Source organism: Tachypleus tridentatus, chromosome 13 (genome assembly GCF_004210375.1).
Source record: "Tachypleus tridentatus isolate NWPU-2018 chromosome 13, ASM421037v1, whole genome shotgun sequence".
Lineage (NCBI taxonomy): Eukaryota > Metazoa > Arthropoda > Merostomata > Xiphosura > Limulidae > Tachypleus > Tachypleus tridentatus.
In genome coordinates, this window is record NC_134837.1 from 223,005,619 (window position 1) to 223,077,707 (window position 72,089).

At 32.4% G+C, this 72,089-nt stretch overlaps 2 protein-coding genes across 3 annotated transcripts in view; one reads left to right on the forward strand and one right to left on the reverse strand.

Moving 5' to 3' along the window:
- Positions 1-6,551: 6,551 nt before the first annotated feature.
- Positions 6,552-30,292, forward strand: LOC143239182 (mitochondrial ribosome-associated GTPase 2). 2 transcript variants are annotated; one of them, XM_076480047.1, is made up of 7 exons: positions 6,552-6,637; positions 11,565-11,715; positions 12,578-12,728; positions 13,557-13,672; positions 21,294-21,512; positions 25,188-25,326; positions 27,098-30,292. In XM_076480047.1, exons 2-7 carry the CDS (start codon positions 11,587-11,589, stop codon positions 27,469-27,471), a joined length of 1,128 nt encoding a protein of 375 aa, XP_076336162.1. In that variant the 5' UTR covers positions 6,552-6,637; positions 11,565-11,586; the 3' UTR covers positions 27,472-30,292. The 2 variants fall into 2 exon arrangements, with proteins under 2 accessions (XP_076336162.1, XP_076336161.1); XM_076480046.1 differs by having other exon boundaries at positions 6,589-6,669; positions 11,564-11,715.
- Positions 30,293-36,174: 5,882 nt separating this feature from the next.
- LOC143239183 (uncharacterized) overlaps positions 36,175-72,089 on the reverse strand; it is a 123,425-nt gene continuing 87,510 nt past the window's right edge. The window contains exons 10-20 of the mRNA XM_076480048.1: positions 68,892-69,168; positions 58,411-58,668; positions 58,082-58,209; positions 55,713-55,945; positions 54,670-54,808; positions 51,606-51,840; positions 51,014-51,016; positions 45,151-45,268; positions 40,099-40,365; positions 38,365-38,572; positions 36,175-37,922 (exon numbers count right to left, since the gene is read on the reverse strand). Coding sequence (XP_076336163.1) covers positions 37,520-37,922; positions 38,365-38,572; positions 40,099-40,365; positions 45,151-45,268; positions 51,014-51,016; positions 51,606-51,840; positions 54,670-54,808; positions 55,713-55,945; positions 58,082-58,209; positions 58,411-58,668; positions 68,892-69,168 — 2,269 coding nt within the window. The 3' untranslated portion in view covers positions 36,175-37,519. The remainder of the gene's footprint in view (positions 37,923-38,364; positions 38,573-40,098; positions 40,366-45,150; positions 45,269-51,013; positions 51,017-51,605; positions 51,841-54,669; positions 54,809-55,712; positions 55,946-58,081; positions 58,210-58,410; positions 58,669-68,891; positions 69,169-72,089) is intronic.

The window sequence follows — 72,089 nt, forward strand, 5'->3', positions numbered from 1 at the left end:
TTTTAATAAACATGGGTAGATGGCCACGTAACCCATATGTATGGAGGTCTCGCAAAACGCCATACCTCCATGTTGTGTCGTAAGCCTTCTCTATGTCAAAGAATATTGATACAAGATGTTGGCGGTTGAGAAAGGCTTCTCTGATAGATGTTTCAAGACGAATTAGGTGGTCTGTGGTGGAGTGCTGTCGACGGAACCCACACTGGGTGGGCGAGAGGAGGTTGTTTGATTCAAGGAACCAAACAAGACGAGCATTAACCATCCTTTCTAATGTCTTACAGAGACAGCTCGTCAAAACAATTGGACGGTAGTTTGAAGGAATCTTGGGATCTTTCCCTGGCTTAGAGAAAGGTAAAATAATAGCCTGGTGCCAAGCATCAGGAAAAACATTCTTCTGCCAGATCCCGTTGAAAACAATCAGAAGGACATTAAGAGAAGCAGGAGATAAATGGTGCAGCATGTCATAATGAATATCTTCAGGTCCAACAGACGTACTGGCAGACCGATGAAGGGCCATTTTAGTTCCACCAGGGTAAAGGACGATTATAGTCAAAGAAACAGTTAGTTCGAAAGGAAAGAGGTGATCGCTCCGCCCGAGTCTTGATGGCCAGGAAGGTGGAGGAACAAGCAGAAGTGCTAGATACCCGGCAAAAGCCTTCACCTAGAGTGTTAGCGATGTTCCGAACATCAGTCACCTCCTGACCATCAGAGAGTAAGATCGAGAGGGGGATAGAATTGTAGTGTCCATTAACCTTTCGAATCCTGTCCCATATGATCTTGGAACTGGTGGTAGAAGATATACTGGTTGTGAACTTAATCCAAGATTCCTTCTGGCTGTGACGTCTTACCCACCTAGCACGTGCACGGGCCGTTGGAAAGCAACCCGGTTTGAAAGTGTGGGATATCTACGAAAAGTATCCCAGGCCCGCTTTTGAGCCTTCCGTGCTAAGTGGCAAGCAGGATTCCACCACGGACGAGGATATCGTGGAAAACGTGTCGAGGTTTTAGGAATACACTGAGCAGCTGCATGTGTAATACAGTCAGTTACCGCTGCTACACAGTCGTCTATTGATGGCTGATTTACGATGGCAGGATCAAGTTCTGCGAGAGCAGTGAAAGTGGACCAGTCTGCCTGATCCAGCTTCCACCGGGGCACGCGGGTAGGGTGGCATCGACCACGGCCAGTCTCTCTTATAAGGATTGGAAAATGATCACTGCCTAGTGGATTACTGTCAACCCTCCATGAAAAATGGGAAAATAATGAAGGGGAGCAAACTGAGAGATCAATAGCGGTAAAGGACTGACTAGGTGCATGAAAGTAAGTGGAAGAACCAGTATTGAAAAGAGAAAGATTGTGATCAGAGAGCATCCGCTCTATAGATCGGCCCCCTCCCATCAATAATAGCACTTCCCCAGAGGGGATGATGTCCATTAAAATCCCCTAGGATTAGAAACGGAGATGGCAATTGTTCAACGAGAGCATCCAGATCTGATTGATCATATGTCTTTCCAGGGGACAGGTACAGAGAACAAACAGTGATGGTATGACCCAAGGAGATACGGATGGCTACAGCCTCCAAGGGTGTGTTGAGTGACAAAGACAGGGTGGGCTCGTGTTGATCAACCAACAGTGCCACCCCTCCATGTACTCGACCATCACACAACCTGTCATTTCTGTACAGAGAAAACTGCCGAATGGAGACAGTATCAGCAGTTTTGAGAAATGTTTCTTGTAAAGAAAGACAAACAGGATGGTAGGAAGCAATCAGCGTTTTGATATCATCCAGATTAGAACGTAAACCTCGACAGTTCCATTGTATCAAGGTGGCCATTTTTTAAGAACGGGTAGGTGAAGTGGCTGGAGAACCCTTCGGTTTACGACCACGTCTTTTTTCTTTACTGTCTTTAGTTGGAGGAGGTCTATCAACCTCCATGGATCCTGCTCTGTGTCGGTGGGCAGGTTTTGTTATTGGAAGGGGAATCTAGTGACTGAGGACGCGAACGAATAATTGTGTTGTCTCTTGTGGTGGGAGAAAAGATGTATCAGAAGAAATGCCTGTATTTGAAACTGAAGGACGTGGATCTTGAGGTGTGTTGGAAGGTATGGGAGGGACAGAGATAGGTGTGGTAGTTGATTCATCAACCTTTTAACCACGGAGGTCAAAAGGCTTTTCATTTGTTTTGAAAACGATTCTTTTGGAGGCACAGAGAGATCTGTCTGCACTCCCACTGTAGTTGTGGAATGAAGTGCAGCAGCATATGTCCGAGATGGAGTTGTGGACAGCAATTTCCGAGCCTCAGGATAACTAATGTTATGTGTCGTTTTCAAACGCTGCACCTCTTTTCCTCCAACCATTTTGGGCAAGAATGAAAGTATGAGGGTGAGAACCATTGCAGTTTACGCAATGTGGGTTCATGTCACAGTCATAGGCATCGTGGTCCTTGCCTCCACAACGAGCACATGTCAGGGAACCACGACAAGATGTCTTTGAGTGGCCGAATCTCTGACATTGGAAACATCGAAGAGGGTTTGGTATGTATGGCCGAACCCTGCAATGAGATAACCTGCCTTGATGGTGGCAGGTGCACGTGGTGAAGTAAATGTTAAAACGAGGGTATTTGTTGGCAGTGTAACTCCATCTTTGCGAGTGGAGATGCGCCTCACTGCAGAAACTCCTTGAGTGGAGAGACCAGCGAGAATCTCTGACTCGGGAACGTTCTTCAAATCCCTTTCAACAATAACTCCTCGTGAAGAATTCAAGGCAGCATGGGGTGTAACCTCAATAGGTATATCCCCAATTGCCTTTGATTTCAACAGGAGTTCACTGTGTTGGGATGTGGATGTTTCAACTAATATGTCACCAGATCGAAGTTTCTTTACTGATTTTGGAGAGCCAGCAAGTCCCTCTAGTCCCTTTTGAATAAAAAAAGGGGACATTTGCCCTAAAGGTTTTCCGAAAGAGAATGTAATATAAGAAAATGAGGTACGTGTGTTACTGATGTTGAAGATTGCTGTTCTGAGTATTCAAGACGTGGTCGCTTACCCATTGACTGTTTTTTTACAATTTTATTTAAATTTTTTGGAGGATCCATAGGAAAAGGAAAAAATTTCGGTACCCACTGACCCCACCCACCATGGAGCCCTACAAGGGAACGCACTACAAAGTCACGCAAGGACAATGCAGCAACGCCAGGGTTTCGTGAGCACTATACCCAAACACCAGCATCAGGCACAATGTCCACAACACCCGTTGAGAACTTCCAACACTGGTACTTGGTTGACTCTAGCCCAAGTGGACCAGCCGATTGACCCAAGGGGGCCACCCAAAGGCCGCCCGTCTACAGGAATTTGAGGCCAAAGTGGTGTGTTAGGGTTGGACCCCTCAACCACCAGGATCCTCTCCTCCCCTTCACGGGTCGCCACGCACGGCAAACACGTGGGTGGATGTTTAGATCCCAGAGAAGGTAACCAGATAGAACAGAACCTTCCCTGGGAGGTCCCCTCACCACGTACAGGAATCCACACCGAGGGGAGCTTGTTACGAACTTACTTGTATTAATTTCCTTCTAATATAAAGTAAAAAATAACTCATTTATATACCATACTTTTAAATAATATTTAAGTGAATACTTTTCCTTATCAACAAAACGGTAGCCATCTACCAAGATATGCATGATTTGTTCGGCTTTTTTGTATTTGCCAAAAATTCCGAATTATAGCTAAAAATTTCTCTATGAAGAACGTAAGCGCCCAGACGTCAGAAATCCAGTTTATCTACACCTTATGTAAGTAGCTTACAATATTCAGAACAATTGTTACGACATAGCTAAACGTTTTGGGACAACATGTGTCTGCTTGGTTCTTTTCGGCTGTTTCGCACTCTAAACTAAATTCAATTTAAACAATCTTAAAGACAGCTCTTATAATTCATATACTTAGATTTTCTTAAACTAATTTAGATTTACTGCTAGGCCTGGCATGGCCTAGCGCATTAAGGCGTGCGCTTCGTAATCTGAGGGTCGCGGGTTCGCGCCCGAGTCGCGCCAAACATGCTCGCCCTCCCAGCCGTGGGGGCGTTATAATGTGACGGTCAATCCCACTATTCGTTGGTAAAAGAGTAGCCCAAGAGTTGGCGGTGGGTGGTGATGACTAGCTGCCTTCCCTCTAGTCTTACACTGCTAAATTAGGGACGGCTAGCACAGATAGCCCTCGAGTAGCTTTGTGCGAAATTCCAAAAAAACAAACAAACAAACAAGATTTACTGCCCTCACGACATATGAAGACAACTCATTCCAAAGGCCAACTACCCTGTTAGGAAACAAAAACTATCTTAGCTGAAGATGACTCCAACCCTGTCAAAATTTATACTTGTGTCACCTAGTATTACTATTCTCAGTGTTAAATATGAAAATGTTTGATGCATCAACATTATCAATTCCTTTACAGTCTTAAACATCTCAATCATATTTATCCCAATTCTTCGATTTTTTAAAAAAAACATTTTAGAGGTTTTAGCTTCACTTCATATCACAACCCCTCCAACCCAGGCACCGTTTTAGTAACCATTATGTGAAGTATTTCCAACAATTGGATGTCTTTCCTGAAGTAAGGAGCCCAATACTGAACAAAAATACATTTCAAATGTGACTTGTAGAATGAAATTATAACCTCTTTTGACTCGTTTTCAATATATCTGTAGATAGAATCTAAAATCCTGTTTTTCCTATCACTATCAGCACACTACTTGGATGGCTTTAGTCTGAGTGATTGATTGGTTGGTTGAAGCTAAGCACAAGGCAACACAATGGGTTAACTGTACTCTGCCCACCACAGGTATCGTAACTCTGATTTTAGCGTTGTAAGTCCGTAGGCATACTGTTGTGCCACTTGGGGGAATGGATGGCTTTAGAGTGATTGACTATTACATAAAAGATCCCTTTCCTTCTTGATGCTGTTAAGGTTGTTTCCAATCAAATTATGCTTATAGTTCCCATTATAATAATCCACATGCTCTATCTTGCACTTATTATAATTAATACTTATATACCATTTTTTGCCAAATTCACTAATTGATCTAAATCCTTTTGTAAAACAGCAGCATCCTCTTTAAATCTAACAACAATTAATATTTGTAAGGCATATAATATGCAAATTTTAAGCAATTTATTGACTATTCATTAATTTATGTCATTGATGTAAATCAAAAAAAGCAGTGGTCCTAAGACCTGTGACATTAATCTAGTTTGAACATATGCTTTTTCCATTCAGCCACTCTTCTAATCAATTTGCTATCTTATCCCTCACACTTGTAGAGAGAATTTTTTACAAGTCTTTTATGTAGCACCTTGTCAAATGCTTTCAGAAAATCCAGATACACCACAATTACACCCTAACTCTCATTTACATAAATATTAATGTTTTTAAAGAATGTAAAAGAATTTGCAAGGTAAGATTATTCCTTAGTGAAACCATGTGACTATCTAACAAAATTCTAAACATTGTTAAATGACTTTACAAAGAATCTTTTAACAGACTTTCCAAAACTTTCCCACAACTGAAATAGGTTAATGGCTCTATAATCTCTGGGACAATTTTTATCATCTCACTTGAAAAGAGGAGTTACATTAATTCACATATCCAATCTTTAACCTCCTTCTAAGCCTTTGGGTAAATATTATCTGGCCCAGGAGCTTCATCGTTTTTTAAGTTTCCCAATTTTTTCTTAACTAACTTAGAATTAATGCAGTCATCTTGTTTGATCTCGTTTCCATTTATCAGTTGTTAAAGATGTGGAATACTGCTTAAATCTTCGTTAGTAAACGCAAAATTTAATAACTCAGCCATCTCAATCATTAGGTACGATCATTTCTATATCATCCCTCAAGAGTCCCTCCTGCCCCATTCTAATATTTTATTTGCCCTTATTGTGTTTAGAAAAAAAACACCTCAGTCTTAATTTTTACATTTGCAGTTAACCTTTTCTCATACATCACCACTTTAAAAATAAGAGTAACCACAGCCAATTTTCGGAAACTTAACCCTTGTGTATTGGCTTATAAAAACAACAAATATAGATTACTTCCCGTGCTGTTTTCTTATACAATCAAGTATGGATAGATTGAGTTGTTACTTCGCCTTTTATATGATTTTTAAAAATAAAATGTTTAACATTAGCTGAAAGCTCTCTGGTCTTGTTTCTTTACAAAACATTAATTTTCTGAATTTCCAATTAAATCGTAAATATGGCACCCGCGATAAATAACCAATTTGATAATTAAATGTTCTGTTATGGGGGGGGGGAGAGTATTGCAAGGTAGAGAAAGATCACCTTTCAGTTTCAAATTTAGCGCTACGGATAAGAAGAGATAATTTGGTCCACGAGGCTGCCCTTGTTAAGCCATCTATAAGAAAAAAGAAATTTAAAATATAATACACTCTTAAATTTTACTAGAAGAAATTATTCAGTATTCGTTATCTCGTCTTCTATTTTATTTTTGTTCGAGAAAAAAAACTAGTTCCAACTTACACAAGCATACAAATATACATATATATAGTTTGCACACTAGATGGTGTTGTTGTAAATCACTTTTTGGACACCTGAAGCTATTTAGGTTATACGGTAGTTTTGTGTTTTAGGTATGTAATTTTAGTTTTAAACATCGAAATGTGTTAAGTCGAAATTACTATGGTTAGAGAATGTAATATTGCCTTGCATTGACAACCTTATTTCGTAGAATTAGCTTATATTTAACTTTTAAGGTACTTTAAATTCAAAGGGAAGTGTAATATTAGTAAAAAATAAGATGTAACATGTTACTTGAAAATTTATGCTTTAATCATGCTTAATGTAATAGTTGTTTACTTGAGCCCGGGGCTTTGGTCAATCAAACAAGACAATGTGACAATCTCTTGAAACATGAAATTCACGACCAGAAATTTCATTTACTTCATAACAGTAGGCTAAATTGTTACTGTTCTAATGCTAGAAGTATAACAAATAAAATGGTTGATTATAGTTCTAATCAAAACAGAGGAGCAATCTTGATATAATGGGATGACTAAAATATGATTAGATGTAAACATTTATGATTACACTTTGAGACATATCTTTGAAATACAGGATCATGTGAATAGAGTGATGCAATAAAAAGGAGGATTGGCATTTTAAAATTTCAATTGCATCCTGTTATTGCCATAAGAAGTAATTTTGGAATAATCAGGTCATTATCACTTCTAGAGAACCCTTTGGGCATGCTCTTGAGAAAACCTATGAAAATTTGATGCTATGAGATTGCATCTCTAACTATTTTAGCTGCAAATATTGCATACACATCATACAATGTGTTGAATTAAAAGAAGCAAATTTTAACACGAGTTGTAGCTATACATACCATGTAAAGTGTTCTGTTGATATTAAGGATATCAAATATAAGAGCAAGGAGAATGAATCTTTGGTTTCTGTTATAGGATATAGGGAGAAGTCTTTTAGTTGCACTTTTATACAGACCACTAGATAAAACTAATAAAGTTAATAACATATTTCACAGTGAAATATAGAGTTCATTTGTTAATGTTATGATTATGGGGTGATTTTAATTTCATGAGAAGTTTTAGAGACCATGCAGAGTAGCTTTCTTCACCAATTGATCTGAACAAAATGCTATTTTAGATTTTTAATTTCTTTTAAAAAGATGATTGATAAGTGAGGTTAGGAAACATTATTGCTCAATTAAGTTTGTTTTACTTCATACAGAGATCAGAAATATAATTTTTGTTACAAATCTTAAAATAGCTAGCATTTAAGGTATTCAACAAAACTTATCTTTTGTGGATTGGACAACAGAACTGGTTGGATATACTTATCAAATTTGAACATTTTTTAAAATTTTTAGGTATTCAAGATATGCTTGTTCCTTTCACACTCAAAGATGGTTATAAATAAAAAATCAGATTTGCTCATAAAGAGTATAAAGGATAACATTAAAGAGAACATTATAAATTTAAGTTTAAATTGACTGATATGACAGAAGACTAAGTAGACTATAGAATATCAGGAAAGTTAGTTAAACAGGACATATGGACATTGGAAAGTGTTTATAAAAAAAGTATAACTTAAAACGTTAAAGTTAAATAAGAATTTATTTTAAGTAAACTTAAAGATAAACAAAATGTTAGGATGAGAGTGGTTCCTTTGAGGGATGATAAAGGAAGACTCATTTCTGATTTTTTATAAAATGGCTGCTGGATTACTAAATTATAATTTTTACTAATTACATTTAAGCAATATTTCTCATCATGAACATTGTATAGTAATTAAAAACAAGATTATACAAGATGGTCATATTAATTTTAAGCTTGTAAAAAAATTGGGAAGTTTAAAGAATGGTAAACTCTTGGATCATATAATAATGCCCCAAATATTTTCAAGAAGTTTAAGGATTTTATACACAAGCCATTTGCTAATATTTTTTGTTAGTACTTGACCAGTGGGTAGGTATGAGCAAATTGGAAGAGTTTCATTGTTATAATGTTCTGGTCTTCAGATCTCTTTCTCCTTGGCATGCAGTTGAACTTAATTTCTTTTAAAGTTCTCAGAGTTACTATATCTACTCTGTTTGGTAATGCCAAAGTATATTGTGGGGTTAAATTTTGGTCATTATTGGGATTACAAACTTTTTTTTTGCTATCTTTGTCATAATTGTTACTCCAACATAATCCCAAGTCTTTTCCATCTGCAAAAAAGTTCTTTATTCCAAATTTAAGTCCAGGTTGTGTTAGCAGAGATTGATAAAATCTTACTGTTTTTGTATTGGTGATCACAGTTATCTCTATAAAGACATGATAAGAACTACATAAGTGCATTGAATGTTCTGTGGAATGATTGATGCAGAAATTTAAATTGTAGAAAATTATAATTAACTAGCAATTACAAATGATAATAAATTTCAAATCATGTTTAAGAGATTCAAAGCCTTACATCTTCATGTGAGTAACACTAAATTTCATTTCCAAGGGATAAACAAGATACTATTTTATATGAACTTCCAGTTTTGCTGTGTCACTGTAAAAAGCTTCTGCAAATGGTACCAAAGTAATTTGTATACCACATACCTCACCAAATGTTTCCACAAATTATTCCATTGTATGTGGACTTTAACTCCTGAGGCTACATTTAAGGAGATAGAAATCTATTAGAGTTGATTTGGGAACTTAATATGTATGTGGTAAAACAAAATTTCCAAAATGTACTCACTAACCCAATGGTTCCCAACCTTTTTATGCCCCGCACCCCTAAAACATTTTAATATGTTCTCGCACCCCTCACAGTAATTATTTAAGAACAAAGGTAAAGGTGGCCAAAACAAATGTTATCTCACACACCTGGTTGGGAACCACTGACACTATAGCTATTTCTTGATCTCCAGAGTTTCCACTCTTTGCTCATCTAAGCATTGAAAATGCTTGCCTTAGGCAAATTGTAATTTGCAAATTTCTGCACCAACTTCAAGGCACTCTGTATCCAGATATTGCATATAAACACCTCATTCGGATTATGTAATTACTTTTTCTTGACAAAGCATATGGTGTAGATTTCTATCAACAGAAGTGTTGGGATTATTTGCTATTTACATTATGACATTGAATGTGGTTAGCATTTTTATGGTTATCTTTTTGTTTGTATTTATGTTATGTAACAAAAAACATCAATGGGATTCTAGCTATATTGTCAGAATATGGTAAGTATGTTTTGAAAATTAGAATTTGCCTAAGGCATTTGAGTTGGGTACAAAAGACTGGAGCAAGTGTTCTCAGTGCTTTGATAGGCAAAGAGTGGAAGTCTTGGAGATTGAGAAATATAGTGTCAGCAGAGGAAAGTATTATTGAAAATACATTTTCAGTTTAGGAAAATGTTAACTTTTGTTATTTCAATTTATTTACCTTTATCATAAAAGCATCTGTTAGTTAGGAAGTGTAGTTGGAAAGTGAAGCTTTTGGTCTTTGATTTCTGAGTTTTGTTTGCCAATTATATGTCTTTGCTGGCTTGTTAGTGAAACCAGATTTGCTCATCTTTATCTCAGTGGCTTTTTGTTATGAGTGAAAAATAAAAAGAATGAGTAATAAATTCTATTCATTTTCTGTAGTACATAAAATATAAGGTGGTGATAAATAGGCAATACCCTGATTACTAGTATTGTCCCTCATCTATTGGCAATTTATTATTCATTATTTAAGTTAATTATTTTGATGTGAACTTAGGGAATAAGCTGGAAAATTTTATTGACACTGTGAAAATGTAAGGTTTATAGTCTTGAGAATCTTATATTTAGATATTGACTTGGTAAATGTTTCATAATTGAAGTGGTGCACTTGCAATATTAAATTTTTAAAGATCTTACTTTTTATGTGAGAGGAACATGGATGTAATGAAGAAAAAATGATGAGTTATTATTAACATTTGCAATGTTTTTCACCTAAAACAACATTTTTCAAACTTTTCCAACTAGGAACCAGTTGGAAACTATTCTGGATATCTGGTATTCAGGTGGCTTTTTAGTTTTGATAGTTTCATGCTTTCATTTGATAATGTTGAATAACAAAGAACACATAGTAGCAAGTCATCATTGCTACCACCCCTTATAAAACTATACTTCAAATATTTATCACAATACTGTTGAGTTTAATAGGTCTTTGTTTTCTTTTCTTTACTAGAAAGCTGCATATCATTTAAACATTTATAATTGAACATTATTTTCACTAACTTTAGTTACACTAGAACTAGGCTGCAAGGTTATCAACACTTTACAACTTAATCTTAGGCTTTTTAAATTGCACAAAGTAAGAAAACTTTAATTTCTGGGAGACTGAAGGTGTGAAGGCAACCATCAACTTGTGAATTTTAGTTTTGTAACCTTGAGTACAAACTTTCACTTTCTTCCTCTTGTATTAGCTTGGTTAAAATATGGAGAAATCCAAGTTAGATAAAATTAAAATTGTAATGTATTTGAAAATATTAATTTTATTAGTGTGTGTGTGTGTGTATATATATTAACTGTTTTAATTACATGTTTCTTTAATGTACAAGAAGGGCTTGAAGAAAGTATAAAATGGTGGTTGGTAATAAAAGGGTTAAAATTAATTTAATTTTCTGCAGATGCTTTTTTTTTTCTTTTTTCTTTCATAGACTGGTACCAGGTCACAGACCACACTTTGGGAAACACTGTATCAGAACATTTGTTCTCTGTATTTTTCACCATTATACAACAAAATATTTGAAAATAATTGCAGGAGAAATTTACATTTAGCAGAGTGAAAAGAAATTGTTTTAAGATGAAATTGCTGTGTTTAATGTGTGCTTATGTGTCTAACATAAAGTTGCTTTTAAATTATGTTTGACAAATGAATTCATTCCAATGGAGGTAGAGTAATCATATTAAAACTATTTCATACTTGTGGATCATGAATTTTCTTTTGTTGCAAATTATACTTTACATATAATTTCAGTTTTTATTTTAATTTTAATTTATATAACTGCAGTGTTTTTAGAAAATGTTTTGGTTTATAGGGGTGTAGAGGGACTTAAGCTGATGTTCAATGTGATCAAGCATCCACAACTGGTTGACAGTTATAAACATTTTAAGAAGCTTTCATATACATGCAGACTCTACTGTGTCAAGGCATTAAGGAGTAAAAAACCAAAATCTGAGATTCAAAGGGTGAGAGAAAGAAAATGATGTCTAATCTTTTTGCCTTCTACATATAAAAAGTTATTTATCATTTGTATATCAGTATCTATTCTTGTAAGTCATTTTAAAAAATTCAGTAAATGTGGAAAAACTTAATGCATTGAACATTTAACTTTGTTTTTAGTTTTTTTATATATTAAATCCATATTAGATTTCTAATGATGACCTGCTACTGCTTATAATGTTTAGTAGAAAGTTTAGGATGTAACTGTTTATTTTGCAAAATTTCTATGTAGCGACAGCTGATCCAACTTGTTTTTTGGAACTCCTTTTTCTTATCTTTTGATCCGAAGATGAGAAAAGGGAGTCAGAAGTCAGTCAAAACATGAAGATGAATTAACCGTCACAATCATAGGCTGTTGCTACTGTTGATTTTTACATTCGCAAGATTACTTTTGTTTATTTCTAATATGAATATGTTACAGTAAAACACACATTATTTAAACCCATTAAATTTGGAGAAAATGTCCTAATTTCTTTATTATACAAGTCTTAGCTAGTCTTTCAAAACAGCTGTAACTATCATAAAGTTGTGATTCTAGATAGTCAGGATAAGTTTTTTATTTCCTTTTTTTTCCCTTTCAATATAAAAGTTGCTTATTTGTAAGAAAATTAAAATATATATTTAAATAACAAAAGAAACAACAGATAAACGAGTTATGTTTCTCAAAATGTTTTTTCATTATTTTTTGTTTATTCCACTTCTTTACACATTATATTATTAATACACAGTTTCTTTTTAGCTTGTGTTCTTTTTATTAGATCAACCATTGAAATTTATTTTAGTGTGACTTCTGTGGCAGAAGAATTACAATTTAATTTTTCATTTCAGCAACGGTGTCACTTTATTGATCAATGTCAAGTGAAAGTTATTGGAGGAAATGGGGGAAATGGGTGCATCTCATTTATGAGGCTTTTTAAAAACCCTAATGCTGGTCCTGATGGTGGTGATGGAGGAAATGGAGGTCATGTTATTTTTGAAGGTAAGAAAGAATAAAGTCATTATACTTCTCCATCTCCAGAGGTAGAACTGGATGATGAGTGCAATTTGCTAATCAGTTAATCATAGGGCTCGTTAAATAGTAACATTCCACTATTTAATTATTGTTATCAGAACAAAAGAAAAAAAAGTTAGTGAACCACTATCACGTAAATAAAAAACAAAAACAATTTATAATTCCAACAATTGTTTCAGTACCTATGGTGCACAGATAACTCATTTTGTAGCTTTGCACTTAGCAACAAATGAATATAGTGGGAATGTTTTTTTTCAATTACTTAGATAGTTGGAAATCTTAATTAGTTGAGTATTTTTGGCAGTTATAAAACTAATTAAGCTAAACAAATTTGAATTAATTAAAATAGTAATGAAAAATCCCAATGGTATTATTTCAATTGCTGAATAGTTAGAATAATCAAAGGTACAAACAATAATTGGAAACACTAATTTTGATTAGTTGAATATTTGTATGACAATTAATTACTTTAATTGTTATGCTGATTAATTAACACTATTTTACACTAATTGGTATAATTACTGCTTATAAATAATTGATTTTAATTGCCTAGCTGTACCCACAGATATGTCCATGTTCTTGTGTTTTAACAAACTTAACATTTTATGGAAGATAATAAGTGGCCTAAAATTTAAAGCTTGGGTTTTGTTTCTAAAATGTTTCCTAAACATTCCTCTTAAAGTAGCAAGATTAATCAAGGGCTTTTTTTTTACTTTTTTAGCCAATGACTAATGTGAGATGTTTAGATTATGTATTTTAATTTGAAATGTTGCATTTGTGCTATTTATTTGTTAGCCAATTTGAATAAAAAGTCTTTGAACCATGTGGAGGCGATTGTGAGAGGGGAGACTGGTGGGAATGGGAAAAGTAAAGATATGCATGGAGCAAATGGTGAACACACCATAATCCAGGTAAAACACCTAAATATGATGTGTAAATAATAGGGATATGACAAGCATCCAATGAATTCTGATCCAGTCTTTTAGTTTTTGGATAGCATTTCTATTGATGAATTATCAAACAATATTAAGCAACCATAGTACTAATTGTATACACAATATATATTGCATTATGTAAGAAGCAAGAATAGTTAGTGTAATTCAAACAACTTTTTTAATGATGAATCTAGAACATACATCACTGTTTCGTGCTTCCATTTGTAATAGTTTATTAAAAATAAATAGAATAGTCTATCATTTGTGCAGAATTATACATCCTCTAAGTTTTGAAGAACAATAAAGTAACTAGTTTAATACTATACTATCACAATGTAGTAGCTTATGTCTACTACATATTTTCAATGTATATGGCCATGTCTAGTATCTGATCTGAAAATTTAAGATTGAAACTACCACATGTTTCATACTCGGTAAAGATCATTTTTATGTAATATAGAAAGGTGTTTATAATTTTGCTGAAACATCCTGTGATACAGAATCATTCTATACAGACAAGTATTAACATGAATTTTAATACTAATTCAAACCACCATAGGTCTTTAAAAAATGCCTGAAACCAACAGTGGATCACTGTAATATATCTTAATTAACTTTAGAGCAATGAGTCAATAGAGAAAAGTCTGCTTAATAACAGGAGATTTGGTCAGAATACTGATTACAAAGTGATGCTAAATCTTAGTAACTGATTCATGAAATTCAATTCAATAAAGAGACTTGTCACAAAGTGAAATGCAAAATGAACAGTTTTTATCACAGACATAAAACACAAACACCACATGTTTTTATTTTATTTACAAGGGACCAATACATAATAACTTCTACTGGATTCTCTATATTTAAATGTTCAAACTGGATCTGTGTAATAGACTGACAAAATCCAGTATTCCTTAGCTTACAAGAAATGTTGCATTCAGAGTGATAATGATCTCTACACAACAGCTATCTAATATCCTGCACCACTGCTGAAAAGTTTTTGCATGTGCACCAGCTCTTTGAACAAAAGTCCCACTCGTACACGTAACGTGTACTGTACAGTATATGATACAATCAATATTAGACTGTACCATTCCATCAGTAGGAAGGCTATACTCCATTTTTCAGTTCTCCTCTTGAGCATTTTTGTATATTTTAAAGCTTATTCTAATTCTCAGCACCTACAAGTTCAGCTGTGTTCTTTTCTTTCCTAACAATCATAGAACTTTAGTACTATTTTCAACTTTTATTTAACATATAAAGTTTGACTTTCTTACATTGTTTCTTGATTTTGAGAAAAAAAACAGAATTTTTTAAAATTTATTTCTGTTGGAACTTTTGTTAAAAATGGTTCTTATATTAAATTGATTTTTTTTAATTAACAAAACTAGCTTTTTGGACATATGTTCCAGGATCTGTGATATGGTGCCTTTGGTAAGAATATTCCCCATTATCATTAGCTCAGTGCTTGGGTTTTATTGGTTAATCTCAGAAAATAAAAGAATAATAATAATGTTACTTTTTATGAATTCAGTTTTGAGGATCTTAAACAATGCAGTTTCTCATATCCACATTTTAGAAATCTCCTGAGCTCTAGACTCCTCAGTTGGAGTTGTCCTATTTTCTTGTACCCTATGGATAATTAGTTCAGTCATTTTGACTAACTTCATAATCACCATAAAACAATATGTGCTCTAATTTAATGCACTAAATGTATGTTCAAGAAAAGTTGTGTTGTACACAAAATTTCATTATTTGTTTTCAATAAAATGTTTTTACTAAGTTTTCTGCTCTGGGGACATTCTAAGCTGTTGATTGGTTATTCACATGTCATGTAAGAATATATAAAGGATCATTTCTGAAAATGGTAAGAGGTGAACAGGGCCATTGTGTTTGATTCAGTACATAACCCATATCTCAGCAAAATAAGAAGGTACAAGGGTCTTATTTTATAATTTATCGTGTCAATATTAGTAATTTGAATTCATAATTTGTACAAAACTATAGACTTTGTATTTTGACATCACAAACATTTAATTTTAAACAGTGTCATTCAAAATATTGCATGATTTACTAAAATCTATATTTAGATGTGTGATTTTAATGACAAAGTCTAAAGTTTTACCTGTAAAAACGTTTAATATTCATTTAGGAGACTTTAGAGGTCATGTTAGATGAATCATGGAAATAGTACAATGAGAATATTTGTATTCTTAATTTAAAAATCAATTTTCACATAGATTAATTAATCATACTGATTCAGTAAATTAACAGACAATTCATTGGTAGAAGCTCTGAATGTTTTGAAAATTTACAATATATGTGTAATGTTTACTAAAAGCTTACCCAAAATTCTGTGAAGAAACATTTAGTGAACTTGAAATTAAACATCCTGTGTAAAACTGATTCATTTGAGAGTTTTTATCACTTAGTGTGTTGAGTAGAATCAACTTTCTCTATTTTTTATGTAGTTTACTGGGTGGATTCAGCCTCTATAATACATTTTTCAGATGTGGAGCTTATGGTTTTCAAAGCTTTTATGCCTCCATTCCTTCCTATGCATATGGTCATTTTTGGAATCTTTCACTTTTGTATTCCATTTAGTAGATTTTGGCATGTACCCTGTAATCTGTTTTCTTTTTCCTTTTCTTTACCTCTCATTATCAGGGTAGCTCAGAAGTTTCCGCATGGCTATGAGCATCAGTTTTCTTCCACCCTGTCTGAACTTGTACCTTTTCACAGATGCAGGTCAGTTTTGAATATCTTCAACAATTTTTGATATTTACTCTCGTGTGAAATGGTCTTTCTTTGATATAAGCAATTCAACAGATATGTCACTATCTTTCATTACAAATGTAATGGAATAGTGTTTTCATCTATTTAGACAATTACACTGTCATTTAATTCATCAGCCAATAGGGAAACAGTGACTCATAGGAATAGTGCTTTTTCGTTTTTGAACTCATAACATCTGGTTGTTGGTCTGTGTTCTGGCAGCAAATTGGCTGTCCAACTCAAAACAACCACAAAAGCATTTAGCTTTATATTTTCTGTTGTTCCTGTGGATTTGTTCTCATTTTGCAAAAACCCTCTTTACACCAAAATTTTACTTTTTATGGACACTATGAAACTGACAATATTTTTTCCAAGTCTTGTTTTGTACTTTCAGTTTACCTACTTTTGTTGAACAGTTGCTGTCTTCCTTTTTAATCCTGAGAGACTAAGGGCACAGTGTACATCTGGAGTAATGATGGTATTGACCAAAGGGGTAGTTCTGTAAAGCATAGTTTCTAGAATCACAACCATTTTATCTTAACTACTGGCTCTTATACTTACTGTCATGCACCTACGCAGTCTTTTACCATTGTTGATCTCTATCTGCCCCCTTTACTTTTCACTCACTTTTCTTGGAGGGTTGATAGGGTTCCTATCATTTTGAGGGAGACTGCCTGAAGTCAGTGTCACCTGACCTGCATGCCTCAGTGGAAGCAAGACAGTGCCAACTTGGCCTTCTTTCACTGCTCTCTCAGAAATTGATCCTGCCATCATCTGCATACCGTCAATAGATGACTGCATGGGAGCAGTGACTGATTGTATTGTCCAGGCAACTGCTCAATCTATTCCTGAAACTTTGACACCTTTTTCATGGTATCCTCATCCAAGGTGGAATCCTGCCTGCCAGAAGGGAATGAAGGCTCAAAATGGGCCTAGGATATCTTTTGTAGTTATTCCACAATTTCAAACTACGTAGGTTTTTGGCAGGTAAGACATCAAAGCCAAAAGGAATCTTGATTAAGTTCACAACTAGCATCTTTTCTACCACCAGTTCCAAAATCATATGGGACAAGATTAAAATTTAGTGAGCAGTGTACTTCCCTCCTCCTTTTAACCTTGCTCTCAGATGGCCAGAAAGCTGCTTATTTCAGAGCATCACTGATTCTTTCTGCAATAGCTTTTCTTGTGCATATAACACTTCTGTTTCACCCCCCACCTTCTTGGACATTAAGTCTTAGGCTGAGTGTGTGTGTGTGTGTGTGTGTGTTTTTCTTATAGCATTATAAATCTCATGATTTACTGCTGTCCCAGTGGTGGGACTGGGCAGAGTGGTTGCCTCTTTCCTTTCAGACCAATTGACACAGTCATAGACACAGTCTATGATTATAATAACTTTTTACACTGATGGGACTCAAGCTTGCACTGCATTGGTCTTGGCTTGCTATTATTCTGCTTGTTTTAACCAGATCTAGCAAGATAATATTTTTCCTGCTGCTTGATGCTGGGATATTGTCCTCTCTCTTTGTTGCTGTTAAAGATCCCAAGGTTCCTTCTAACTATCATCCAATTGCTTTGAAGAGCTCTCACTGTAAGGTCTTACAGAAGACTGTTAATTGTTTGGTTCCTCAAATCAAACCACCACCTCTTACCCATCCAGTGCAGGTTTTGATGACATCCCTCCACTGTAGACCACCTAAGTTGACTTAAAATATTGAGCATAGAAGCCTTTTTCAAGGGATGACATCTTTTTTTCATATTCTTTGACCTGGAGAAGGTATTTGATACCACATGGACATATGGAATTTTGCAAGACCTCCACTTGTGGAATGCATGGCCATTTACCCAGTTTTATTCAAAAAAATTTAATAGACTGGCAATTCCAAGTTCATCTAGGCTTAGTGCTTTTCCATGGGAACTTGGAGTCTCTCTCGGCTCTGTCTTGAGTGTCACATTTTTCAGTGGGAAGATTTATTAATGCTATCACTGCACTTTCTCTTATCATTGCAAACAGGCTCTATTATTTTGACAACATCCACGTTTTGTATCAGTCAGTGAGAATGAAGTTTATTGAGTAACAGCTTCAAACTGCTCTCAATTATTTGTTGAAGTGGATCACAGAAAATGGTTTTACCTTTTCTTTCTCTGAAACTGTTTACATGCACTTTTGCTACCAAGAGGGTATTCATCCTCAATTCAAGCTCTGTCTCAGTGATGTTATTCTTCCCATGGTCCCTGAGATAAAGATCTTGTGGCTTATCTTTGACTACAAACTGACATTCATTCCACATATCAAGCAACTATGTGTCAAGTGTACAAAGGCACTGAACATCCTCTGTATTCTCTCTTCCACCTCTTGAGGAGAGAATCGATACTCTGCTGAAGATCTATTATGGCCTCATTCGATCCATACTGGATTATGAGTCTCTGGTTCTTCCAGGACTTCAAACTTGAAGATATTGGACCTTGGTCACCCATCTGGGCTATGCTTTCTCAGAGTAAATGGTCTTACATTGTTCCTTTTCGCCTTTGTGTCCAGGTGCATCTGGCTGAACTGGATCTTCTTGGATGACATTTCTGTCTCCACTACTCAGCCCGTCTCACCTTGGCTTATACTATCCCTTGGACTTTGGCCATCCTGCTTCAGTAAGGATCAGGAGGAAGTTGTTCTAACTAGACTACACATTGGTCAGTTTTTTAACCCATCGTTTTCTTTTATCTGAAACTGATGCTCCACTGAGTAGTCTGTGTGATACTCAGATTACATTTTACTTTCTTGCCGTCTTTACAACTCTCAACGATGGTACCGTTTTAAACATGTTCTGTCCCAAGGTTTGTCCATAATGTCAGACAGTGTCATTGGAAAGGTTCTGTTTTTTCACTTGACCTCCTCTGGGATCTAAACATCCACCCACGTGTTTGCCTTACATGGCGACCCATGAAGGAGAGGAGAGGAGGGTTCTAACCTTAACACACCACTTTGGCCTTCAATTCCTGTAGATGGGTAGGCTTTGAGTGGCCCCCTCCCCTTTGGGTCATTCGGCTGGTCCACTTGGGCTAGGGTCAACCAAGTACCAGTGTTGGAAGTTCTCAACAGGTGTTGTAGTCATCGTGTCTAATGCTGTGTTTGAATATAGTGCTCACGGAACTCTGGCATTGCTGCAGTGTCCTTGCTTGACATTGTAGTGCGTCCCCTCATAAGGCTTCAGGGTGGGGGGAGTCAGTGGGCACCAAAATATTCCTTTTTTATTATGGATTCTCAAAATAATTTAAATAAAATAGTGAACAAATAGTCCATAGGTAAACGACCACATCTTGAAGATTCTGAGCAGCAATCTTCAACATTTGTAACACCTGTTGTACCTCATTTTCTTACACTGCATTCTCTTTCAGACAAACCTTTAGGGCAAATGTCTCCCTTTTTCATTTAAAAGGAATTAGAGGGACTTGCTGGCTTTCCAAACTCAGTAAAGAAGCTTTGATCTGGTGACGTACTAGTGGAAACATCCACTTCTCAACACAATGAACACCTCTTGCATTCAAAGGTGATTGGGGATATACCTACTGTGATTGCACCTCATGCTACTTTGAATTCATCATGAGGAGTTATTATTGAGAGAGATTTGAAGGACATACCAGAATCTGAGATTCTCACTGGTTTCTCCACCCAAGGAGTTTCTACAGTGAGGCATATCTACACTTCCAAAGATGGAATTTACATCACCACACCCACCTGCCACCATCAAGGCAGGTTATCTTAATTGCAGGGTATGGCCATACATTCTAAACCCTTTCAAATGTTTCCAGTGTCAGTGGGTCACTCACTCGAAGACGTCATGTCATGGTTCCTTGATGTGTGCTCATTGTGGTGGCAAGGACCCCGACGCCTATGAGTGTGAAATGGACCCTCATTGTGTCAATTGCAATGGCTTTCAGCTGTCGTACTTTTGTTCTTGTCCTAAATGGTTGGAAGAAAAAGAGGTGCTGTGTTTGAAAATGATTTATAACAATACTTACCTTGATGTTCGAAAGTTGCTGTCCACCACTTCCTCTCAGACGTATCTACTGCTCTTCATTCCACTACTACACTGGGAGTGCAGACAAAGCTTTATGTGCCTCCAAAAGAATCATTCTCAAACAAAATGAAAAATATTTTGACCTCCATGGTTAAAAAAGTTGATGAATCAACTTCAACACCTACCTCTGTCACAAACATACATTCCAGCAAATCCCAAGATCCACATCCTTTGGTTACAGGTACGGAAATTTCTTCGGTTACATCTTCTCCCACACCAAGATGCAAAACAACCATTCATTCACATCCTCAGTTGTTGGAATCCCCTTCCAACAGCAAAGACCTGCCCAATCGACCCAGGGCAAGATCCATGGAGGTTGATATACCTCCCTCAAATAAAGCCAGTAAAGGTTTGTCCCTAACATTACAGTGTTATTGGTGATGGTGACACTGTCCACTTTGATAAAGTTTTTTGGTTTTTTTAAAGGTGATCAATCTTTTTAATGCTATTTAAGTTTTTAATTTATACATTAGACCTTTCTTAATGTTATTCCCTTTAAAGAATCACAGTCCACCTGGTTCGATTTGAAATTAGAGTATGGCTGTACCATTAAATAACTCGAAAAGCCAACTTCAGGTGACTGATGCTGCTGTTTTAATCTACCCATTAGTCATCCTGGTGAGTTAAAATTAAAATTTTGTTACAAATCTTTTAAAACTTTTATTACTCTTTTAAAATGACTCTCTTCTTACTTTACAAGACTGCTAATAGTATCAGAATTTTTTTGTTGGATTTTTTTATTCCTTTTTCAGGTACCTATAGGTACATCTATTAGACTAAACTCCAAAGTTGTAGGAGACCTTGATATAGAAGGTGCACGGTTTGTTGCAGCAAGAGGAGGAGCTGGTGGTAAGGGAAATCATTTCTTCTTGAGTAATGAGAATCGACATCCAAATGTAGCTGAACTTGGAGCTTTAGGTGAAGAACGTGTTTACATATTAGAATTGAAGATAGTAGCTCATGCAGGTTTGGTAAGTTTCAATGTATTTGATGAGCTGAGTATTTAGATTTGTAAAAAACAACAACATAGACATTGAATTAACTCAAATAATATGAATATAATCTAAAATGTTTGATTTACAATAATAATCTTTATTCGTGTTTAATTACAAATACAGCAATTTACTGCTTATTTTCAGCAGATTTTTACTTTAGTTGTTGTCAGTAAAATAAATACAGAAAATAAATTTTAAACATTTAGCTGTTCCATTAAAAACCTAAAACAAGACAAAAACATAAAAATTCTAAAAGCAGATAAAGGAAACGTTAGTCATAATAAGCACGAATGAATACATCCAAAAAATGAAGAACATCCTATCAGACACAAACAAATTTAAACCAATACACACAAATCCAACAAAGACACACTAAACGTAACTAAACAAAATACTACTGAAAATGAAAAAATCCAACATAAATTTAAAAACACCTTATTCCTACTTACGCAAGGTCAACTTATGCACACCACAAATAATACGGCATCCCCAAACCTGATAAACCAGATTGTCCATTACAACCAATAATGTCCACATATGAATCGTTTAATTACAATCTTGGTAAATACATAGCATGGGCATTTTACAAATATGTAACATCAGCCAGCTTATTCATCAAAGACTTTTAATTTCAAGTCTAACATCACTCAACTTAATCATACAGCCTTAATGGCCAGTTTCGATGTTATATCCCTCTTTACAGGATTCCCAACCTCTGAAGCCTGCAAGATAGCCTTAGAACTATATCTGAGACTCTAACCCATCAATAGACATTCCCAGCAACCCTCATAGAATTCATCATGATGAAGACAAACTTCATGTTCAACAACCACAATTATATACAAGCAAATGGCCTAAGCATGGGCAACCCAGTATCACTAGTTCTAGCCAATATTTTTTTGACACAAGTTGAAACGCAAGCAACTAACACAGCATAACATCCACCAATATACTGGTACACATATGTAGATGTCACGATTGAGGGATTCAGATCTACAGAACACACACTTAATTTTTTTCAATCACATTAACTCTATACATCCCAACATTAACTTCACATGTGAGCAGGAAGAAAGCAATCAAATATCATTTCTTAACCTCAAAATTACAAGAACTGACACACAATTTGAAATGGAAATCCACTGAAAAATCACCCATGCTGGACTATACATTCCTTGGGACTCAGCACATGAAACAAAACAAAAACTCAACATACTGAGAAACCAAATAAACACAGCCATAAAACTATGCTAACCAGATCAAATTAACGATGAACTAGACAAAATAAAACAATATTTCATCAAGATCAATAAGTTTCCTCCACAAACCGTAGAAAACATAATACGCACACACCTAGACATAAAACAAAATAAACCAACAAAAATAAATATATCTCGCATATCAAAAAATCATAAAACCATATACTGCTGCATACCATATATTCCCGACATCAGCAGAAAAATAACATTTGGCAGAAACTAGTAACAAAATATGACATTCCAGTTAATACCAAATGTATTCAAAAACCAGGCACAAAACTAAGGTCTATACTATGTAAAAACTACACTGACAAACATCACACCAACTTTATTTATAAAATACAATGTGATAACTGCCACGACTTCTATATTGGAGAAACAAGTAGAAAAATGGAAACCAGATTCAAAGAACACAAGTCACCTTCATACATTTTCGAACACTGCAAGTCAAATAAACACAACATAACCATAGAAAACACTCAAATACCAAATAAAGAAACAAACATAAACAAACACAAAATTAACGAAGCCTTACTTATACAACAACTCAAGCCCAAAATAAACCAATACAAAGGAACACCTTTATACCTATATTAATAAATATAATCAAACATATAAGCATGCCCTCTACATTGCTTCACCCAATTGCACAACCACCTTCAAACATGTGGTCAGCTACCAGTCATTAACTCTTTCTTTCTCTGTGATCCCGACGATGACCGAAGGTCGAAACGTTGTTCGCTCCTCTACATAAAAAAAAAAAAATTCTCAACCCAAACCAGCCATTTTTACATATATAATGCCAGTGTAGAAGAGATGTGACACTTCTTTCGTAACTCTTAAGTATGACAAAGGTACTTTCTTAGTCAAAGTTTGAGGCATGTGGTCAGCTATTGGTCAGTTACATCTTTCTTTCTTTGTGAACCTGAAGATGACTGAAGAAGGTCGAAACGTTGTTCGCTCCTCTACATAGTTTTCTCTATCCATACCAGCCATTTTTACACACAAATGTTTCTCTACAAGTGGGTTTTCTCATCATCACAGATTTAGTTGTTCAAACTTTCAAAATAAGTTATTGAAAACTTCATGAGGAATTATAAAGAAAAATGGCACAGCTGCTCCTTTCATTTCTGGTTTTACTACTTTTCATTGTACTTTGACTTATCTGTGTGCTAAATTATCAAGTATATCATAGAGGTAAAGGGAATAACAGATAAAATATAAAGTTTTATATGTATATAGGTTTTTGAGGTTACACAAATCATGTTTCAGGTTTTTGAAAGAAAAATATTTTTAATCTTACCATGAAAATACCTTTTCACACAGACTGTTCAAAAATAAAGATTCAATGTATTCACAGACAAAGCTTCAATAGAAATCCTATATTAAAAATTCTGATTCTTTTATGTACAAAAGATTTGTAATGCATGCCAAATTTTGTGAACATACATATTCTGTAGTAAACGTTATGGTTTGGAAACCAAAACAAGTACAAAGTAATTACAAGATCAGTCAGTATGACCAAGAGGGAAAAGTTGATGAATTCATAACAACAATTAAATTTTTCATTGGAATTGTGGTATAGTTTTAAGTACTTGTTTAATAAAATGGCCAGTTTGATACTTGTTCTTATTGAACCAGAAATAAATCTGAATTTAATTAGACTTGTGTAGTTCAGAATAGCATACAGAAAAGGTAAATCTCTCTTCTTGTTTTCATTTGTTTGACTGCTTAAGTATTAATTTTCTGTGCATATGTATATTACATGCACTAAAAAATTGAAAATGACATCCTTTCCAACTTGAAGGTAATTGGCCAGAAAACAAAGATGTTATAACCTAGAAGTGCTCTTTAACAGTGCAATGATTAAAAATTCCTTAGTTTTAAATACTCTTTATATTAAATAACTTCAGGCTGTTTTGTATGAATGTGATATTCTAATTGTCTCATCTGTATAAAAGCAACTTCCGAACTAGTTGGAATGATAATTGTACATAATGAACAGTACAGAGACAATAGTATTGTAAGATGTTACCAAGTCTTATCCCAGAAAACTACACAATCTTTACATCACAAAAATATGGTCACCACATTTTTTGAAATGATCAAATTATTAATTCAGTCCACTTTATTTATTGGTTACTACTGCACTTAGTTTCACACAGTATTAATTATTCTGTACAAATACAAAACGTATTTATGGATGAGGGTGTTTTTCAGTTGAAGCCATGCAAACTTGTATTATTTCAGCTAAGAGGTCATTTTTCAGATAAGATGTGTGTGTGTGTGTTGGTTTCCATGGTAGCTTTTCGTTTTTCACAGTAAGATCCCATTTTACTAATCTGCATTTAATTTTTCCAAGTCCTTTATATACCTTTACATGATGTTGCAGGTGGGATTTCCAAATGCAGGTAAATCGACTCTTTTGCGAGCAATATCAAGAGCAAGCCCAAAAGTTGCATCTTACCCATTCACAACTCTTAGTCCACATGTGGGCATAGTTCATTATGATGATTATGAACAAGTAGCAGGTAAGATTGAGTGAGTTTTCTTTAGAGATAACACAAATTTTGTTCCTAGATAGTATGTGTTATTTCTTAATTGCTTATGTTGTAAAAGTACAGAAAATGGCCATTATTACCTTCCAAGTTTGCTTTTGTGACATGGATAATGAAATTTGAAAATTAACTTTGCACATTTTCATTTACACTTCAACCAAGATATAATGGACTTTCATGGACATCCTGCAGCCCATTTTGCAGTAGTTCTTCACCAGAGCCTCAACCAGTTCCACATAATTTTCGGCCTTGTGATTGCCAAAGAAGCCCGAACTACTACAAGATAGCTGCCCTAAGCTTTTTCTTCCTTCTTACTGAGCTTCTTGGAGAATTCTGTGTACTCCAGGATCTTCTTCATTTGTGGTCCAAGGAACACACCAGCTTTGACCTTTGCCTCAGACAGCTTAGGGAAGAAGTCTTGAAGGTACTTAAAGGCTGCAGACTCCTTATAAAGAGCTGTGACAAATTGTTTCATAAGACCCAATTTTATATGCATTGGTGGGTACAACACCTTCTGGAGGTCCACTAGTGGCTCATACTTGATATTGTGCCTCCCCACAGAGAACTTGGTCCGTTGTGGCAAGTGCTTCCTGTTGTGTGCTGTGCTCCCTGATCTCTCAAAGGCAAAAATAACAGAGAAACTTGGTGAAGCCTCCTTAGAGATCCGTTAGGAATGCGACCATTTTGAAGTCTCTGATAACCTCCCAGCCATACTCATCATACTTCAAGGCTTCTAGCAAGGTCTTGAAGCTGTTGTATTCCTCTTTGAGGTGCACTGAAAGATATTTAAATTTTAAAAGGTCTAAAATTTGTATAATGTAAAATATTACTGTTCAAGCAAGCAAAAATTGTCCGTCTTACCTTCTACAGTTTCTTTGCAGTGCTCGCAGGTAAAATGAAGTTCCCAGGGTTTGTCTTGATCCCCAACAGACATGCCGAAACATGCCTTGTAGGCTTCACACATTTTAGCAGATGCTGTCAAGAGTATTTTTTTGCTCTTATCTTGATAAATTGGCCACATACATAGCAGAATGTATCTGGAGAATGCTTGTAGCTTCTTGATGCCATCTGAGAAAATTGGATAGGTCTGTGTGTTCACTTAGGCAGCTAGAACTAAACTGAAGTGGTGAGTAGTGAGCTTCTGTATATATATTACTATGGAAAGTTCTAGAAAATTCTTAAATTCTACAACTTTCTGGAAAGTTATTGAAAATTCTTGTAAGTTCGAGAAAATTCTCTACTCAGCACTGAATCTACCTGGAATGTTCTGGAAAATGCATAAATTTGAAAACTTCATTACCCAGGTCACAAAAGCAAAGTTTGAAGAGAAAAAAATAGATCTTTTCCATTTACTTTAGGCATAAGCAATTGGGAAATAGTACTTTCTGCCCAGGAACAAGAAAAAGTAAAAATTTTGTTACATAATGTAAAAGATTACACTTGGCAGCATTTATGTCTTAAATTATCAAAAGTAATTGTTTTACAATGTTTATTTGACATCTTACAATAAGGTTTCAGTTACTCTTAAAAAAAGAACAGATATCAAAGTTTGTAACAACTCTTAAAAAAGACATTTTGTTAACAGTTACACTTTTTAAAAAATTTGCATAATTATGAAAATTTGGCCCAGAATGACCATTTTGAGAATAGTATAAAATAGAGCTACTACAACCTTATTTATCACTTTTTAATAAAATATTCAAGATGGAATTTCTAAGAGTATGAATTTCCACATTTGTTACAGTGGCAGACCTTCCGGGGCTAATACCTGGAGCCCATCAGAATCGAGGGCTGGGATTATTTTTTCTTCGTCACATTGAAAGGTGTATTTGTCTACTCTATGTAGTAGATTTGTCTCGACCTTCTCCACTTGATCAAGTATTTAGTCTAAAGTTTGAACTAGAACAGTACCAACCAGGTTTGTCCAACAGACCACATGCCATCATAGCCAACAAAATTGATTTACCTGAATCTGCAAGCAAATTGAAAGAACTCGAACAGGGTGCCAATATCCCAATTTTTCCCATTTCAGCAAAACTTGGTACAAACGTTGGTTCAGTGCTTAAACATATAAGAGAACTTTATGATAAACATAATAAAGGCAAGCTGCAGTGGTAAATGGTGAGGACTGCCTTACCTACAGGTTTATAGTTTGAAAAGTTAGTTATTTTTATGTAAATACTAACTTGCACCATACAGGCCAGAGGAGAAAATGAGGCATTTTATTAATTTGTGTAATAACTGTGGTCATCTGAGAAGCAATTTTTGTGGGAAAAAACAACAGCCAGTACCATCTTGGAATTGGTAATAAAATGGAAGAAATGTTACTGGTACTCTAGCCTTAATAAACTGCATAGACCACAAGAGGTAATTATTTTGTTTTGTAAAATGATTCTACATTTGGAAAACAAATAAGAAAAAATTCATTAATGATAATTTCTGTCACAAGTTTCTCTTTGTTTGACAATTTATTGAAAGTTGGAAAACTAAATGTATTTTTAAAATATGTTTTTTAAAGATTAAAAGAATAAGCTTTTGACTCTTTGTAACATGCTTTATGTTCTGCTAGACATAGAAATAGAGTATAAAAATATAGTTTGTGAAAAGTCTTGCAACTCTTTCAATTCCCAAGTTGATTGTAAAAAATTTGATATTACTAGTATTAGGCCCAGCCTGGCTAGGTGGTAAAGGCACTCAACTGATGGATTCAAACCTCCAACCATCACATGCTTGCCCTTTCAGCTGAGGGGCGTTATAATGTGATGGTCAATCCCACTCATTTTGGTGAAGAGTTGGTGGTGGGTGGTGATGATTAGCTGCCTTCCCTCTAGTCTTATGCTATTTGTGCTAGCCTTTGTGTAGCTTTGCGCAAAATTCAAAAACAAACTCATAGAGATATTTTCTCATTAGTCATTTAGTAGCAACATAATTACAACACACATCTGGTGGAGAAAAAGAGAAACACAAATTATTAAATTCCGAGGACATTTAATAATAAAAATATCTTTAACAGTTTCAATGTTCTCTGTCAGTTTACTTTGAGTTTCTCAAACAGTTCATAATCATAAGTATTTGTAGATGAACTATTTGTCAAAAACTGTTTTAATTTTTGTAGCAATCCAGAAGGGTTGGCTGGTTTGTGGTTTCCAAGACATATTGGTAAAATTGGTTGTTACAAGAGGTAACTGCAGTATCAAGTAGTCTGCAGAAATACTGAGCTTTGAACTGTTTTTGAGGGTCACTGAATTTTGTATCATGACTATGTTTCTTTGAAAATCTCTTCTCTAAATTTATTGTTTCTTCATTACTTAGTTTTCCAAGTCTTTGTCTGTGCCTTTACAGGAATCATTTAGCTTCTCTATTGCATCTCTTTTTAAATCTAGTGTCTCTGTACTTATAAGAACTTAAGCAAGATTTCTAGCTAAAGGTGAGCTGTCTTGATAGTTTGAATTTTTGCTACTTGAAACAACATGGCCTTTACACAGGCAATTTGGCATTCCCAACTTGGGTGTAATAATATCTCTACCATTAAATTATGTACAAAAGTCTAAATTTTCCATCACTGAACATAAAAGGAAAATATTGTACAAGTTTTCTGTAGTACTCCAAATAATTTGACTGCATTACTGATCACCAACTTCAAACTAAAACTCAGAGTGAACATTAAATGCACATAGTGTCAGATGCAAAGAGTGTGGCTTGAACCCCTTTCTGCTCTTCCCCCATTAGCATACCCCTAACCTCTATTTTGTAATTTGTAACAGCTGGCCTTGTTCAATGAAAAATTGCAGGAATGAGTTTGCCAAACATTCACCAAAACAATCTTTAACAACTAATAAGTCAGTGTTTCTGAATTTCAGTTGTATTGTCCCAAAACCCTACTCTTCTAGGAATCATGGTTGTTTGCTCCTAATGGCTGATGAGCAAGCAAGCAAGCATCACTGAGTAGTACTTTTTTTAACCTTCTCAACAATTTTCATTTTCTCACCTATTAAATGAATCAGTTCATTTTGTACTTTTGTTACCGAGGTAATGAACATAGATTAATTCTCCATATATGTTCCTGTATCAGAAGGTCAAACCTTCTAAGAAGTTTATCCAGTCCCAAAGAGTTATTATTTTGAACCGATGTCTGCCACCACTCCAACAAAATGCCGTTATATTCTACTAAATTAATGAATACTTTATCAATCACTCTATAAAATGGCTCCAGTGATGATTTTCATGCTGATTAGTGGTTGCATGATCTAATCTTTGACTCAGCTTTCACCCATGCATGTTAGTTATTACAATAGCTAGGTAAAGTATCATGCTCTTCTAGATATACTTACAGAAGATCTGTACCCAGGTGTAGATAGCTGAATCAATGCTCTTTGAAACAACTTATTATATTCAAGAACAAACAATTATGTATACTGTTTTACGTACCAGCCATCTTTTGTCCAAAAGCTCTCCAAGTAGGATTTTGCACATGTGGTTGTGAACTGAAAACAGTTGAGTCATCTTTAGGGAAGCACAATGTCATTAATGTTATACATGTTGATTAGACTTGGTTCTTATTTCTAAAGAGTTGCTAAAGTGTGTTTTTCCTGGTTGGTCAAATTAATCACAAAGTTTACTGTTCATAATCACATATGTACATTATTGTGACTAATATGTAGAAATATTTGTATCATATATACATATATAAAATCATTGTAGCTAAGATACTACCTTCTTCATGTACTTTATTAAATTTCAACTGTTAAAAGTGATGAAATTTTATATTTGTGTAATTTATAATGAAACTTCTTATATTTTGCTTGTGTAGTAACCTTGTCCTTAAGTGCTATAATGGTATACTTTCTAACTTTTATCATGCTCATTCTAAAAATTAAGTTCCAAAACAACTACCTACCAATACTGTCTACACATTAAAATTATATTGGAACACTGAAAAGAACTTGTTTCACTTTGAATTTCTAAAAAAATCATATTTTGAAGTTTCCAATATCAACCTAAAGTTTAGGACAATACCATAATGCCCAGAAAAATTAATTATATAAAAACAAATACAAATAACTTGAGTCATCTTTTCAGGCTGTTAGTGTTAAAACAACATGATAGACACTTGGATTACATATATTTAAAGCAAGTCATTGAGACTCAAGATGAGCAAAAATTATTACAGTACAAACTAATCAGATTAAAGAAATTGCACAAGTTAAAAAGACAAGTATCCCAGAACCATGTTTTATATGAAACCATCAGAAGTCATACATAACCTATTTGATCATATTTTAACTGACCCTAAGATGTTTAAACCACATGACAAAAAACTTTACTATCACTCCTAAGAAAACCAACTCTACCAATTCCTTTGCCAAGTTTGAAAAATTACTAACCTGTTAAACTATTAACCATTTGGATTAAAAACAGGGACACCTTTCATAACTATGTCATAGAAATATCAAGAATAGGTGTATTCCTGCTTATCAACTTAAAACAAATAATCATAACCTGTCAAATGATGAAACAACTGCTTGAATAATATAAAACATGTAAATAATGTTGTATTTTCAAATCAAAACAAAGGAAATGGTATTGTCATTTTCAACAAATAAGACTACACTGATAAAGTATCTAAAAACTTTAAACTAATTTAAGGTGGCATAAAGATCCCACTCAACAAAGAAAAAATAAGCTTCAAAGGCTCTTATTAAAATTAAAGAAAGACAACCAGACTAGACTTGTTGGATTACATATGGTCTGTCTAAACTACATAAAGTAGATGTACTGACCACACCCATTGTATCTAACATAAGAACATGCAGTTAAAAATAAGGTTTTAAGCAAATTATTTCCATTTATTAAAAGTAACTTCATTAAAGATTCTTGATGTATCTAATTTTCTAAAATCCATGGAATTTGATTCATCTGTATACATCACAAGTTTGATATTAAGTTGTACACTAACATTTTACTTGGTGAAATAATCAAATTTAGTAAATTAGTATTTCTTGATAACACTAAAGTCAAGGGCTTAACTGAAAACAGTTTACAAAACTACTTAAAATTATGACCAAAGAATCTCATTTTGTACTTAGACACATTTTCAAATTGATAGTGTACTTGTGGGCTCAGCAGTTGCTCTCATACTAGCTAATTTATTCCTGTCTCATCATGAAACCAATGGGTTACAGTTAAGTCCATCCAGCTTTAAACCTTTTATTTATAATAGAGACATTAGTGACACTTTTGTTTTCTTAATACAGTAAAAAAAAAACAAAAAAAAAAAACGTTAAGAATATCAAGTTCACTGTTGAACAGCAAATGAATCTAAGCTGCCTTTCTTTTAGATCTAGAAGTTATCAATGGTAATAACAGGTTTGAAACTAAATACTACCCCAAAACCAACATTTTCTGATATGTAATGTCATTTCAGCACATTTAAACCTGACATTTGCAAAACTAAAGTATTTTATTTCATAGGGCATGTAAATTTACTAGCTTTTATGGTTATTTTCATGATGAACTTATTAATATTACAAAATATTTGATTAAAAATACCTTCCTTCTGGTACTCATCAACAAAAGTTTTTGAATATATCAAGAAGGTTTACAACCACAAAAATATCTGACCTCAATATTCCTAAATGTCCTATCACCTTTCACTGGTTCAAATGGCATCAAGTTCAAAATAAAAGCATTCTGCAATCAACTTATCCCCAAGTCAGCCTAACAGTAATCTTCAAACTGAACAAATGGATATAGTGCTTTTTACTGTATAAACACAAAATACCTCCTTCAAAAAAAATTGCTGGTAGTATACAAATATTTGTATCCTTCCTGCAGGAAAGTCTATATTTGGTCAACAATTTGAACTTGAGCTATCAGAATTGAGGAGCATGCACATAACAATCCTTTCAATATCTCTGGAACTTACAACCATCTCAGCAAAGACTGTAGCACAAAACCAAGCAGTTAACACTTCAGAATAATAAATTAATTGAAAGATGAATGGATGCTAACAATAAAAGGAAGCACTCCTAATTCATAACTTACAACCTAAACTGAATAATCAGCTAACTATGCCATTGCATCTCAAACTGATTGACTCATCATGACTGAAATGGGGAAAAAAGTAGAAACTTCACCCAACAAATGACACCATAATGGTGGACTGTCTTTCTTTGCCAATCTGCATTCTCCCATTGCAATGGTCTCTACCTCCCCAGGTCAGTCAGTGTAGTTGATCTCTATTGGGCATGCTTTTGACACCCTTCTCAACTCCAGGTTTCTTCTATGGTGGTAAATGCCCTTAAATAGGTTTGGTCTGAACTTTTTCTACATATCTATTCTTCTCTTCATCTCCTTTACCAGCTCTTCACCCTGATACATGACACTCGTCGGGTCCTATGGTTGGCACCTCTTTATTCCAGCTCTGCCTTGATTTACACCCCCTTCCTGTGCCCAATATTTTCTCTTTTTGTTCTCGCATATTCCTTTTTCATTGCAGAATATTATCCCTTGTATTTTATTTGCCTAGTAATTCATACACTGGGCTGAACTTCCTAATCATGTGGTATGCTTTCTGTCACCCCATTTACCACTTCTGTTTTCCATGCCATTCTACTGTGAATCCCTTTTCTACCTTTTTACTTGTTTGTTGATCTCTGCTACTGCTGGTTATTGAGCAGCCTTATACATTATACTTGGCCTTTCTAGTACCACAGGGTGTTTCTTTCTCTGTTCTCTCCTTTTTGTTGTATCCCTTCATTGTTCACTGTCCTCTTCACTCAACTCTCATGCCTGACTTGGACCTTAATGTAGTTTTTCACTCTCTCACATGTACCCTCTTGAAGCCATTGGCTTCTTGCTCATTATTTTGCCCCTCTCTCTCGTCCTTCACACTTTCCCAAATTTTTGTGTGATATCTACGTTGTTTATGTTTCTCGGACCTACTTCCACCACTTATATGCTTCTACTGCTTGAAAAGAAAACCATACTTTTTCTCTTTATTTCATCCTTCTGTTTCTTATCTATATGTTTGTTTGGTCCTAGATTTGTTCCTTTCTCCTGCTTAGACTGTTTGATATTGCTTCTTACAAATTTCACCCTTTTGGAATCCCCACATTGTTTACCCCTGCCATGGAACCTCTCTTTTTTTTTTGCACTTATTTAATGGGTGTGTTTGTTTCAAAATGTAGATACTTGTAGGCTAATATAAATTTCTTCACATTGCTCTAGGCCAAGATATTCTATATGGTCACATGGATGACTTTTCACACATTTGTTCCTCTATATCTATTCCACCTGGGTGTTTTGTCTCATGCTGGACTTTGGCTTCCACAAGCTACCATTCTTCAATCATTTTATCTTTCAGAAGAATAGGTACATCTTTTAGGTACATCTGTTTCTCAATAAATGTTTTTGTGCTGAAACCATCTTTATAGTTTTATATAGATAAATATATGTGTTGTTGCCTACCAGAGTTTCCCAGAGATTACTTACCCAAAATCCACATACAGTCAGGCAAACGTGCACTCAAACCATTTGACTTGGCTCTATCAGTGCCTAGTACAAAATGGGGTGTTCCATAAGATTACTTAAGGTATCCTTATAGTTTACATGTTTAGGCAATAGTCTGATACAGACCATACCTATTCTGTAGACTATCATGGTAAAAGCCAACAAGAATGTGCTCTGCTCACCTTTCTGGCTTGACCCTACTGGCTTTGACACATAGGGTTTTTGTGGTCTCCACTGCATGGTCTCTAGTGAGGATCTGGGTATTTCTGATCTCACAAATTCTACCCCCTTCACTGAATGGAACATGGTAGACCTTTCCCACTTACAGGTTGCAGGTGTGGTTGACAATGGAGAATCCTCACCACAATATAGTGAGAAGTAGGTTATTGTGAAGCTGTCAGTGTAGTGTTGTAACCCCTCTAAACCATAACTTATACCACTTGTGCCCTCCTCCAACAGCTAGAGCCTGTTCAGTTGATTAAATATGAATACACAATGCATCATCCTCCTGCAGCAAGCCTGTTTAGTAGAGTTGAGATGAGCTTACATAATATACAAAACCATATTACATAACTGATGTGCCATTTTCCTGCAACCAGTCTGTACAGTAACCTGTATGAACTGATGAAGAATACTAGTTCAAAACATCTTTAAATAGAAATATAAAAAAACTTATAAATTTTTCAACCTTTTCTTTAAATTCTGTACAGTAGTCAAGGTGAACATTATAGGTAAAATTATGTGCAGGGCCCTCAACCAATCAATGTAGGATTAACTTTTCTCTGTGCACAGATGGGTTATTGTCTTGGAAGTTAACATTTTCTTAATCTGCAATTGTATTGCCAAGAAATATATACCTTTGGATACATATCTACCAATCCCACCTACTTCTGCTACACATTTCATCTTGCCTTGTCAAAGAATGAAGTTATCACGAGTTCAAATATATAAGGGGAAGTTATTGCGCATGGAGATTGTGTCACTCTCCTATTGATGTATGAGCACCTCATTTTATAATACATAAAGTTAAGTTGAAGTGGCATGCAAATTTCTTGGCAATTGTGCAAAATAGTTTTTTTGTGTGAAGAGTTATTTATCAGAAATACATTTTATGATAAAGGAAATGTTAACTTTTACCCTTCAGAGGCAGTTAAAGTAAAATCAGTAAGACTTAACCTCAGTAGCAATTCACAGTGACTTTCTTTGTATTGTTGTAATTTATTATTTTTATTTAAAAAATAAAAATCACATTAACAAATGCTAATTTTGGTAAAATATGTCTGTGTGGGGTTTAAGTTTACATTTTAAAATTTTGTTTACATTATATTGATATGGAAACTAACATGTCTGTTAATTTACTCATTATTGAATAACTAGCAATTCAAAATGACACAAATTAACTTGTTTTATAAATTATACAGTTTGCTTACAGTAACATACAGGGTGCAAAATAGAATATAAAATAGTGGTGAAAAATTCACCAAATTAAAATAACTTTATTAATAAAACAAGAAAACTTTTTGGGCAAGAGCCCTTCATCAGGTTAACAGTGACAATGAAACTGTTAATGTAAGGGTTAGGTTGGAGAAACAAGTAACACCTGGCTTGAAGGCTCAAGAACATGTTCTTTAAGCTACAAATGAGCTAAGGGCTATGACATACAATAATAAAATTATACAAACACAGCTAATTGTAGTAAATAAACTAAATTTAAAAAAAATGAAAATGTAGAACAAAAATACAAGCAACAATAGAAGAAAATACCTTTTATTACATGTTACAGCCTTTATGATAAGTAAGACATTTGATCACCAGTGTAAGCATTACCAAGAAAATGAATGAAAATTTGAGGGGGCTAATGCTGTTCACCAATACTTTATATTTTGTTTCTTTTTTGCCTAGAGAATTTTTTTTTTTTTTTTACAAGTATTAAAAGAAGAAACATCCAGGGCACAACTTATCAACAGATAGCATCCCTTACTGAGTGAAACAGTATTATGCACAAATTAATATTGACATTCGTAATTGAAATGAAAAGAGGCAGGCATTATGCAAGTAATTAGTTTAAGTAATTACTTAGCAAGTAAAATATTTTAGCTAATGTATGTGAAGTAATTGTAAAACAACCAAAACTGGCTTGAATGTATGTGGAAAAATCACTAATTACATTTTTTATTAGTTAGATTTAAGTATTGTAAGAATATTTCTATGAATGTTTTTTATTGTATTCACTTGCTGTACAAAAACAATAAATTGTTGAAATTCCTGTTGTTTGAAGAGACATAAGTAACTGTTCTCACTCATTTTACAAAATCATTTAATTTGTCATTTCATGCCATACATAAACCACAGTTTCTCATATACAAACATCTTTGTACTTTCAGTGGAATAGATAAAGGTATAACTACAAATATGTTCCAGAAGTCAGTCAAGTGTTCTTGTATTGTCAGTGTTCTTGTATTGTCTGTCACCACTACATTAAAAAATTTTCAAACAATGTGAAACCATAGAATTAGATAATTGCTTGTGCTTACTGCATATTTCCACTATCATTTCAAAAACCAATACTGTTTTAAACACTGTTTTACATGTGTAAAAAAGCTGCAGCAATAATTTAAAAACAAATATCTCATCCAGGTAAGAAGGTAGAGAATTGGTAATTTCAAATAGTTTTGGGCCTGTTTTCTTATAGCTTATTTATAAGATAAAAAACAATCACTAATTTAGAAATAAAACATAAGCAGGTCTGATAATTACTTATTTTTCAAAAGTGGCAAAAAATATTTTCAATATTGAAAGGTATAGTTCTTTACCAATAAGGAATTTAAATTAATAAACCTGTTGAAGTTTTTTTGTTTTGTAAACCACCACATTTGTTGCACGATTTTATAGACCTTGTGGTCACTACAGTTGAAAACTAGTTATAACTGGGATAGACACTTATAATTAACTTCTTTCACACTTAACTAAATATATTTCAAGAATGAATATCCACAAACATGAACTTACAAAAATATAAATTGCCACAAAAATTCCTGAGTTGCACAAACATCCGTTTTCATTTCTTATATGTAAAAATGAGTTTCATAATTATGTACAATATATATTATATTGTTACGTTTATCTGGTGTTAACACTAAAACTAGTTATTTCTATATACAGCATAATATACCAGGTTTTATTCTACACAATGTCGTTTCTGTACATTTAAATTATTCTGTCTTTCCACACAGCCTAAATATGAAGTAACTCTAAACTTATACTTAGATTAAATAAACAGGAAAAAAAGTATTCTGTTTAATTTTAGAAGTATCAATGTAGAATAAGACTTTATAATTACAGTTTGTGAATTAGGAACGAATATAACTTGATATTGGGTACACAGATCAGACAACTGTAAAGGAAAAGAATTGTGATTATAACAATGTAGAGGAAGATGGAAATCTTCATTAAATACAGCACTAGACTGTAACACTATATAATGATGAAAATTATACCTCTGTAATATTCAGGTTTTGAAATGATGGATATGAAATATTTATTCTTCACATTGCTAAAATGTTTCTTCACAGTTTTACTATCCAAATGTTCAACTGACAATGATGATTTTCAATAAAGCATATCATTTTGCTAGTGTATTTTAATATGACCGAGTCTATTCTGCAATGGCAGTTTTTCTTTTCAAGAAAATGTAGTGAGAGTGAGTACCAAGTGATGGAGTTTGCATCCGTATTTGTACAGGGTCTCCACAGTGTTCAGGAACCCTATTTCCAAGATGATTAGCAGAGCAACTTAGCTCTCCCTGTTCAGCATCAAAATTAGTTTGTTGAGTGATAGGCTTCCGTGGAGGTCGGTTTGGCAGAGAAACAGAATGAACTCGAGTCTGTTCAGTAATGGCAAGCTCAATGGAATCTGTACCTTCAACTTCCACACTGGCTACTGGAAGATCCAGACAGGGAGAGATCAGTTCTGGTTGTTGAGCCAAAATCTCTACTATTTCACTAGCTCCTGGCCGATTCTGAGGTAATTTTGACCAGCAACTATGTAGCAAATTTTTCCTGAAAAGGTTTCAGTCAATGAAAAAAAAATATTAAAAAAATTTTTTTTTGTTACTCATTAATGTAACTGAAATTCATTGTTAACTAACTACGGTTTGAAAAGCTCAATACTGAATGTTTTTGTGCTGAAACTTGACATCTTGTATTTCTGTTATAGACATAGACGGAAAATAGTTTAGATTTAAATATATGTGTTACTTTATGATACACTTTTTTTATTTTCACATTATGTGACTAGTGATTTTATTAGAAACACTTACACTTAAAATAAGGAAAGAACTCCATTCAAAAATGGACTTTTATTATTTCAATAAAATACTTTATATTCCTTAATTTTTATGAACTAGGTTTACACAATCAAATACTAGATATAACTTGAACAGTATCTTTAAATTTTTCCAAAATTTTCTCAAATAGGTTTCAATCTTTAAATAAAACTTACAAAGGGTCCTTGCATCCTTTGGGCACTGCTAAAGTGTTGAATCCCTTTACAAAATCTAGAACCTGGTTATTAGATAATCCCTGGTAAGGAAAACTGCCAAATGTTATTATCTCGTAAAGTAAGACCCCATAACTCCAAATGTCAGACATTGGTGTGAACAATCCATCCAATAAACTCTCAGGAGCCATCCACCGAACAGGAAGCATTCCTATCAAAAATAAATGCATACTTACATGAACTTACCACAGTTTATAACTAAAATACTATACATTCACTCACAAGTAATGTAATAGAATATTCCTCAACTCTGTTCTAGAGCTAAACAATTCTGATGGCAATCAGTGATGTCGAGTAAACCCACTTGTAGAGAAAAATTTTTTTACGTAGAGGAGCAAACAACATTTCGACATTCTTCAGTCATCGTCAGGTTCACAAAGAAAGAAAGAGGTAACTGACTAATAGCTGACCACATGTTTGAAGGGGGTTGTGTAACTTAGTATAGGAATGTAGAGGGTGTGTTTAGATGTTTGATTATATTTATTAATATAGGTATAAAGGTGTTCCTTCGTATTGGTTTATTTTGGGCTTTAGTTGTTGTATAAGTAAGGCTTCTTTAATTTTGCATTTGTTTGTTTCTTTATTTAGTATTTGGGTGTTTTCTATGGTTATGGTGTGTTTATTTGGTTTGCAGTGTTCGAAAACGTATGAAGGTGCTTTTTGTGTTCTTTGAATATGGTTTCCATTTTTCTACTTGTTTCTCCAATATAGAAGTCGTGGCACTTATCACATTGTATTTTATAAATAATGTTGGTGTTGTGTTTGTCAGTGAAGATTTTACATAGTATAGACCGTAGTTTTGTGCCTGGTTTTTGAATACATTTGGTATTAACTGGAATGTCATATTTTGTTACTAGTTTTTGCCAAATGTTATTTTTCTGCTAATGTCGGGAATATATGGTATGCAGCGGTATATGGTTTCATGATTTTTTGATATGCGAGATATATTTACTTTTGTTGCTTGATTTTGCTTTCTGTCTAGGTATGTGTGTATAATGTTTTCTATGGTTTGTGGAGGAAACTTACTGGTGTTGATAAAATATTGTTTTATTTTGTCTAATTAATCATTAATTTTATCTGGTGAGCATAGTTTTATGGCTGTGTTTATTTGGTTTCAAACAAAACAAAAACTCAACATACTAAGAAACTGTGGTTTTGCTAAATGGTAGATAGGGAAAGTGGGAATCTAATTATTATTGTAAGTTTGTAATATATGTTATTTGATAGATGAAAATTTTAGCTTTCTATTGGTTATACATAATATAGTATCAAGAATAAAAGAGCTATTAAGAAAACAGCATTAAAAGCTGTAAAAATTATGGCTTTTATTAGCAATGACAATTTAAAGGTAATTTACATTAAATTTCATACTTACTGGAGGAATGGTGAATAAAATAGAGAAAATTGAATGCCTAGACAAAATGTGCCACGTTAGGGGAAAATCAAAATATTTTTAAACATTGCCTAATAAAATTAAGAACTTAAAACTTATATACTACTAAAATACAGACTAGTAGCTCCAATTTTTCATGGTATATTTTGATGTAACAAACAAAACATAGTTTAACTAAAATTTGATTATAAGTCACTAAAACCTTGTGATGTGCAATAAAATGATTCCCAAGTAGAGGGGGTTAAACAACATACTATAGTTTAACATAAACACAACCTACACACCTCTCTTGTTAAACCGATAGTAATCAGAATCATACATAGGTCGACACATTCCAAAGTCTGCGATCTTGACAGTTCTGTAGGCATTAACCAAGCAATTTCTGCAAGCAAGGTCTCTATGAACATATTTCGTTTCAGCCAAATAACTCAGCCCTCGGGCAATATCAGAGGCCATGCTAGTCAACCTCTGATCACTCACTTCATCAGAAGAGGACCGTTCTTTAGCACGAACCAGGTGACGGCGAGCCAACAAGTACGTCTTCAAATCCCCTTTATCAAAAATAACACCAAATTTAGTTGGTGAAATACAGTTTCCATTTTTAAACTTCATCACTTTCCAAATTACAACTTCAAAATAAAGAAACTATACACATAAAGACAGGATATTAATTACACATTTCTGTTTATCAGATGTAACATAAATTTAGTAAGAAATTAGTTATAAAAATAACTGAATGCTATTGTCACTACAGAAATAAAACTTTGAATAAAAGATTTATATTATGCTTAAATGTACTAAGATGAATGTACTTAAAAGTCTACAGCTTAAAAAAGTTTGATAATCACATGCCTTGAATCATGAATATTTAACCCAGAGATCATTAAACAAATTAATTTAGTCTCTCAACTAGTTCAGGTATAATAAATTACTTGACAAAAATATTATTAAAGATGGGCATAAATGTTTTGGTGATATCGGTGAATTGTGGGTTAAAATAAAAATTCTGCTTATGAGATGAGAACACTAATTCAAAATGCAAATCCTAGTTTTACAGTGAAAATTACATAACATTTTAGTTGCTTTTTCATACTGAAATGCAATTTGCTGTAAATTATTGATTACTTTGATATGGGAACATTATTCTTTGATAGATTGTTTAGGCAGAGTATTCATGATGAAACTTTGTAGAATGGACAGCAACTGCCTGTCATTAAATTTCATACATATTGAATTTAACCTTTATATATACAAGTTATATTTTCAACACTAAGTGTATTATTCCATTTTCCCAAATTTCATGAAACAAATATTTCAAACTTGGACTCATCTGTCAATAACACTCTTTTCCAATCATCAACAATCCAGTTTTTTTACTTTTTAACTTTGGACTGTTGAAAGATTTTGTTGCTAGAATACAATGTGGACCTGAGAACACACCAGAAGCAAAAACCAAAGGAAATAGATCCAGGAGCCACTGGAAGGAGTGGTGGGAATGAAGATGGGAGTAGATGTTGACTTATCCTTTCTTATAACCATGGAGAGCAAAAATACTCTTCACATAGTTGCCACCATAATGAGCACATGTTAAAGAACCAAAGGTCTTTGAAAGACCAAACTGCTGGCAATGTAAACATCAGAGAGAGTTTGGAATATGTGTTTGTACTTTACAGCTCAAGCACCCTACTGTAACAGGAGAACATAGCAATGTAAACATCAAAATAAGAACGTTGGTAGGCACTATTTTGTCTTTATGAGTGGAGATGCAGTGCACAGTAGAAATGCCTTGGTTAGAGAAACAAGTGAGGATGTCCAATTCAGGAATGTTCTTTAAATCCCTCTCAATTATCACACCTCTTGAGAAATTCAAAATAGCATGGGGGTAACCTCAATAGATATATCCCCTATTGGATATATCTTTGAATTCAACAAGAGTTTAGTGTTTTGTGATGTAGGTGTTTACACCAAAATGTCTCCAGTGCATAACTTCTTAACTAAATTCAGGGAGCCAGCAAGCTCCTCTAATCCCTTTTGAATGAAAAAGTGAGACATCTGTCCTAAGAATTTTTCATACATTGAATGATAGATGGGATATCAAGGCATGGAATAAGACTGTGATGGTGACTGGACAATGAAGTAATCCATGCATGGTCGTTTTCCAACAATCTGTTGTTTTTTCACTTTTATTCATTTATTTTTCATGGATTGAGGTATCCATATTAAAGAGACTACATTTTAGCAACCACTGACCCCACCCACCATGAAGCACTACGAGGGCATGCACTACAATGCCAAACAAGGATAGTGCAGCAATGCCCAGGTTTCATGAGCATTATACCCAAACAACAGCATCAGATACAATATCCACAACACCCAATGAAAACGTTTAACACTAATATTCGGTTGACCCTGGGAAAGGGGGCACCCAAGACTGCCCATCTACAGAAATTCAAGGCCAAAGTGGCATGTTGGGGTTGAACCCCTCAACTGCCAGGACCCTCTTCTCCCCTTCACGACAAACACGTAGGCAGATGTTTAGATCCCAGGGAAGGTAAACTGAAAGTACAGAACCTTCTCCAAGAGGTCCCCTCACCACAAACAGGAATCCACCTGGAAGTGAGCTAGTTTTGAACTGGTAGTTACTGAAAATTTATGCTAGTTTTCATATGAAAATGTCACATTTGATATGGTAGTACTGGGGTTGACAAGAAAATGCTAAGTTTAAGATGGTAATGCTAGTTTTTTCAGATGTGGTTGTTAACTTTGAGCTGTCAAAGCTAGTTTTGAGCTGGAAATTTTTGCAAAGTTTCAGGTGGAAATATCAGTTTGAAATTAGAATACTGGTTTTCAATTGAGATATTTTAAAAATTAAGCTGGTTTTGAGATGGAAATAGTAGTTTGAGTGTGAATATCTTGGATAGTTTATTGGTTTTCAGAATGATAAAAACTTGTTTTGTGATGAAATTGCTGGTTTTCAGTTGGGAATTAATTACTAAAACTAAAGCTTGTTTTAAGATGGAAATACTAGTTTCCTGTTAGGAATTCTTGGAAAGTTAACCTTGTTTTGGATCAGAATATTAGTTTTGAGAAGGAGATGCTGGTTTTGAAATTTAAATTGCTAGATTTATGATAGAAATGCTGGTTTTCAATGGAAACTGCCTAAAAAAAGCTAGTTTTATGATGGGAACTGTTAAAAATTGAAAGTATTTTTAGATAGGAATGTTGGCTTTAAAGTTGAAATGGTGTTTCTGAGATTGGAATGCTGAATTTGTGATATACATGCTAGTTTCCAAGTAGAAATTTTTGAAAATCATCATTTGTTTGTAAAGAGAAGTACTTGTTTATGATTGGAGTGGTCACTTTTAAATGTAAAAATTCTGTTTATATTAGATCTAATTGCCAGCATTAAGATGGCAATACTAAACTTCAAATGGAACTGCTAGTCTTGAGGTGGGAATGACAGCTTTGAGCTTAAAATTGCTGGAAATTTTAACCATTTTTTAAAGCTAGCTTTATGATGAAAAATTCCAGTTTTAATGTGAGAATGCTAGATTGGAGATAGAAAAGCTGGTCTTATGATGGAAATTTAAGTTAGTTTTGAGAAATCAAATTATAGTTTTTAAATAAGAATGCTATTTTGGAGATGGAAATTTAAAGTTTTAGCTAGTAGTTGCTGTAAGTTTTAGCAATGTTTAAAATGCAAGTGCTGGTATTTTGATATAAATGCAAGTTTGTGGATGTAAAAGCTAATTTTGAGATTTCTGGCAATTTTTTTCCCAATGGAAATGATAGATTGGAAAGCTGGGTTTGAAATGGGAATGTGGGTTTTCAATTTAGAATTGCTACAAATATAGGCTTCTTTTTTAGATTAAAAATTTAGAGATAAAATTACTGATTTAAAGGTGATAATTCTGAATTTGAGATGTGAATTTTGGTTTTCAGGTGGAAAAATGAATTTCCAGATTAGAAGGCCAGTTTTGAAATGAGAATGCTGGTTTTCAGTTAAAATTATCTGAAACTTTAGCTGGATTTGAGATGGAAATGCTAATTTAAGCTGGAATTGTGGGAAATTTTCAATGGTTTTCAGAAAGAAAAGTGTGTTAGGGATGTTGCTGGTTCTGAGATGTAAATGTCAAATGTGAGATGGGAGTGCTAAAATTTGGATGAATTTGGTATTTTGTGATAAGAGTTTCTCCAAATTTAAGCTTATTTGAAGATCGAAATGCTACTATTGTGATAAGTAATGCTGGAAATGTAAAATGGTCCAAACAAAAAAAATGCCAAATTTGAGCTTGGGGTTGTCGAAAGTTTTTGCTGATTATCATGTAGAAATGCTAGTTTGTGATGGAGTTGCTGGAAATTTAAACTGATTTTGATATGGATATGCTGGTTCTAAAAGGGGAAATCTTAGCTGGTGTTCAGACAGAAATGTTGGATTTGTGATGAGAATGTAGGTTTTTAGTTGAAATTTTCTGGAAAGTTAAACTGGTTTTAAGCTGTGAATTTTAGTTTTGAGACACGAATGCTAGTTTTGAGATGAACAAGCTACTAAGTATTGTTGCTGTGTTTTAGGTGAAAATGCTAGTTTAGAGACTGGAAAACTTGGATTTGAAACTGAAATGCTATTTTAATAAAGAAATTCTAGTTCTGAAATGGGAATGCTAGTTTTCATATGGGAAGTACTGAAAATTTGTTGAATATAAAGCTAGTTATGTGATAAGATTTGCCAAAAGCTTAAGCTAATTTTGAGATAGAAAAAATTGTTCTGAAAAGGAAATATTGGATTTCAGATAAAAATGCTGGAAATTCCACTGGTGTTCAGAGAAATGTTTTTTTGTGATCGAAATACTAATTTTGTGATTGAATTGTTGGTTTTCACTTAAGAATTGCAAGAGATTTTTTCAGACTAAAATGTTTTGTTTTTTTTAGATGGGAATACTAGTTTTGAGATGGAATAGATGAATTTGAGATGGGAATGTTAGCTCTTTTTATTTGTTGTTGAATACAAAACTACACATTGAGCTATCACTGTTGTATATGTATTAAAACCCAGATTTTAAACATTATAAGCTAAGCCACTGGAGGGGCCACCAGTTTTAAGATTAGAATACTACTTTTGAGAGGGGATGATAGTTTAGAAACATAAATGAAATTAATGATATGGAAATGCTAGTTTTTAATTGGAAATTAGTGGACATTTTTGCTGGTTTTGAGATGAGAATACTACCAATGAAATGGAAATTCTAGATTGGAGATGGGGATGCTAGTATGATATAGAAATGCTGCTTACAACATCAGTTATGAGGCTAACCATACAGTGTAAACTGCTGACTTACCATACAACATAAACTCCATTATTGTGTATACAGGCTTGCCAATTGTACAGACACCCAAAAGTTGAACAATGTTCTTGTGATCAAATCGTTTCATCATCTCTGCTTCACTCAAAAAAGTCTAACTATAATGTATACCAAAATGTAGTAGAATAAAAGTGAATTGTGCTACAATGAAATTTAAAACAAAAGAAATGATATAAAAATGATGTTTTATATTATTTTAGAACATCCAACTAAGTTAAATATATTTCATGAACATACACATTAACTAGCATTGATAAGTATTTAACATATCTGTTAGAGAGGTGCAATTCACTTGAACAATATAATCAATTACCTATGAACATTGGTTATAAAAATTAGCCACATAAAATACTAAATTAATTGAAATTATATTTGAATTATATCACAAAAATAATCAAAATTACATTCCACTTGTTACTGTGTGTGTAACTCGTACATATATTTTAGTGCAAAGTAATATATTTTGATAAAGTTAAGTAAACAAAATCGTAAGGAAGGACTGAGTTAAAAACATATTTTACATAGAAGAGCGAACAATGTTTCGACCTTCTTCAGTCATCATCAGGTTCACAAAGAAAGAGGTAACTGACCGGAAGCTGACCACATGTTTGAAAGGGGTTGTGTAACTGAGTGTCGAAATGTAGAAGGCGGTATCGAATATTTTCTCAACCCAAACGAGCCATTTTTGCATATAAATTTCTCTACAAGTGGGTTTCTCGACATCACTGAGTTAAAAACAGCCAAAACAAACCTCTGACTAATTATATTAGTTTGTTATAACATAAAAAATAAGCCAAAACAAAAATATATATTAAACATAAAATGCTGCACTAATTGAAAAGATCCCAGGATACAAACTAGAATATGGGATTATAAAATATACCAAAGGTTTTGGAGGTGACTGTGGAATTAGGGCTCACACTGAGGTGGGGATAAACAGTCTAACAGCCTTAACCTCCATTTGCCAGTTTTGCATAAGATATAAAAGAATAGCAATAGACATAGAAATAGAAATTAGGAGAACGAGATATGGATGCACAAGCCTACAATGTTCCACAACTATATCACCCTCCACTACTTGCAGACAGTTGTGGGAAGGTGACTGCTCTCCAAAGTAAAGAAAAAAATTGAAATAAAAATAAGAAAATAAAGTACTACCATTTTAGGGTAAATAATGTACTTTTTTAGATTTAGAAATTAAAATAATTGTTGAGGATATCGATGTAACTATTTTTAAGAAAATAAAATATTTTGCCTTTCCAATTTATGGCTTACCCTCTTAATAGTAATGTACCATACCCTTCTGTTATAAGCATTGTAACTTTGCAATTATTCAGATATTGTGAAGTTTCTAACAAATTACAGTATTTCATCAGTAATGTTGAAATATTGATACAAAAATTAGTAGTCAATAAATTTAATAACAAACTTTAAATAACATTATTAAACTATTCTGTAACAAATATAAGAATGTGTTAAATAAATATAAAGAAATAAAAATTACAGTAATTTTACTTAAAATTTCTAATTACTTTTAGTTATGAATAAGGTCATTTAACAAGTTGGCACTACTTTATGCAGATATACATCTTGCCACACATAAAGGCTTGTTTAGAGCATGATAGTCATAGCAGACTTAATGAATGGAGGGTGGTTGGGAGCTATACTAGTATAGTTCATCTTCTGTGCTATCAGTTAGTGCCTTTCTACCATATTGGGGGCTGAAATGCTATCTGCAAGAGGTAAGTTTTCAACTTACTTACCCCCAAATGGTAGTACCTTATTTTCTTATTTTTATTTCTTCTTTTCTATGGAGAGCAGTCTCCTTCCCACAGCTGTCTGCAGGCAGTGAAGGGTGATATAGATGTGGGACATTGTGGACTTGAGCACCCATATCTTGCTCTCCTAATTTTTACTCTTTTATTTCTCATGTGAGACTGGCAAATGGAGGTTAAAACTGATAGCCAGTGTATCCCCACCACAATATGGGTCCTATTTCCTCAGTTACCTCCAAAACCTAGGGTACATTTTATAATCCCACATTATAATTTCTACCCTGGGATCTTTTCAATTAGTGGAGTATTTTCTTGTTTTGGCTTGTTTTTTTAAAATTATAATATATATGTATTATAATGATAATTTTTAAGTCAGAAACAAAACAAGTTACAGTTAAACAAAATACACTGCATATTTTTAAAAAGATCTCAGGGTACAAGCTACAATGTGAGATTATAAAATCCATCTTAGGTTTTAGAGGTGAATGAAGAAGTAGAACCCATATTGCAGTGGGGATACACTTTCTCCTAACCTCCAATCTGCTAGCTACATAAGATTAGAAATTAGGAGAGAGAGATGTGGGTGCTCAAGCCCACAATGTCCCACATCTACATCACTCTTCACTGCCTGCAGAGTTGTGGGAAGGTGACTGCTATCCCAAGTTAAAATAAGAATAAAAAAAAATAAATAAGGAAAATAAGGTTCAATAACATTGAACCATATCAGTATACTAAGTTTACTGTGACTGTTGTACTTTTACTTGCAGCTCAAGGTGTACATGTGCATAAAGTTGTGCCAAATTCTTAAATGACCTTATTTGTAACTAAAATTAATAATTATTAGTAAAATTTCTCTGATTTTACTTTCTTTGTATTTATTTAAAATCAGTACCTTATTTTTTGTATCTTATTCTTATCTTAACTTGGAAGAGCAGTCACCTTCCCCCAACTGTCTGTGAGCAGTGACGCAGTGATGTAGATGTGGAACATTGTGGGTTTGAGCACCCACATCTCTCTCTACTGATTTCTGATCTTCTTACATGAGACTAGCAAATTGGAGGTTAAGGCTAATAGACAATGTATCCCCACTACAAAGTGGGTCCTACTTCTGCAGGCACCTTCAAAACCTAGAATACGTTTTATAATCACACATTGTAACTTGTACCATAGGATTGTTTTTAAGAATATGCAGCATATTTTCTTTAATTTAATATATTTTGTTTCTGGTTGGCTATAATTTAATTAATCAGAGGTTGGAATTTGCTATTTTTAATGCAGTTCTTCCTCATGATTTTGTTTACTTATTTAACTTCATTTAAATGTAATTATTTAATTTCACTAATATATGTATATATAGATACAGTACTGTGCAAAAGTGTTAGAACAAAGTCTACTTTGAAAGAACAATGGAAGATAAATCACAGATAAAACATCAAAATTTTACTAATTTTCATATTTAGTACAACAGAAATTCAGTAAAAGTGCTTGAGTTCAACAAACAGTTAATATTTTGTGTCCCTCTTCTGCTTTAATAACTGCAGACAGCCTTTTCAGGAATTGTTGCAACACATCTGATCAAAGTGTCCTTTGGGCTTTTACTCCTAATGTCTTCTCTAATACACTCCCTTAAAAGTGTTTTTGGAAGTAGCTTTTGATTTGTCAAGTTTCTGATCAATTGGATTGAGATCTGGGCTCTGTGGGGGCCATTGCATCATTTGAATAATTCCAGCAGCTTTTTTCTTACCTAAGTAAATTCTGTATAGGTTGGATGAATGTTTGGGGTCATTATCTTCTTAGTAGTAGAATTCTTTACCAATAATATGCAAACCACTGGGTATATCATGACAGATTCTTATTTGATATTCTAGCTTGTCAGTATTAGCACTTTGAATTCCTAATTTGTACAAAACTACAGAATTATTATTTTGACATCACGAACATTTAATTTTAAACAGTCCTGCATTCAACATACCATGGGACTCACTAAAATCTATATTTAGATGTATTTTAATACTTAATTTTAAATGAAGAAATTAACTTAATATAATATTAAAGTTTGATTTATATTTTACAATTTGATTCCAAACTTACTGACATAAATTCGTAAAATAGTAGTTCAATAAAATTTTGAATGCAAGTCAACAAATGCAATGACACGGCCTTTGACCCATGATCCATCCTGAAAAGATTAATTGATTAGCAAATTCTACTAATTCCCTAGTTCTAATTATACTGTGTATTATGTCATTTTAATTATAATTATTCAAGTGCATCAAATAATGCTGAACACAACACTAAATAATGTTTGAAGTTGCCATTATTAAATATATTAACTGAACAAACATTTAAGCTACATATCTGTCTATTCATAAATAAAAACTTCCAAATTTGTATGTACTATTTTTCTCGATTACACTGAACAAATGTCTAAAGCCACTTATATTAGATATAATTATTGAATATATCTTATGCCTAGAAACATGACAAAAAATACAGATTCTAATTGCACATTTAATTTTCAGGCTCATTCAAAAAGTGTCAGTTCTTCATCAAAAAATGAAAGTATGAAGTTGGCCTTTTGTATTACTGTTGCAATATTGAAAGACAGTGTATATTTTTTATATCTGACAGTAATACTCCTCGAAAACCTTGTTGGATAGTGAAAAATAATATTTTAAACAACAAACTGAGGAAAATTAGAAGAAAAGTATCCTCTAGTAAATGGCACAAACAGAGGTAAAACTAAATCAAGGAATGAACAATGAAATCATTGTAAAATATTGTTGCACATACAGGAGGATATTCCCACATGCTGCAGTTGTGTGAAACGTTTTTTGTTTGTTTTTTCTTTTTTGTAACTGTGGTATAAATCTGAATTTCGAAGTTGTTGCATATGAAAATTTATTTAGATGTATCTGAACTACACAGCAAAAGCATTAATGGAAAAAAAAGTTTAATAATTAAAAGAGTGATATCTCAGTTTAAATAGCTAATCTGGTAACATTTACTAACATTTTAAACTAACGACTCCTCGCTATAATTTCAATATAACCATATTAATTCCTATTGAGAATTGTATCCTCTACAGCACAACATAAAGTTTTAGTTTATCGTATTCAAAATTTTATTAAATCACTTTTGTATATGTTAAAGCAATTAGCGCAGCATATAACCTTCTTTAATAATCCATATTTTAACAGTATTTAAGTTCTTAATTCTATAATATTTTTACAAAATTCTGAATCTCCCCTAGTGTGACACAAGTGACATTATCTCTAGGCATCTTCTTTTATTATTTTATTCATCACCCCTTCATAAAATATGAAATTAAGTATAAATTACTCAGTATAGAATTGTCATTGCTTGAACACACCACAAGTTTATAGCCTTCACCCACATATCACATCCTCTCTTTAAGGATTTGTTAACAGTTCTCTCTTATATTTAATTACATATTACCTATAACCAATTGAAAGACAATGTTTTCATCTATCAAATGACATGTTATATAACATTGTATTATGAACAGGTAATTGTCAATTTCACTCAGAGTACAAGCTTCATACATATGGAAAGCCAACAACTAGCTTGGATGACTTTGAGACAGCTCTTTTAGCAGAAATATTTTAAGAGTTAGTGAAAACTGTCTGCTTTTTACATGTTATCGGTCTATGTTCTTAAGTGCATTACTTAAATACTTAAAAATTACTTAGTGCATTATAACCAATAGTATAAAAAAGTAAGGTTAAGTGTCATCAATAACAGACAACAAGAAAAATATTAGGTAAGTACTTTATTTCTTGTTTTTCGTGTTTATTCTTTAATATCATAAAAGTAACTAAAATGTAAAAATAGAGATTTTTTCAGGTTAGTTAAGATTGAATTAGGTAAAATAATATCTCACAAGGCACACATGCAAGGAGCTTGTGGATAATTTAATTCAGTAATGTGAGCTGCACATTACTGGAGTGATTTACAACTTATAGTGGCAAAGAGAGTAGTTAGAAATAGTTCAAAGGATAATAAAATAATAACGTTTATTACAAATATATGTATACTGTTACAAGCTTAAAGCTACTTTGTAGTTTCATGTTATAGTTTTAAATCATTCTAGAAAGAAAACAGGGTAATTTAGATTTATTTCAGTTTGTTTGTTTTGGGTGGTTACAATGTCTGTCAAATTGACCAATCTCATATAGAGTAGAGAAAATAGCAGATAAAATATAAGTTTTACTGAAAAAACGTTTCAAATGTATTTAGAAAGTTTTAGGGATTATAAAAAGGAAATTTAATATTTTTGGGATAAGTAGCCTAATATTAAAATCACTTTGAATACAGCCTATTCAAAACAAATACTCAATATATTCACAGACAAATTTTTATTTTAGCTTAACAAAAATATTTTACTGAAAAATATAATTTTTTATATGTGAAAGGCTGCCAAATTTTGTGATGAAAGTTAGAAGCATTTAATGTATAGAGACTTTAATATCATTCATCTTGAGAATTACAATATTAAATGAGTAACAAGTTATTTGATTTATGAAAGGAATCATTAGTATGGTATATATAAACTAACATGTATCATTTAACTTTTCACATCATAAAAAAGCATTTTTCCAATAAAGTAGCTAATTTAAATCATATTTTACTTACTTTTTCTTCAACATCAGCTTCTACTTTCAATGTCTTTACTGCCACTGCCACCCATCCATCATCTAAAAAAGCTTCTCCTCCGTATACTGTTCCAAATGCTCCTTCACCAAGTTTACGATTGATTACTATATGGTTCCTTGGAATTTCCCAGCCATCCAAAGCAGAAAAGTGATTCATATCCATCAGTCCCAATTCTCTCATTCTGGCTTCTGTTCTTTTTACTTTTCCTTCGTATCTTATACATAAAATGTATAACCGTAACTTACAGCCTTTTAATATGCTTACCATTAAACCAATATACATAAAATCATAAAAATGCAACTTATCATAAAGATTATTTGTAAATATGGACTGATTTTGTACTACTTCTGAAACACAAAATTTCATTGGAAGAAAAACTTTTTGTATTAAGTCAACACAAAGGAAAGGTTATTATTTTCTTACACCAAAAAATATATTTCCAACAGGTACATATCTCTACTCATATAATAGCTATTATTGTTTATTGCTGCCTACTATGTGCAAAATGTTTTACATTTCAAAAGTATTAAAACTCACACCTACCCCACAATCAATGTAATTCATAACATCTTCGCACATAATGTATTATACGACAATCTTTCACTAAAAGAAGTGCAACATCCTTTTAATGCACATGAATTCCACTATTTGATTTTACCTAACCATCATATTGAGGTTAGGCAGAAGTTAAGCACCAGTTTTAAGTATGGAGGAAGGCTGGGAAGTGTGAGAGGAGGTAAATACAAGTCAGAAATATATTTTCATTGTAGGAAAATAATAACTTCTCATAATGTACTTTTTCTCCAGTCACATAATAAAGTGGAGGGAATGGTGCAAGGGATGTAGATAAGTATCCTTCAAAATCATCTGTATAACACCCACAGAGTGTAAATCCCCATTTTGAGAGGAACACCACTTCTGTACCAGGTATATTCTTTGCTCAGAGTGGAAGTCTGTGTTGCATAAATTATCATGAATTGGGAAGAGTATATCCAATAAATGAGAGAAAATATCCTAGTGAGCCTGACCTCACATCCAACTGAAATCTCCAAAATCATAGTCCAAGAAAAGATTGAATGTATGGTTCCTAGGCATACATATTACAATTTGTAGTAGAAGGAGAGTCCGCATCATCTCGACCTGAAGTTTAACAGAACAGAGAAAGAAAAATTACATACCAATCAACTAAACAGGGTGCACTTGCACAAATGCATAAGTAACACCAACCATCCAGGAACTCAACATCTGAACAATGATAGGAAGGAACATGCCACTGCAGTTGTGCACTTAAAATCCAAAACCAATTAGACTTGTGCCACTCTGCGAAACATCTGCCTTAAATAATAAACCTCACTGAAGTGTAGTGCTAGATGGACTACATTTCCCCATCCAATATCATCCTCTAGATCATAATGCACAGAAGTAGGAGTGCAGGGATAACCATTCAATACCCTGAACAACCACAGAGCTGGGGCAAATCAAACCAAATCCTTGCAACATCAACCTTCATAACCCATCATACCAAGGTGGAGCATATGAGGCAAAAACTTATGACTAAGGTAGTATGAGGAATCATAGGTAACGCATGTAAAAATTCGTGTTAAATGGTCCTGCTCAAATCAAAAAATCACTCACTGGGAACCAACATACAGTCAATGGTAGAATGAGAGATCATAAGAAAGATGCTGACTTATAATTAGATCTCAAGACAGTTGAAAGGATCTTGAAGCTGTATAGAAAGGAGGTAGTGATAGGAATCATGAAAAAAGTTTGTTTGACAAACCCCTGACAACCCATGGATTAGGTGTGAATATCTGTGACAGGTAAACACATTCAAACAAACATGCCCTTACTGGGCCAAACACCACCTGATAGTCACAAGAACAGTTAGTAGCACAGAGTACAACAGATATCTGAAGTATAAAAATGGAAAAGGTTGGAAAGGTGAAAGATGGGAAATAGGTACATATTGTGTGAACTATGACAGCAGGGTGAGACAAACAAGTAACCAAAGATGAAAGGATTAAGTATTGCCTTGAAGATTCCACATATGACACAAAAGATTCAGAAATATTTCCAAAAAGAAACCCATGGAGAAGAGTCATCCACTGGTCATGAAGATATGTGGAAAAAGAGTGATGGAAGGTGAAGACGACGACAGGAAGTTTGGGCTTGGGATAAACATATAGATTTCACAGGATCTATCCTTAAACAGCAAAAATGATTCCAACTGCTAGAAGACAAGGAGATCTAAGGCCTGAAACAAAGCCAATACATAATGATCAGAAGTCCATGGTTGAATAAAAATCAGGCTGACAAGAGCCCTCAGTTGAGAAATGAAATGCACAGCATATACTCTAAAATTGGAAGGAGGGAAAACAAGGTAACAAGAAAGGTACAGGATTTGAAAACTGCTATCAAAATCCTCCTAATCATGAACAGCTTTGCTGCAGCAACAGGAAGATTCCAGGCAACACTAGAAAAACAGGTAAACTTCAAACAATGGCCAAAAATCCTCAATCAAGATTCCCACACCTGAAGCCTCTGTCACAAAATTCTAAGTTCATAACTATGAGAAACAGCATGAAAAACTAAAAACAAAACAAAAATAAGTTTTCTCTACCACAGAATACAGTGGAGAAACTGTAGAAAAAATTATTAAAAACTTGAAAACAATATTTAAAAATGAGATAAAAAATTTGTGGAAAATGAAACACCTGCATAAGACGTTAGTTAGAACTGAATAAAGGACTCACATGGGTCAGGAGGATGTGTTGAACACCTTCTGGTGGAAGATTATTACATGATGACTTACACGAAAAATGCAGTGAACCACACTGATCAAGGGACAGGTGGAAATTTCAAGGTTTGTGGCATGCAAAATAATTCTGCATATAGAGAATAGCACTGAACTTGAATAGCTATTGTATGGAAGGAGGTAAGTTACCACATTAAAATTTATCCAGTGTTCTTTTTTCTCAAATTAAATTTGAATCAACTAAAACTTGTAAGCAAGAGTTCTTCTAAGAAATGTAGGACTTACTTGTGCTTGAAAAAAAGAAATCCAGTAAACATAATTAGGACAAAAAGAGTAAAACCCATAAGGTTGGCTATAACAATAGTTAGCTCACAACTAACTCCAAGAGCCTGACGAAAACTCTCTAGAGGACACACGGTGACACCTGGTGGTAAACAAACGTAAATGGTATATACCCAATACCATTACAATACAAAAATCATAGAATAAATTGTTATAATTAGAAAACTTTAGGTTAACAAAATTTTTAAGCATGTACACATTGTAAAGCTATTTTGAAGATAAATATTTATTAAAGAACATTACTACTGTATATATTTGGAAAAATAATAAAACAGACCGTGCAGTTATAAGTGGGTGTCAAGCTCTTTAATCAATTATTGTTAGATGAAACAGTTAAAAACAAAAATTTAATGTAAAAGTCAGGTTTCAATATCTGTAGCAGGCAAAACACAGACAGCCCATTATTTAGTTTTGTGCTCAACAACAACTACATAATGGCAATATATTTTTTTTTTTTTTGGATGGATGGATTTATCAAAAATAGTAATAATTGAAACTTGCCAATTTCAATTAGTTGATTATTTTTGTAACAGTTGATATAATAATAATTTTGGCTATTGAATAACTGGAATAATGAAAAGCAATTATAATCAAATATACTAATTTCAATTACTTGGCTTCCTGAAATTAATTGATTTAATTGTAATTTTGATTACTGAATAGTTAAAACAATTGAAGTATTAATTGGTAACATTAACTCAATATTTTCATGAAATTATTCTATTCAATCATTGTTGTTTTTTGTAATAAACCAAAAAAAGAGGAAAGCAATATATTACTAACTGTTTGACATAACACATACTTGGTTCCTGAGTCCTATTGTATTATACAAGATATCTAGATGAGAAAGGTTGCAAAGTATATAAAGCTTTTCTTTTAACCACATTTAATTTCTAAAATATTTCTTTCAATATTCATGATAAAGTTATTGCTTAGCAAATATTAGGTTAGTTCAGTAGAGAATATAATTTTTCCTAAGCACTCACTTTCTCCACCATCAGTAGGTTTCTTCCCATCAGGTGTGAGCCACACAATAGCTGTTTGATTCAATTCTAGGAAGCCAGAAAAGGTTGAGTTGGGGTAATATGTACCAATTCGATGAGTTCTATGTCCATACCACTGCCAAATATCAAGTTCTGACAATCGACTAGATCCAACAAAGTTTACTCTTCCTGACACACCAGAAAAGTCTGTCTGGTTTATCAGAGTCACAAACCTTCTATATAAGAAATTTAAAAAAATCTAAATTAATTGTTGTGATTGTATTCCTCAGCTTTACAATTTTATAATTCCTTCACTATATGAATATTCTCAGAAGGAAAAATAAAGACAAATATTAAAGGTATTTTGCTTTATCAACAATTTACCCACAAGTCAGGATTATGATTTCATGCTATTATTTCATGGATAGATTGTAAAATCTTGTTTGCATTAATAGCTACTATATTTCTCAAACAGTTTTCTGAAATAAGATGAAGATATGAACTCCAACATCATTACAAAAGGTAAGTACACAAAGTATAATTATGACAATATACATTAACAGTTTGGTATAATATACACAACTATTCATACTATAATTTTTGGTACATTTTGTGTACTTTCACAAAATGTAGTAGATTTTTAGATACAAAATATTAAATTTTTTTCTGAATTTTGCTTTACAAAAGATTTGTTTATGAAAATACAGTCTATTTTGTTGCTAATCCGAGTGCAAAGTAATTTGTTTGTTATAAACAATTATTTTTCATCCCAAAACTCTCCAATATTTGTGTAAGCTCTAAAACCTCCTAAATACATTTCAAATGTTCATTTTCAGTGAAACTTTATGTATACTTTATTGGGTCTGTCAATTTGATCAACCTTATAACCACCATAAAAAATTAGGAAAATATTAATTATGCTTTTTTCATTCTAAAATGACTAAATTACAACACAAAAGCACAAATGTTTTTGCCTAAATAGCTTAACTTTCATTGCATTATACACATTTATTTATATATTTATTCATTTTTTTATTATAATGACCTCTCAACAGTATCTGGCTAGCTTTATACAAGTTGCATTGACATAGCACAAGTGCACTCACATCACCATATCCAAGAATATAAAACTGGACTTTACATAGTGACTCTATTGTAGCTGTGTTTTAGTGTAAAGTACACTCGTATTTCATCCATAATATATTACATATGTATGCACGTTATTACTATTTACAAATAAGTTCTTAAAGTTTTTGTTTTTCTCAAACATGAAACAGTATATAAAGAAGTTTAGCACACTATTGCCTCTTTTAGTTACAAACTGCTTACTCATTTGTAGTTGCCATAGGTTGCTAAGCCTATCAAACTTCATATGTGGAAAATGTGGAATAATTTTTAAAGAATTTATATATATATATATATATACATTTGAAATAACCAAAAATCATAAATTACTACATCAATACCATAAATTCCACTATAATTTATTAATCTTAGTAACTACACTGTATTTGGGTCTAAAAAATAAAACTGAGTTGACTAAAGACAATTTACCAGCTTGAAATCTTGGACTGAAAGGACAAGTTGATGTAATAATATTTCAAATTGGCTCAGAGAGCCACTAGAGGGACATTATGAGCTTCACTTGATGATGAGAAACCCATTTGAAATAAAAATGTATCCCATAATGGCTGGTATGGGTATTAACATTTTATTGATAAGCAGAGAACATTTCAACCTTTCTAGGTCATCTTCAGGTTAACCTAGGAAGGTCGAAACATTGTTCTCTGCTAATCAGTAAAAGTGTTAATACCCATACCAACTGTTCTAAGATACATTCTGAGCTTTAGTTTGATTATTCATATAAGATAAACAGAAGTACATGTACATAAGTAAGTGTTTCAAAAAGTGGAAAGAGGTGAGTAGGGACAGTGTGTGTTTTGAAACATGAGCAATATCTCAGCATATAGAAGAGATAGAAGTTTGTTATTTTATAATTTAGCTTGTCAGTATTGGTAATACGAGTTCCTAATTCAAACAAATTATAGATTTTGTATTTGGACATCAAAGGTATATAATTTAAACCAATGCTATATTCAACCTACTATGTGACATGCAAAAATCATCATTTAAGTGTGTTCTTTTAATATTTACTTTTAAATTAAGAAATTAACTGATACATAATACTAAAATTTCAGTTATATGCTATAAGTTAATATCAAAACTACTGACGTAAATACATAAAATAGTAATTCAATACAACTTTGAATGCAAATAAACAAACACAAAGACATGGCCTTTAACATCTTGACTGGGTTAAATATAAGAATATAAATAAAACAGTCTAAAATTGGATATTTTTTTTCACTTACTCTGAAGTTTTCTTTGTGTGAAGAGAAGCAATATAGTTATGATTTTCTTTAAAAAGGCTGTCTAATGCCAAAGCATACACCCACACAGCATCATAAGCATAGCCTCCGTACTGACTTATGTCCCGGTCCTAATAACCCAAGACAAATAATGTTACATTTCTTGCACAATATTATCCAGGAGTGATTTTCATAAGAAAATATTCACACATTACTAAATAACAACAAAAAACATTTAATACTACTTTAAATATCATTTGCATATTAATAAAAGCATTAAAAGTTACCATTTACTGTTCCATTATCTAATATACCCTGAAACTTCAACTCACTGGAAACCTTGCACGCTTGTTGTAAATTTCCTTCCATTCTTTGATTTTCAAGCTTTCCTGCATCAGATCATCATCCTCTCCATAGAATTTATAGGCAAGGCTCATATGGCCCTCTATGGCTTCTAACATCTGTTTGGTAGAGCAGGGAATGTATTCTTTATGAGGATTAGACTGGCTATTGTAATGGTCAGTGTCATACCAATTAGCAGTGAACCATCTTGGCAAAAACCATTGGAAACCATTATGGGCAGTCATACCCTAAAAATTAAAACAGCATCAGTCTCATCATGAGCTAAAACTCAGACTATGAAAGTTTAATGATTTTCCTCCTTCACACATTAATTGTTCATAAAAAATTCATCGTTTTTTTTTACATTATATTTGCAATTTTTTTTGTTAACTTTATTATTTAGTGTTGTACAAGTAGGGGTGGATCTTGGAGAGTGGGTCTGGCCCCCTTCAATTTTCTTAAATTAAGATTTATTTTGTAAATTTTGCATAATAAGGTGTGGATCTAGGGAGAATGTTGCAAGTGAGTCCAAACCCTCCTACATATGTAACAGTACTAAAGTGACATGTAAATTTACAAATATTGCTTGTACGATTTAGTTAGACTTCTCCCAAAGCCCTGTATCCATCCCTGACAAAAATGTACACTGTAACACCTGTTTTTTACATTCTAATTTATAATTTGCATTACTTTATTCACTAATGTGAAATAAACTATAATGCTTGTTTTGTTTACATTTGTCTGTGTTGTGTTTGTAACAATGTAACTTTTACTTTCTAATTTGTGTCCCGTTAGAATCTGTGAGAGGTATAGCATGTCTGGAACACTACACTTTCTGATCTTAGAGGCAAATGCTAAGGCTTCTGGAACTCCTCCTCAAATTCTGGAGTAGTATTATTTATCCACTTTTTCATACCAGCCTTTTAACAATGTGATAAATTAGAAAGGTAAATTCATAAGTTTATTTTCCTTACTAAACATTGTCTTACTTATATTTTATAATGCTCTAACAAATCAATAATGTGTAGTGCTGTTAACATGTGTTAAGTCATTAGCCTATTTATACAAACAGAAGTACTATAATTATCACTAGCTCTACTTCATGTATGTTGTAGGAAGCACAAAAAAGTGAAAAAAAACAAACAAAAACTGGCTGCAATCTTTTGTAATTTAGACAAGTCCTAATAAGTAGTAATGCTAATATATACAATTTGTTTGTTCACTGATCCTCAGCATAAATGTTTCACAGTTCATTTCAGCCATTATTGTAAAATATATGCATATTAAATTCATGTCACATTTTTGCATACTTTCTTGTGTTTCTAAGCTGTAGGTGTAACAAAATTATCAAGAGTTTATTTACATAATAAAAATATCCCAATCATCCTTATGTAGTCCCTAACAATTTTCAAACATTTTTACCTTGGCTAAGTATGTATTTCTCAAACAAAAATAATAATTAATTTCCCTTGGTTACAAACCATCTGAATAACAGCATAGTTATAGGTAAAATACTTAAAGTTCCATAATTATTATAAAAACTTATGAACATGTAAAATAATACTACATTGCCTGAAAAAGCATACACTCCACACAGTATTGTTGCAACACATGATGGTGTCTTTCATTATTTCTAAACAAATGTATAAGCTTTAGACTTCAGAGGTATTCTCTATCCCATATACCAATGTACATTATGTTTGGCATTAAATACTGCAGGCGACTCATTTCCATTTTGAATATTAATTTAATACGGAATGTGAATTAATTATTTTGATGCAACATGTAAAAGAAAAGTGTGTGTTATGGTGGATTTTGGTTGTTACAGTTTTGTAAAAGCATGTGTTAAAAAATGAAAGTTTTTACATGCTTGTGTGACAACTGAATTATTTTGATGTGTTTCAGATTCTATATTTACATTTGTAACAACTCACATTAGCATATGGTGTTTATAAAATTTTTCATTGTTAAATATTTTAGAGTTTTTATTTGTGATGGATTTGAAAAATGAAATCCTAAAATATTGCAGATTATTACAGTATTATTGTTTTGTTTTTATACTACTTTGATTTCCACCTTAAGAATCATTTTAACATCTGCAAAAGTGACATCTAGTGTCACTATCACAACAAGTTTTCGTCAATTTCTTGCCAAATAGTAAATGTTGTAGAATCTGTTTTGCTAATAATGGAATGAATTAATTTTCACTGAGATATATACATTTACACACTATAACAGCACTGAAAATAATATTTTTGAAACTAAGGACAATTATATTTTAATGAAGAATTAATTTAATAAATAGAGGACTAAATTCCAATATCCCAGCTGTTTGTAACAATGCTACACTCTTTTCTTTAACAACAGTGATACATTTCAATGAAGAATTAGTCTACTAAGTAAATAAGAAAAGTCAAAGAAAATCGAAAGATCCCAATGAAAACAAAAGGAGGTAAAGTGGATCATTCAACAGTAAGTCCTGACAAACCAAAACAAATTAGACTATAATCAATAGCAGATGTGAGAAATAGATGGCAAAAGAATTGCAGATGAGGATGCATCCCTTTCCCTAGTTGCCAGAGACTAAGAAAGAAAGGACTTACCAGGATATAGCATGACCTAAGTGGAAAGAGAAAGTCCTATAAACATGCAAAAAACTCAAACATCAACAGCAACAACAAAAAAAAAGGAACTGCAGAAGCCTTAGTGGATAAAAACATGGACAGTTCCAACCAAAAATACCCCCCCTTCACTACTGTAGAGATATTAAATACCAAAAAAGGAATACGTGAGGTTGGATTAGCTATCTTGTTGATAACAATAATAAGGGAATTCATACCGGAAATATCATGCCTAATTTGTTTTTTAAATTATAATTATACTCAAATTCACAAGACAGCATGAAAGTAGCAATCCATAATGAGTTGACAACATTTCATCAGAAAAATCATGACTTACACTTTGTTGAATAAAAGTGACAACATTTTCTAAGTGAAATGTTTATATGCAGTATTAGGATAAAGGATGCATTGATGAGGGTGGAGAAATTTGCAAATTAGATATTGCCAAAAACATTTAAAAGAGGTATAAAAGACTGAACAATGTGAGACCAATACTTAGACAGTAAAAGCTGATACTGAAAAATAGCTATATTAACAGCAAATGGTGTTTTGGAAGTCTTAAAACCTCAACATTGTTATGAACATGCATACAAATAAATAATAATGAATTGTATGGAATAACAAGACTGGAAAAGTTTACACACTAAACAGTAATGTTATAAAAGGTTACTAATGATTGAATAAGTATTTCATTGTTTCTAAATTTTAAACAATGTAGTTGCCTTGTACATATGACATTTCACATACATCATGACCACATCACATTCACTATGCTTCAAACTAGGATCAAAATGTTCCTTTAAGTGTTCAAGTATTTTAATAGTTGGTCTGATGAAAGCATCCCTACATAACAGGAAGCATGATTCATAAATAACATTATTGTTGGGAAAACAGGATATAATATTCAGACCTGAAACAATTCTGAATTTCCAATAAAGGTCTGAACACATATTGACAGAAATTGTGGATAGACTATTAGCTCTTTAATTTTTGGATACTAATATGATTAGCAGGTGATGCTGCTCTAGTCATATTTCATTCCAAAAATAAAACAAGGAGAAGAAACTGTTTAAAGGTGGACAAGCATATTCCTAAAGCTATATAATTAAACACATTTTGTACACATTAGGAACTAAAATTACCTATACTGACAAGCCATAATATAAAATATATTCTATTGTATATTTCTTTTTATGAAATATAGCTTATGTACTGAATTGAATACAGTGGCCCCATTCAGCTCTTTATTTTTGGAAATGGTCCTTTATATTCACTTACTTCAATATATGGCACGTGAATAACCAACTGACAGCTTAGAATGTCTTCTTAGTGGTTTTCTCAGCCATTTTAATCTGTGAAAATGCTACCACATTCTCTTGAACAAAGATATAAAAGGTATGTTGTGTATTTAGTCTGCTCAAAATTTCATATTTTTTTCAAAATCTGAATAAATCTTAGTTATTAAGCTTTATAAATTATAGTGTAGTTCTTTGTAATTATTTTCTTAGTAGATATAAATCTAGACTTTTGAATGGGCACCAAAAGTAAAAATATTTGATATGTGCACTGTTTATGAGCAATTCTTTGGAGCTGCAGATGTATGAAATTTGAAAGAATTTTCATTTCTTTGTAAACTAGACCAAAATGTCACAATATCAGCCATAATATATTGAGTTGAAAAGAATTATCATTAATATTTTTACTAAATTTTAAAATTCGATGCAGGTTTTCACTTGACATCTTACTGGGTCTTACTGATCCAATCATATCAGAGATAATGTCATATTATGGTGCTTTTGAATCATAGAGGTAAAAAGGTTTCATTAAATTGATAACAAAATTTGTGCCTTATGATACATGTAAAATTCTAGAGTCCTTAAAGCTGAGACTGAACATTTCTATTCAGTATTGCTTGCACATGTACAAATCAAACTGATATTTGGCATTTATTTCTTGAAGCTTTAGTTGAGAATTTTAGATCCAATTTTATTCCAAAAACAAATGCTACAAAGTCCTGATTTACTTAATTTTGAAAGATACAAATGCATTTCTGTTATGCTATGTAAATATTTAATACAATAACCCTTTCACAATGGGTAACAGGTCAAAGGGCATGTTATCGCATTTGTTGACTTGCATTCAAAATGTTATTGAACTAATATTTTATGAAATTATGTCAATAAGTTTGGAATCAAACTTTACTTTGTGTGTGTGTGTGTGTGTGTGTGTGTGTGTGTGTGTGTGTATTAATTTCTTAATTTAAAACTAAATATTAAAAGAACACACCTAAATATACATTTGAGTGAGCCATGTGGTATGTTGAATGCAGGACTGTTCAAAATTAAATCTTTGTGATGTCAAAACACTAAATATATAGTTTTGTACAAATTAGTAACTCAAATTACTAATATTATCAAGGTACAATATCAACTAAGAACCTCATATATTTTTATTTTCCTGAGAAATGGCTTATGTAATCGAATCAAACACAGCAGCCCTGTTCACCTCTTTCCATTTTTGAAAATGGTCCTTTATATATGCTTAATACAGTATGTGACATGTAAATAACCAATAAACAGCTTATAATGTCCCCAGTCAGATTTCTCTGCCATTTTCTAAAAGGCTTCAGCATTCTTTTGATATAAGATTTCAATGAGGTAGGTTGCATCTTTAGTCTGCTCAAAGTTTCATATTTTTTAAAATCTAAATATATCTTAGTTACCATGCTTGATAAATTATGGTAAATTCTATGGCATCAGTGTTATCTATGATTTTTTTTATCCAAATGTATATATAAAACCTAAACAAATTGTTTGATATCCTCCACATACAAAATTTTAAAAGGCTTAGCAATCTACATCCAGCAGCAACCAAGTATAAAGGTCATTCTGAGAAGAGATAATTGTTTGTTTTACTTCTTGATTTATTGTTTTGTGTTGGATAAAAAAAGTTTAATAATTTGTTTCTACATAGTAATAATCTGTATGCATGTATAAAAACTCAAATGTGCATATTATAAGATACTAGTCCACCAAAAAACAATCAACACAGGAAAGACAAAAGGTCAGCTTTATATTACTGGATACATAATGAGTGCACATGTAGCACATTAATGCAGGTTATGTAATGTTAGCTAGACATGACTGGATTGTCAATGTAATAAAAAATGATAAATATACATGTAAATATATAGCATTATGAGACTCAAGCTACTTAGACTAAACATTTGTACTTTGTGTGATAATATGTGGTCATTCTAGCATGAAAAAAGCATAATTGATATTTATTTCCTAATCTTTTTACGATGCTTACAAGGTTGATCAAGTGACAGACTCCAAAGAGTACAAAAAATAACAATATAAAGTTTTACTGAAAACAAACACTTGAAATGTATTTAGGAGGTTAGAAATTATGCAAACAAGATTTGAGATTTTTGAAATGAAAAATAGTTATTTATTATTTTTATCAAATCACTTTGCTCTATAGTAATGAAAGACTATTTTCACAAACAAATATTTAGTAAAAAATTTCATTAAAAAACCAGAATTTTGGTATATTATATACATGTAATCTTTACTAAAACTCTATTAAATTTTGTGAAGATACACATGCTGTATCAAAAGTTATAGTGCATATATGTAATGTGTGCAAACGTATAGGCAAACTGGTATATATTTTATTGACTCCGTTGCAAAAGGGTTTATGATGCATGTCTTTAATGCAGAATAAGTAATTGAATTCAGCCATAAAGACTACAAATATGGAAGCAGTACAGCATCATGCTTAAACTATGAAATTATTAGAAGTAATGTCTTCATATAAGGATTCATCTAAAAGGATTAAAGCCTAAAGACAAATTCAGTGCTTCTTACTTACAATACCAGACAATATATTTCACTGTACAGTAGGTCTTAATCAGTACACAAAAATTAATTTAACATATTAATATAAAACTTTGCACAAGTATAAAGAGTTAAGAAAAAAAAAGATTAATCAATCATGGGTCAAACATTTCACACTTTGACCCATACCTTGCAAGTTCAAAATAGTTTTCTGTTCAACTGGTGGAATAATTTTAGGTGTATGCATTTTTCACTTTAAGAATATGACTACTGAATTGCATGGATTAACCACATACAATGTATGTCAATATGAAGTACAAAAACAATTGTTTGGTTAATGTTAGAATTACTTATATTACAAGATAACAATACCATAATACTACTAATATTGTAAATTCTTGAAGGAAGGTCTAAAGCACTGAACAGAAAGAACAAAAATCCATTAATTTAACTACAAGTCTGATATTTCTTTAAAGTTGCTAAAATCAGTCTTTCAGCATATTTCTACAAGACCCTACTATTAGGTTCTATGTTCTGTCAAAGTCAATAAGCCAAAGCTATAATCCTACATAACATACACACTTATTACAATATCAATGTGTGCAAATGTGTAGACAAATTCGTGTATATTATATCAAGCTGTTATGTGAGGGTTAACTCAATGCTTTACTAGCATAACCCATTACCCTGCTACAGTAGTTACATTTAGTATTAATGAATTTACAAAAATACAGATAAGATGCATTTAATAAAGAAACAAACTGAAAAAAACTATATAAAACAAATAAATTCCTATCAGTTCGAACCTACTGGTGGCAATTAACATACTTCTATTACAAGTGTGAATCAACTATCACATAAATATAACCTGAGCATAATGACTAGATTGATTTTCATCCACAGAATGGAAATTACACACGAGGAAATTACATAATGAACCTACCCAACCAGAAAACAATTTCAAATTAAAATGTAACAATTTCCCAGCCTTTCACATAAGTGAAACAGAAGGTAACTTGAATATTAGGTTAAAAGAACTTCAAAAACTCCTTTCCAAGTCTACAAACATATGAAGAGAAACAGAATGTAATCATACTAAAACATGAATTTGACATAAACAATATCAGGAAAACTTTATTAATAAAATCAAATAATCTCAATTAAAAAATACCCAGGCACATTTCTACATGATTTCAATCATTATTTCCTCAGACATTCCTAAACTTGTGCAAATATTTCATATAACATTTCTACATTTTCATACTTATTTATTTTTTGCTTTTTCTGGTCAACCATAACCAAAACAAACTGTCAATTCACTCACACTGATATGCACATGCATAAGTAACCACTATCAATTGTAAAATTTAAATGCATTGTTAGATTGTTGGACTGTTATATTTAACACTTTACCATTAAAATTTGTGTACTTGAAAATAATTACATCAGTGATCAAAATGTCATATCCACTTTACAATTATTCTTTCTTACTGTAAAAGATGAATTATGTAATAAAATATGCAACACCAATGTTTTAACTTCTCCACAATAATAATACTTCAATTTTACAATGATAACAGGATAATGATTTTAAAATTTAGCTCTGTAACCTTAACAAAATTTTCAATATCTTTTTTACACACAGATTTCCATTATGATATTCTTGTATTCTGGATTAATCAATATTGACCATATGGTTCTAAAATAAACTAAATAAATCAAAATGAAAATAACATTAATATCTTCTGTAAATGATTAGCTCAGTCAAATCATAATTTAATGAGTTGCAAGTTTATACCTTTTTTTCTAGTATTGTAATTGATATAAAAATAGAAAGAGCTAAAAACAAACTTTTATTTAACATTGAATTACTTATAATCATATGTAAAAAAGACAACTAGAGCATTTATAAATGAGATGCCTGCTTTCAAAATAGTTTATTTTGAAAACTCATTACTAGTAAGATACTGCTAACATTTTCACTTATTTTAGACATCAACATCATCAAAAGCATCTATAAAGAATTATAACTTATTATATAATAGTTATATGCTTTAAGAACATCAGGCATTCCAAACAATACTAAACTTGATTAAAAGAAATCTCCAAAGCCAAAACATATTGTTCGTGTCAGAAAAAAATATGAAGTATACAAAGTTACCATGGCAAAGTTTAAGCAGCATTCACACTGTTTATTTACATGTCACTTAACATGTAATTTTCCAAAGAGCTGATATTTCTTTAGTTAGCAATTCAAAGTTAGTGACAAAATTATTAGCAATGGGAATCAAACTTAAGACTGAAATCACAAGACATCTCCCCTAATTATGTAGCTTTGTATTTAATAACAAACAAGTATCTATACATAACAGCCAAAGGTTTTTGTTTGTCTGCCATGCTTCACAGCCTGTTTCTTTTTGTGAGGGAATTTCATGGAAGAAATGGGACTTGGTCCACTGAGTGTTTGACAAAATCACAAAGGATTGATGTAGGAATGGAAAAAAATTGATAGAGAAACATTTTTCAGAATATATTTATTGTTTGTTGTTCAATATATATTTTTTTCTTATTTTTTCATGTTGATATTATATAAATGAGGAGAAACAGAGCTATACAGGTATCCATGTGCCTGCAGGAGGTTGTGCCAGTAATTACAAACTGTAGAATTCATACCCCATTCTAGAAAAGTGATCATTTAAAAAAAAAAATATTCTGGTAAGCACTGCACAAGAAAAGTGTTCAAATTGTGTTCTTTATTAATATGCAGCTCACTGAACCAAAATTATTCAATGTACAGTGCTCAAACTTTTCTTAAATTTTACTGATATAAACTGTAATGTTTTTATACATTAAAAGTGCTATCCTCTATTTAAGAGATAAGTTTTTATTTGAGAAATCAGTTTTTAAGGTGTAATCTAACCATCATGTATGATCGTACCGAAAGTTGTGTTCTTGCTGCAAGAAAGCACTTTTATTTAAAATTGTTTGCCATTATAAAGACATAGTTGTTGCAAATACCATAGTTAATTTTCTGATTGACTTAATCTTAAATACCCAAAGTTTCTTGTTTTTTTTTTTTGACAGCTTTGTGTTTGTAGTGCCATTCAATAGATGGCATTAACATTTGATAAAACCTCAATCACCACTTCTGACATTGTTAACTTGTTGTATTTCAACACAACAGATAGCACAATTGTATTTATTAATTTGGATAGATATAAAGCCACACCATTGCTTCATTACAGTACAATACAAGATTTTGCTGTACCAAGTCAAATAAACTGATTTGAAAGAAATATCTCCCTTTCGAAATTTTTTACAGAAATGACAACTGTCAAAAAGTGTTCATTTTGGTACAAGTCTTTTCTGATACTCATAAAATGACAAAAAACAGCAGCATCCAGTGGAAAAATCACTGTGCCTATTTAGCAAGACTTGAGTACTCTATTGTGCTATAGGCACATATTACATCAAAATCTAAGCATTGTTGCCAACAATGCATTGCAGTCAGTTTCCTTTACTTAAAAACAAATGCAGCACAAATTTTCTTACTGAAATAAATGAAATGACAAAATATGATTATAAAAGGCTTCCAAAAAATAAATCATATTGCATATATGCTGTGGTCCATGGCACTGGATTGAATGCACATTTTTTTAGTTATTGATCACTATTTTCAGGAAATTTACCAATGAATTGTTTCAATGAGCACCTGCTAGTAATGGCAATATTTAGATTACTTGGGTAGTTAGAATAATCAAAAAACAATAAAGACTGGAAACAGTAATTTTGATTATTTGATTATTTTCATTACATTAAAAGATTTAATCATAATTTCAATTAACTGATTCGCTTACGAGACACAAGTCAAAGCTATCACTGCTCATAGGTAATCAATCATATTGATTAACTGCTCACTTCTAATAAATGCTATCATTTACATATTTCTAATCTATTTACAGAAACTAGTTTTCTTACATTAAGCACTACCATTAACACATTTTCTACCTGTTTATAAGCTTCACACATGATGGCTCTTGCTGCATAGTCATAGAAATCTCCAATAATGATTCTAGCATTTTTACTTTTCAGCCCTGCAAGATACTGTGTCATATTAAGAGAGGCCCGCTCTCGTGGAAATTTGCGATTAGTGATGAAGTCCATGCCATTGGCTTGCATTAAGTCTTGGAGAAGAGACAGATATTCAGGATACTTTTGTCCATCCTCAGTCAGTGCAGCTACTCGCTGCCAGCCTAGTTGCCGAAAAAGCTCAACATACACATATCTGTAGAGAAACACATTTACTGATAAAAAGTGAATACTACAAATGTAAAATACCAATTAAATTTAAAAGCCAACTTAAAGGCTATAGTATGAAATTTAAACCAAAACAGTATATCATAAATACTCTTAAGGCCTGATCAGTAAATATAAATTGTGTTTTCAAACTACTTCAATCGATAATAAACCAATACAAATCTAATCATAACAATAAATAAAAATTAAATCAAAATGCAAGTGTGAAATAAGTAAAGCTAATTAGTAACTGCAGAAATCTAGATCATTTCAAGTCTGTTCCAGCAAAAATAGTAGTATAGGTGTACATTATTTCTTCTCTTTTTATATTTCACAGTACAATTATGTTTAAGAGACATCTTTTAAGTAATTTCAACTGAAAGCACTATGTCATATTTAACATTCAGTACATCTTTCAGAAACTTCTAAAATTGTCTTTGTACATTATATATTAACTATAAGGTTATTATTTCTGATATTAATAATTTTTACATGATAATAAAAGCAACTTTCAACAAACGAAATTGAACACTTATATATGTATACAATTAGATTATCACAAGCAATTAATCCTCAAGAAGTAATTTCAAACTAATTTCATTGCATATGCATATAACCTGAAATTTATTCAAAAATTTACCCTGGGATCTGTATGTTAAATATGTTTCTTGAGGTGAAAATTGAAAAAAAAAAAAAAACAGAAAAGAGTACAGATGGCTAATAATTTAAATAATTCTACAAACTAACATAAATAATTATTTTTAGATTCTTATTTCTAAAATCATGTATTTTTGTCTTAACTCTGAGAAAACAATGTGATTAGTTAATGTTTTTCACTGACTTTTAGGATAAAATTTGATAAAGATGACAACAAAAGTTAATTTCTAAAACAATCCATGGAAAAAATTAATTTAATGCATATTTTTTTCTGCATTTTTAATTTGAATTTAATAACACCATAATTTTTTAGTCTACAAAAAAGTAACAAGTCACATACTTTCCAAGAAGTTTTGGTCTATAAAGTTCACAAATTATTAAAAAGACTGTTGGAAAAGGGCATGATAATAAAAGATGGACTTTGTAACTAACATTTCAGTAAAACAAAATTATATTTAAAAAAAGAAAGAAAGATTGAATGCTGTATAATTACATGACTTAGTAACAGTTATAATATAAACCTGTACACTCCATTCAATTATATTCTATGTAATAACGGTATATGATTAATGAGTATTAAACACTGTTTTTAAAACTTTCTTCTGAATTAACAAATCACAACTTACATAGTGTTAAAATCTGAATTAAGAAATATATTAATATCTCAAGTTCATTAGTATAAGTTTATAATAGTTATTTCATTAAATTTAGAATGCAACAGCTAAGAAAAGTACTTACATACACATTTACTAACCCATGTCCAGAGAGTTAACAGAACAAAAACTATACTGGAAAAGGATTTTTTTCATGCACATTTCTACTGAAAGGTATATGAAAATGGTTTAATGTGAAATCTTTGTTAATTTGATACTTAAGAATCTGATAAAATATGATTACTTTTCAATCAACAATCACTCTCTTCTGATATGTATGTTAAGCAAGAAATTGTTCTCAGTCATGCTGTCTTCAAACTGGCACAGCTTTACAAATTTAGTTATAACATTCATATAACATTAAAATATCATCAAAAGGCCTAAGATATCATTACCTAGATATTTCAAAGCTTGCAGTTAGTTGAATTTTGGAGAGTAAGTGGCACTTTATGGCCAGACTCATTTCCTCAGCAGATAGTTATAATGATGAAAAAAAAAATGACAGGGCATTTTATCATTTTCTTAGAATTAAGATGAAAATAAATATCCAGAAAATTATGTCTGCTATAGTTTACATGTAAAGGAAAAAATTTAAAAAAAAGCAAATGTAGGGATGGCTAATATCAATCTTAAAAAACAATGTAAACAAGACAGTAGGAATGGCATTTGCATGTTTTTCACAAAACACATGTAAAAAACATAGTTTCTATATTCCATCCCTACTATCTTTTTTGAATTTTTTTTTTTTTAATTTATTCATTTGCTTGTTTTTTTTGTAATGCATGTTTCAACAGACATAGGAAGGTCTTGTTTATAACCAAGTTCTAAATACAATGAAGTTACAACTGTAATATTTCTTGCTTATTATTGGCTGGCAATTCCTGTTTCACCTTGTACTTAAACTTTTTATAGGAACACAAAATTTCTGTAATAAATGTAAGTTTAAAGAACAACGATAAAGTTGTTTACACAGGAATTATGATTCTCTAAATTACTAATACTTATAAAATGGATAATCCATAGTCACCTCAGCAAAATTGACTGACATCAGTTTTGGTTTTTGAGTTATCATGTAATACAAAAGATACAGAAGAAAAACAATAAATTCAGACTTTTTGTTATGATATTTACAGACATTCTAAAAACTTGACTCTATCATTACATAGATATTGTTATAAAAGGAAACACTTCACAATATTATAAAGTTCTGATGACCTAATAAGATTTTTAAAATACCATTTCAATAAAATATCCAAGCCAATCCTACATAGATAGTGATACTGCCTGCTTTACAGAATTATTTAATTTTGATTATATTTTTCTCACTTCTTGTATTAAACATTTAACAAGCATATCCCAGTATGGAGTTTTAATATGTTGTATGTACTGCTTATCACAACTGAATACAACAAACTATTTATCTTGTAATTTCTTTTAGATGAGCTGGGTTTGTTTGTTTTTTTAATTAAATTCACTAAACCATATTTTCTATTTATGTCTTGTTAATAAACTATAATAAGTGCTAAATAAAATACACTTTACCAACTACAATGGTGCAACCTTCTTGAACTTAAATGAAAGAACAAATCATAAACAAAAA

Bases quoted from the DNA above. Each gene is read 5' to 3' on its own strand.
- LOC143239182 (XM_076480046.1), top strand. The intron at 13,673-21,293 runs GTAAAACACCTA...TTCCTTTTTCAG, and splicing joins GTGAACACACCATAATCCAG to GTACCTATAGGTACATCTAT. The intron at 21,513-25,187 runs GTAAGTTTCAAT...ATGATGTTGCAG, and splicing joins TAGTAGCTCATGCAGGTTTG to GTGGGATTTCCAAATGCAGG.